This window comes from Mesoplodon bidens (genome assembly GCF_964165515.1).
Source record: "Mesoplodon bidens genome assembly, contig: HAP1_SCAFFOLD_426, whole genome shotgun sequence".
NCBI classification, from domain to species: Eukaryota; Metazoa; Chordata; class Mammalia; order Artiodactyla; family Ziphiidae; genus Mesoplodon; species Mesoplodon bidens.
In genome coordinates, this window is record NW_027671539.1 from 254,154 (window position 1) to 326,242 (window position 72,089).

Sequence of the window (72,089 nt, forward strand, 5' to 3'; positions counted from 1 at the left end):
CTCCTCAGTCTCTGGTACTTTGTCATGGCAGCTCTAGGAAACTAATACAACTTTTTATGGCCTCCTTGTCTCAAGTTGAAAGTTCAATATTTGGCATCATAGCTAAGAAACAAAAATATCATCTACATTCCTTGTTGTAGTCTTTCTTCCCCATTCTCATTGCTAGTAATTTCCATATTTGGGTCTGTTTTCTGTATCTTGTAAACAGAGCATTACGCTCATTTCTTGTCTTCCTGCTAATATACAATAAATGTGCAGATACGAAATAGATTTTGGAGGAGTGCAACATATAGTTGGTACACGTGTGATATGTGTGTATTCATATAATTTATACTTTTTCTCTATTTTCTTCCTTTGGTGTGAGCTAAGATTCTCTGCTTTTGTGACTAGCGCTCCTGAATACTAATCCCTGAATTTAATTCACCAAAAATTGTCAAAAATAATAATCATATGGGGAAAGAGAGAGTGATAGAGGGAGAAGAACAAACAATCAGGCAAGGGCAGTACTGTGAATTATTAGGCTCTTATTAATAAGATTATTTTAGTCTAGAGGAAATGACCGTAAGTACCATCAGTGAGCCCAGTTGGTCTTTACTGAGTGCTAGACACATCCCTGAGTTCTGTTCTTAGTCTCCAACTGTATGATGACTACTGTCTGGAAGTATTATCTGAACAACTAAAGTCACTTAATGGAAAAGGAATATGTCTTTAGAGAAGCAACAGTAATTTTTCTATCTGATTAAAAAGCAATGTTGACTGTCTGGAAACCTCAGTCATATTTGTAAGCAGAAAAGCATTGGCTATTCAAAGTGGATGATGTAAAGAGATGAGCAGCAACTTTGGCGATAGGTATACCCGGATTTAATTCTCACTTCTACCACTTGGCAGCTGGATAGCCTTAGGCAAGTTTCATACCTCCCTGAAATTCACTTAATTCAGTCTGTAAAATGGCATAATAACTTATTATAGCATCCTTTTAGGAATTTTAAATCAGTTATTGAAATAAAAGTACACACTATATAGACAAGTATGGATTCCTCAATAGGTGTTTGACCTTTCATTTCTCCAGTATCCCACCCCCATCAAATAAAGAAAAATACTTTTTTAAATTTACGAATATTTCATTATTCTAAAGTTAAAGCCATAAAAATAAAAATAATCAAATGGCCTACGATCATACCATTAGAAGAACAAAAGAATAGGTGTTCATGAGAGTTCCAAATTAGAATACAAGTTTTCATTAGGCACCTGTTTATGTATGCTATTCTGCTCTTTAAAATAAATAATTAAATTTGAAAGACTTATTTCCTCACTTTTAAGACTTTATTAGTTTACAAATTACATATCGACCTATGCTAAATATTATACCAACCCATGCTAATGAATTCAGTACAGAAAACAAAAAACACTGCACTCAAGCAAACTACATATATATGTGTGTGTGTGTGTGTGTGTGTATATATATATATATATATATATATATATATATATATATATATATTACTTAAATGCATTTATATCCTAGCGTGTCTCATAAAGCATTGTGGTAACTCACCGGAATACAAACAATCAAATATAATGGCAAAAGCACTTAATATAAACAGGGCCAAGGAAACATAGACAGAAGATGAAGAAAAGATGAGGGAAATGTGAACAGGAGGAAGTGTAGTTAATCGAGTTGTATGTTTTGACCTTAAGATTCTCTGTGCGGGGACTTCCCTGGTGGCACAGTGGTTGGGAATCCACCTGCCAGTGCAGGGAACATGGGTTTGAGCCCTGGTCAGGGAAGATCCCACCTGCTGCAGAGCAAATAAGCCCGTGTGCCACAACTACTGAGCCTGTGCTCTAGGGTCCATGAGCCACAACTACTGAAGCCCGTGTGCCACAACTACTGAAGTCCCAGCACCTAGCCCGTGCTCCACAACAAGAGAAGCCACAGCAATGAGGAGCCCGCACACCACAACGAAGAGTAGCCCCCACTCGCCCCAACTAGAGACAGCCTGTGTGCCACAACAAAGACCCAACACGGCCAAAAATAAATAATAAATAAATTTATTTAAAAAAAAGATTCTCTGTGGATAAAACAACATGTAAATAATTGGTTACAAAGCCACATTATTTGAAGGTGCCAGACTGCATATTAACAGTCTGACACAAAGGGACAGCACAGGAAAACGATTCAAAGATAGAGATTTTTAAATATTTGCAGTTTGAAACCTTTTAGAGCACGTGTAATGAGCTCGACACACATTTCAACACTCAACATGTTAATCACATGTTCAAAGTATGTCTCAAAGTCATTGGAAATAGCTGTTGTCTCTGTCCCTGATATCCAAAACTGATCTGTGATGTGTAAAACTCAGGAGGTATTGATATCCACTTTTTGGCATCTGAACAGGAAACAAAGTTGTTTCGCAGTGATAATAAAGAATGAAGTAAATGCAAAAGGATACAAAAGACAAAGTACTGAGGGAATGTATTAACAGAACGAGTCAAACTAAATTCTGGTGAACTGGGGCCTACGATTGTACACACTCCATGGAAATACCCCAGCCTAAATACTGGCATAGGAGGAAGGGTACTGCGAAGCCCATCACAGTATAATCCTTTAAAATGTCCCTTTCAAGGTTGGCTCCACTCAACACTGAGTATAGGAAATCTTCCCATCAGGCAGAAACACTGGCTGCCCAATGATTGACCAAGAAATTAACACACTAATGAATAAATGATGCTAATTTATTTCTATCCCTGACAATGGGAAACAGCATACACTCTGTGTCAATGGTATGTCCTCCTTCCCACTTTTCTAAGTGGTAAATTATGTTTTTCCCTTCATTGCTTTATATCATGTGTGGCAGGCATGATGGGAAATGGCTATCAATGGTTCTGTTATTGATTTCTACCTTCCTTTCACTGTGGCTAAAGAAGATACTTTGTATGATTTCAATTTCTTAAAAATGTATTGGTACTTGTATTGTGGCCTAACATATGGTCTTTCCCGGAGAGTGTTCCATGTGTACTTGAGAAAAAGGTGTATTCTGCTGTTGTTGAGTGGAGTGATCTATATACGCTGTTAGGTTTAGTTGGTTAAATGTGTTATTCAGTCCCCCTACCTCTCTACTGATCTTCTGTCTAGATGTGTTTTCCACTATTGAAAGCAAGGTATTGATCTCCAACTATTATTTTAGAACTATCTATTTCTTCCTTCAATTCTGTCAATGTTTGCTTCACATATTTGGGGGTTGTTTGGTACATATATGTTTATAGGTGTTCTATGTTCTTGATAGATTGAACTTGTTATCAACATATAGTGGCCTCCTTTTCCTCTTGTGATAGTTTTTGATTTAAAGTTTATTTTGTGTGATAGTAACATAGCCATCCCAGATCTATCTTCCTTCCTTCCTTCCTTCCTTTCTTTTTCTGTCTCTCTTTCCTTCTTTTTTGTTACTATTTGCATGGGATATTTTATTCTATGCTTTAACTTTCAAGCAACTTGTGTCTTTTGAAATCAAGTGAGATTTTTGCGGACAGCATATACTTGGATTATGGTTGTTTTTAAAGTCCATTCTGCCAATGTTTATCTTTTCATTGGAGAGCTTAATCCACTTACTTTTTCAAAAATTACTGATGAGGAAGAACTTAATTCTGTCTATTTCCTGCTTGTTTTCTGTATGTCTTATGCATTTTTTGCCCCTCATTTACTCCATTACTGACTTCTGTGCTTAGCCGATTTTCTTGTGGTGAACTCTTGATTCCCTTTTCATTTCTTTTTGCATATGGTCTATTGATATTTTCTTTGTGGTTATCAAGAAGATGACATTTACCATTCTAAAGTTAAAACAATATAATTTCAATTGAAACCAACTTCAGTAGCACACAGAAACTCTGTTCCTCTACAGTTCTGTTCCTCCTCTTTACATTATTATTGTCACAAATTACACCTTTTTACTTTGTGAGCCCAATAACATGGATTTATGATTATTTTATACATTTGTTTTTTCAATCATGTAAGAAATAAAAAGTAGAGCTACAAGCCAATAACACAATACTGGCTTTAGTACTTGCCCATGTATTTATCTTTACTGGAGATTTCTATTTCTTTCTACAGCTTCGAGATGCTGTCTAGTGTCCTTTCATTTCAACCTGAAGGTTCAATTTAGCATTTCTCATAGGGCAGTGGTAGGAAGTTGTAAAATAAATGCCCTCAGCCTTTGTTCATCTGGGAATGCGTTAATTTCTCCCTACGTTTTGAAACCAGTTTGGCCAAATATAGAATTCTTGGTGGACAATTTTTTTTCTTTCAGCACTTTAAATATGGCTGGCCTCTTGCTTCCGTGGTTTCATAGAGGAAATTAGCTCTAATCTTTTTGAGGATCCCTGCTTTGTAACAAATTTCTTTTTTCTTTCTCCTTTGGGAGAAAAGATTCTTTCTGTGTCATTTGGCTTCTGAGAGTTTGATTATACTGGTTTTTGCTGTGGGGTTCTTTGAGTTTCTCTTAGTCCTGAAATCAGCCAAAGATTTATAGCAACCAAACACATAGTGAACCAGGGAAGAGGCAATTTGAAAATGGCAGGAAAGCTTTGTGGCATTTTTACTTGCCCTTGCCCCATCCACTGTTAGTGTAGTGATGGTCTTAAAGTGGTGGAGTCTTAATGCAGTGATAGTCTTAAAGTAACAGCAGACCATTCCTAGAATGGGACCCTCAATCCTGCTTCAGGAGGGAGCAGAAGAGACTGTACTCTCAGATTATTATGTGTATCTGTTCTAACCTGTCTGGGAGCTACCTGAAGGACTGACACAAGATGCTTATCTCTGTCTTAGCTAACTTGGAACACAGTCTGGAAAAGCAGCGGTCAATGCTCAAAAAAGTGCAAGTTGAACTAACAAAGCACAGATGGCTGGGGCAGAAGACTGTGCATTGAAATACAGTAGACCACAGAAGATGCAGGAGCCAAAGTTGGGGGAGATTCTTTGGGAAATTAGAACCTACAAAAAGTACACATGTGTCCAGAGAAATTAGGAAAGCCACATGCATACTCGAGATAAGATGCATGTTCTGAAAACACCAGAGGAGTCTCTAAGCTTTTACCATGGGCTGAGCCCTGAACTCAATGCAGGTCAGCTAAATGTTGAAGGAGTGATCCAGCAATCTGCACAATGGGCAGAGGTGTGTGGTTTTGGGTGTGCATGTGGATGTGCTTGTGTGTATTTATTTTTGTTTGTTTTAGGTGCAGGAATTCAAGGAAATCTCTGTCAAAACATTAGCTAAACATGAACTAAAGGAACAGAGACTTCGGTGCATACATACGATAAGGAAAACAGTCATTGCAAAAATAGTTTGGAAAGGTCCCTAAACAAACAGACTACTACAGCCTCCAACAATCAAAAGCCCAGGAAACCCTGGGAAAGTGGGAGAATCTGATTTCCATAGATACCACATTATAATATTTGAAAGACAAATTTTCAACCAAAAAAATCACAAGGTATACAAAGACATGGAAAAGTATGGTCCATTTAAGAAAACAAATTAATTGATGAAACCATCCCTAATGAAGCCCAGACATTTCTCCAGTGCATATTCTTGCCTCCTTTGTCATAGATTCATTGACCATAAGTGCATGGGTTTCTTTCTGGGCTCTCTATTCTGTTCCAGTGATCGATGTTTTTGTGCCAGTACCATGCTGTTTTGATTACTGTAGGTTTGTAGCATAGTCTGAAGCCAGGGAGCATGATTCCTCCAGTTGTGTTCTTCTTTCTCAAGACTGTTTTAGCTATTCAGGACCTTTTGTGTTTCCATACAAACTTTAAAATTATTTGTTCTAGGTCTGTGGAAAATGCCCTTGATATGTTGATACAGACTGCATTGAATCCATTGATTTCCTTGGGTATGATAGTCACTTTAACAATATTAATTCTTCCAATCCGTGACCATGGTATATCTTTCCAGCTGTTTGTGTCATCTTTAATTTCTTGTATCAGTGTCATATAGTTCCCTGGGTACAGGTCTTTTACCTCCTTAGGCAGATTTATTCTTCTGTATTTTATTCTTTTTTACGCGATTGTAAATGGGATTGTTTCCTTAATTTCTCTTTCTGATAGTTCACTGTTAGTGTATAGAAATACAGTAGATTTCTAGATATAAATTCTGTATCCTACAAATTTACCAAGTTCATTTTTGAGCTCTAATAATTTTTGGATGGTGTCTTTCAGATTTTCTATGGATCATGCCATCTGCAAACAGTGACAGTTTTACTTTTTCCTCTCCATTTTGGAGTCCTTTTATTTATTGACTTTTCTTGTCTGATTGCTGTGGCTAGGACTTCCAAAAGTACCTTCAATAAAAGTGGTGAGAGTGGGCATCCTTGTCTTGTTCCTGATCTTAGGGGAAATGCTTTCAGCTTTTCACCATTGAGTATGTTAGCTATGAGCTTGTCGTATATGGCCTTTATTATGTTGAGGTATGTGTTCCCTCTATGCCCACTTTCTGGAGAGTTTTTACCATGAATGGATATTGAATTTTTTTCAAAAGCTTTTTTTTCATCTATTGAGATAATCATATGGTTTTTAGTCTTCAATTTGTTACTGTGATGATAAGAGACCTAAGAGAGCTACAGAGGCTAAGTGACCTATCCTTCCCTGAATGGGTAGGTATCCTTGTTCTGCCTTCTAATTGAGTTAGTATCTGAGTAAAGAACTGCCAGGTGTCATTTAGTTCACAATACACTGTTGTGGCAATATAGAAATGAATTTGTCTAAATCATTTGGCTTTTCTAAATTATAGTAAATGAATATACTGAATGAATACTTCAACTTAAGGAAATGCTCTTAAAGATATATTAATGTAGGCACTTCAGCGGAGAATTGAAAACAAAACAAATAATTCAGGTAAAATTAAAGTACACTCAGTTGTATCCAGTTTCCTCTTGTAAATCTCTCTTTTTCATTTGAGTGGACAGTCACTGGAGAATATCTGACTTGGGGCTAAGGAAATCTAAGCCTTCTTGGCCACACTGTATTCTCTTATGTCGTTTAATAAAGACACCAGTTGGGTTGCTGAAAAAATAGTGGGAAAAATCAATGCCTCACATCCAAAGGGCAGCTCTTGAAAATATGTGGATTGTTGTAGTCATTTTGCTCTTCTGGCCTCAGAAGTTCTAATCTTAACCTTAGCCCCTCATGCAGAGAGACTTTTTAAACCAATTCGCACATTACTCATTATGTGACTGTTGAATAAGAGAAATCCAGCTCTTTTCCTGTGCTTTCAAGCAGTTATCTTCTTCAAAACTTTGTTTGGATTGTTATACCTTAACCTTGCCTGGCAAGGGACTTATGGGAAGGTTGTTATTGTTTGAAAGTTTGGTGCCAGTATCTGCAAAGAAAGAAGAAAGTAAAGAAGGAAAGGTGTGTTTATCAAACATCCCAATAGTGAAAGTGTGTGAAAGCAACTTTTGAAAAAGTGAATCTGTCAGAGTTCAGCCGTATTATTACATTTTATTTTATTCATTGAACATAAATAATTATCAGTGAATCCTTTCTAGATTTTCTAGTTTCACAAAGTTCCCTGTATTCACATTCTAAGGTGAAAAATGGTATTTTAAGTCACTGCTCTCCACCTTATATTATTTATAATCACTCCTCATGACCTCTTCCTTCAAAGAAACGTGATCCTGAGAAGTGTCCTTTGTTTGTCTTTGTGGAATAAGTGATGGGGATGCATCCTGGAGACCTGTGAGATGTTTAAATTGTGGCCTAATGAAACTAGGATGGAGAGTTCTGGAAAGATCTGGAAAGATGGCTGGTAGAGTGTGGTCAGATGTGGGAGAAGAGACGCGTACCGAGAGAGGGAGAGGAAATTTTCAGAGGGAGACAATTAAACAAATAGTTCAATAAGTTTTGTTGTGTGGTGTGGGATGCAAGCCTTTCTCTCCCCCTTTCCTTCACAATCTCTTTGTTAAAGACTGTGTTTTTCATTAGTTTTACTAAGATAGGATTTGCCGTTTTCTTTGGATACTGAGAATGGACCCATGGAAACAGTTACATTTGGGTTATCTCTGACTATCTTTAATGAAGAACATAAATATTGGCCACACTATCTATGCACATGCTATCACCATGCCTTTTTTGTTCTCTGTTCATATATCTAAGTCCTCTTCTTTGAGGTCAATCTCAAATCTCATCTGAAATGTACATTTATTGATAGATTCAAGCCATAATGAACTGTCCCTTCTTTGTGCTCCTTAGGCTCTGATTATTTATAAAAACTCATTTTTGAACTTAGACCCTGTCCAATATGATATATTACTTATTTCATCAGCATATGTTATATCCTCAACACAGTTATAAGCTTTTGTGGGGCTGGGATCATACATTCTGTAATTTTTCTCAGTACTTACACTTACTTTGATAGAAAGCGCATTCATTCATCTAAACATCATTTATTGAGTGTTAATTAAATGTCTCAACTCAGTCAATATTGTTTGAGTGAATGCATGCATGAATGAGGGAGTATGCAATAGGTAGCCTAATGTACCGCCCGATGTGAAAAAACCAAAAGCATAAACACAAAAGCAAGCCGAAAAGTGGCCCAGGACTTTCTGTAAAATATCCTGCTTTTGTTGGATGAGGCCATGAAAATCAAGATGCTCCTGAAAGGTCTTAAGAGCTGACCAAGAATAGTAAACAATTGAAATTCTCTCAGGCTTATTCAACCCTATCACTGGACACATTTATACCTCTCAGGAATGTTATTAAAAGAAGAGATTAATAAAGCTTTTATAGATGAGTTGATAAATCTCTAAACATTTAAATCTTCATTTCCTCCTAGGTTTCTCTAGTTTGGGTTTCCAAAAGATTTCAAGAAACCACAGGATAATTAAAAAATTAGACATTATCTTTCTTACCTTCATGTTTTTTGATGGTAAACACATTTTATTTTCTCCATAGTGCTGCCCAATTTCCACCAGTACAGTTCTTAAGTGAATTTTGCTCTGGATGGTGGGATATATAAGATGTAAATGAATTGTTTGTATATGTTTTAGAATTCTTCTAAAGGGCCTGGCCATGGAAATGCATTGAATCTTACTTAAATAAGTAAAGGAACTTCCTCAGAATTATTATTTTATTCTGGTTAGGATACTCTCTGCCCTGGTTTGTTAAAATTTCCCTCTAGAGTGGTTTTAATTTTGTTTCTGATAGGGTCCTAGGATTTATTGCCACACCCATCCTGCATCTGGTTTTCTTTGAATTCCTCTCCTTGCAGTTTCTGATTCATACAGGGCCTTACAGGTTAGTGACAACCTGGCCATCACAACTCTGGGAAGGACAGGCCTACTTTTCAGAGGTGCTGATGTTTTCTGTACCTGAAGGTTTTCAAGAGATATCAATCTTCCTCACCACCTCCCTTGGCCCTCTTAATGGACTAAGCAGTTCCTCATGAAAGTTCTGTAGGATATCTGTACTAACTTCTCCATATTGTTCCATCCTGAGTCTAAATTCCTGGCCTCAAGGTAATGTTAGATTTCTAGCTCCAGCCCCTATGTACATAAGGCCTCTACTAAGGAACAGAACGCATACACATCAGTCTGCTCTTATTTCTCTGGATTTAATTTCTCTGTTACTTTCTGAAACATGCAGGTGCTCCTTTCTTTCTTTTAATCTCAGCTATGTGCTTTTAACATTTTGAAAACTGACCCAGAATTTACATGTGTCTCCAGTAAGAGTACATTAAATTGAGCTTAGTCTGCTCTTCTACTGGCATATTTGAGATCCAAATAATTTGCTACTTAACTGGATTCAGTTACCTGTATATTTCAGGCACCTAAAACTCACCATGTTCCAAATTTCCCCCTTTATAGTTAGTAATTTTCTTGGGAATCTGGATAACATTAGATGGAATAAAGTTAGTGAGTGGCCCAGGATTGCCTGAAATTTTGTTTGTCAGAGTGGCCAGGGAAAGTTAAGCAAAGAAGCAAACCAAATGAAAAACAGAATCACATTATTATGGCTGAGACAAGATTCCATGCAGAACTCTCTGTAGAGCTGGGTTGGGTCATAACTTATGCCAGAGCTCTAGGTGGGGTTGACACCATCTCATGCCAAGCTCTCAGTTCTGGGCTAATGTCATCTCTGGTCCACTCTATGGAGTGGAAACTTTGGAGGAATGGCCAATGTGTTCCACAGTGTAGGAAGAGGGAAATTGTGAACGTTACTTTCTAAATTGTGGAGGAACTAACCACTGTAAATGTGCCTTGAACTATGGTGTTTAATTTGACCAGTCAGATCAATGACTTTCCCCTTGAATGAAATGCTGCTACGTATATGAGCAGAAAAACAAAACTGGTATAAGGAATAGATAGCTAGTGGGAAGCAGCCGCATAGCCCAGGAAGATCAGCTCTGTGCTTTGTGACCACCTAGAGGGGTGACATAGGGCGGGTGGGAGGGAGGGAGTTGCAAGAGGGAAGAGATATGGGGACATATGTATATGTATAACTGATTTACTTTGTTAGAAAGTGGAAACTAACACACCATTGTAAAGCAATTATACTCCAATGAAGATGTTTAAAAAAAAACTAGTGTAAGGAGCTGGAGAGACTGGGAGTCTTATTTTCCCAGCAATTAACTTTTCCTCGACCATGACCTTCCTTTTGAGTCTCCTAGACCTTGGGGATGATAGCAACCCCTTGGGTTGGGGGATGGCAACCCCATCTTCACTAGAACCTCTATAGTTAACTTTGATTTTTCCCACACCGTCTATCCATCCCATGTATGCAGTCAGACATTTGATCTTGGACTTTTACTGACAAAATATCCTTGAATATAACCATTTCTTTTCACTGCCACTGCTACTGCTTTTGTCACTGCCTTAACTAGAGCTTTAACTTTAAGTTCTTTATATAAATATCTAAATATCTATATATAAATAAAATATACAAATAAATAAAATGTAATATTAATTTTGATGATTTAAAAGTCTTTTCTTGATAAAGACTTTTCCTGATAAATATACACAATATCTTATATAAATATTTGTGTATTATCTGTTCTTTTCTTAGAATTTTAGTCATATGATTCTATCTCTTGGTATGTCTAGAACTTTTTGATTGAATGCTGACTATTTTATTTGGCTTTTAAAATTTTTCTCAGTGGAAATGTTGTTTTGCTTCAAAATATTTTACTCTACCTGGAAGTAGCAAATCTTCAAATTACAATTTGTTAAATGCTTTGAAATATCAATACTATAGGTGTCACAAAATCTAGAAAAATGACATTTGAAAATTAACTACTGCCAGATGTGTCTCTATAAAACTTTTTCCCCACTCTTGTAGCTATATATTCTTTAACTGCCTCCTGTTTTAGAAATAAAATTGTAAGAAATAAACTTTGTAGTTTATAGACATAGATTTCTTTTCACATGGTTGATTAGAGTTTGCTTTTAGTTATTAATAGTTTAGAAAAGTTTATTTCAGCATCACAATTTATTATTGATAATGTCGCATTAATGTTCATTGTTAACTTTGAGAAAACCTCTATGGATTACTTCCTCATAAATATTTACTATTATAAATGCATTACTGATTTCAGTACTGCTATAGGTTTGTGCATTACAGGAATTCTGATAAAATACTCATTGACACCATTCCATTACACACATTATTGATGGGGTATATTCTTTTATTTCTTTCTTTATTTATTTTTGACTGTGTTGTGTCTTCGTTGCTGTGCGCAGGCTTTCTCTAGTTGCAGCGACTGGGGGATACTCTTTGTTGCGGTGTGCAGGCTTCTTATTGTGGTGGCTTCTCTTGTTGCAAAGCACAGGCTCTAGGCACACAAGCTTCAGTAGTTGTGGCTCGCAGGCTCAGTAGTTGTGGCTCACGGGCTCTAGAGCGAAGGCCCCATAGTCGTGGCACACGGTCTTAGTTGTTCCGCGGCATGTGGGATCTTCCCGGACCAGGGCTCGAACCCGTGTCCCCTGCATTGGCAGGTGACTTCCTAACCACTGTGCCATCAGGGAAGCCCCTGGAGTATATTGGGTTTTTTTTTTTTTTTGCGGTATGCTGGCCTCTCACTGTTGTGGCCTCTCCCCGTTGTGGGGCACAGGCTCCGGACATGCAGGCTCAGTGGCCATGGCTCACGGGCCTAGCTGCTACGTGGCATATGGGATCTTCCCGGACTGGGGCACGAACCCGTGTCCCCTGCATCGGCAGGCAGACTCTCAACCACTGCACCACCAGGGAAGCCCTGGGGTATATTCTTGACAGAAGGAAATTTCCGTTTTGACTAAGCATTGAAGAAAACTGAATCTTTGACTTATCCTTCACATGCCTGATGATTGAAATAATTTTCCACAGAATAACTTCTGGTTTTATACTTTTCAGTTCTTTTTTTCTTCTTCAAACGCACATGCTTTGAGAGCTGTGAAGTGCAAGACATGGCTATATTGTAAGGTGGTTTTTGTCCTTACGCTTCTGTGTCTTGTGCTAGTTAAGTCAGTAGAGTAGTCAGTAAGAGTACTGGAAGTTATTCCTGTAATGGGATATTATATAGTCAGTTACATATGGTGGTGTCTGAAAATCACATAATAGCCTCACTTAAAACATCTCCTTAGCCAGATTTCAAGAAAGCCTGTGACCAATCCAATATGATCCAACATAGCAGAATATGATAGAAGGAAAATTGACAAAGAAATAGACGCTGGACTTACCTGATGGAAATAAAAATATCTCACTTTTGACAATTTTGCAAAAACCTATAATGACATGAACTAATTTCTAGGGTTCTTCGTAGGACCTAAAAAGGAACCCATAGAGTTGTGGAACAACAATAGAAGCTACTGTGATGAGAAGCCCGGACACCGCAACAAAGAGTAGCCCCCACTCGCCGCAACTAGAGAAAGCCTGCACGCAGCACTGAAGACCCAACGCAGCCAAGATAAAAATAAATAAATAAATAAAAATAAATTTATCTTTTAAAAAGTGATACTCAGGTTTGAGGCATGAGAAATTTGATGAGGAGAAATTAGCTAATGTTTGCAGAACTTTTAAAATATCAAACTCAGTCTCTAAGATTTTAGCATTCTATACAACATCGGTTACTTATTAGTGGTTTGGGAAGGCCAATTTAAAATTTTCTCATCTTACTGTATTGAAATTCACGGCCCTAATGTTCTCCACGTTGACTATATGAATGATGAAGAAAAGTCAATCATGTATTTCATTTCCAACTGGACAGAAAACAATATTTTGAAAAGTGTTTGGCCTACTGACTTTTGATTTCTTCTAAGGCAAATGGATAGGTAATTTTTATTCCCTGATTAGGAGAAAAATGGGGGAAGAGGGCAGGGTTAAGAATTAAGATTTCAAGAGCATGAGAGGTAGATGGCCAACCATAGTTCCTAAGGTTCGGTGCCTGTAACTGTTGCCGCTGCTTAAGCGTGCCAAAGCAGTGGTACGGCTGCTGCGCTCGTGTTTGCTACCACTAGAAACATTGTTGCCAGTAGTGGCGGCAGCGGGACTCAATTACTCCCTTTTTTCACTCTCTCCAGAAGCTCCAGATGGCGTCTTCCGTGGGCAACGTGGCCGACAGCACAGAACCAACGAAACGTATGCTTTCCTTCCAAGGGTTAGCTGAGCTGGCACATCGAGAATATCAGGCAGGAGATTTTGAGACAGCTGAGAGACACTGCATGCAGCTCTGGAGACAAGAGCCAGGCAATACTGGTGTACTTTTATTACTTTCATCTATACACTTCCAGTGTCGAAGGCTGGACAGATCTGCCCACTTTAGTACTCTGGCAATTAAACAGAACCCTCTTCTGGCAGAAGCCTATTCGAATTTGGGGAATGTGTACAAGGAAAGAGGGCAGTTGCAGGAAGCAACTGAGCATTACCGGCATGCATTGCGTCTCAAACCAGATTTCATCGATGGTTATATTAACCTGGCAGCCGCTTTGGTAGCAGCAGGCGACATGGAAGGAGCAGTACAAGCTTACGTCTCTGCTCTTCAGTACAATCCTTCTTTGTACTGTGTTCGCAGTGACCTGGGGAACCTGCTCAAAGCCCTGGGTGGCTTAGAAGAAGCCAAGGCATGTTATTTGAAAGCAATTGAGATGCAACCGAACTTTGCAGTAGCTTGGAGTAATCTTGGCTGTGTTTTCAATGCACAAGGGGAGATTTGGCTTGCAATTCATCACTTTGAAAAGGCTGTCACCCTTGACCCCAATTTTCTGGATGCTTATATCAATTTAGGAAATGTCTTCAATGAGGCACGGATTTTTGACAGAGCTGTGGCAGCTTACCTTCGTGCCCTAAGCTTGAGTCCAAATCATGCAGTGGTACATGGCAACCTGGCTTGTGTATACTATGAGCAAGGCCTGATGGATCTGGCAATAGACACCTACAGGCGAGCTATTGAATTGCAACCACATTTCCCTGATGCTTACTGCAACCTAGCCAACGCTCTCAAAGAGAAGGGCAGTGTTGCTGAAGCAGAAGATTGTTATCATACAGCTCTCCGGCTGTGTCCCCGCCATGCAGACTCTCTGAATAACCTAGCCAATATCAAAGGAGAACAGGGAAACAGTGAAGAGGCAGTTCGCTTGTATCGTAAAGCATTAGAGCTCTGCCCAGACTTTGCTGATGCCCATTCAAATTTAGCAAGTGTATTGAAGCAGCAGGGAAAACTGCACGAAGCTCTGATGCATTATAAGGAGGCTATTCGAATCAGTCCTACCTTTGCTGATGCGTACTGTAATATGGGAAACACTCTATGGGATATGCAGGATGTTCAGGGAGCCTTAGAGTGTTATACTCGTGCCGTGCAGATCAACCCTGCATTTGCGGATGCCCACAGCAATCTGGCTTCCATTCACCAGGATTCAGGGAATATTCCAGAAGCAATTGCTTCTTATCGCACTGTTCTGAAGCTTCAACCTGATTTTCCTGACGCTTATTGTAATTTGGCTCATTGCCTGCAGGTTGTCTGTGATTGGACAGACTATGATGAGCGAATGAAGAAGTTGGTCAGCATTGTGGCTGACCAGTTGGAGAAGAATAGGTTGCCTTCTGTGCAGCCTCATCATAGTATGCTCTATCCTCTTCCTCATGGCTTCAGGAAGGCTATTGCTGAGAGGCATGGGAACCTCTGCTTGGCTAATATAAGTGCCCTTCATAAACCACCGTATGAACATCCAAAAGACTTGAAGCTCAGTGACGGTCGACTGCATGTAGGATACGTGAGTTCTGACTTTGGGAACCATCCTACTTCTCACCTTATGCAGTCTATTCCAGGCATTCACAATTCTGATAAATTTGAGATATTCTGTCATGCCCTGAGCCCACATGATGGCACAAACTTCCGAGCGAAGGTGATGGCAGAAGCCAATCATTTCACTGATCTTTCTCAGATTCCATGCAATGGGAAAGCAGCTGATCGCATCCATCAAGATGGTATACACATCCTTGTAAATATGAATGGTTATACCAGGGGTGCTCGAAATGAACTCTTTGCTCTCAGGCCAGCTCCTATTCAGGCAATGTGGCTGGGGTACCCTGGGACTAGTGGCGTGCTTTTCATGGATTATATCATCACTGATCAGGAAACGTCACCTGCTGAAGTTGCTGAGCAGTATTCTGAGAAACTGGCTTATATGCCCCATACGTTCTTTATTGGTGATCATGCTAATATGTTCCCTCACCTGAAGAAAAAAGCCGTCATCGATTTTAAGTCCAATGGGCACATTTATGACAATCGGATTGTGCTGAATGGCATCGGCCTCCAAGCATTTCTTGATAGTCTATCAGATGTGCAAATAGTCAAGATGAAATGTCCTGATGGAGAAGACAACACAGACAGCAGTAATACAGCTCTTAATATGCCTGTCATTCCTATGAATACTGTTGCAGAAGCAGTTATTGAAATGATTAACAGAGGACAAATTCAGATTACAATAAATGGATTCAGTATTAGCAATGGCCTGGCAACTACCCTGATCAACAATAAGGCTGCCACTGGAGAGGAGGTTCCCCGTACCATTATTGTAACCACACGTTCTCAGTATGGGTTACCAGAAGATGCCATTGTGTACTGTAACTTTAATCAGTTATACAAAATTGACCCATCTACTTTGCAGATGTGGGCAAATATTCTGAAGCGTGTTCCCAATAGTGTACTGTGGCTGTTGCGTTTTCCAGCAGCAGGAGAAGCTAATATTCAACAGTACGCACAAAATATGGGCCTTCCCCCGAACCGTATCATTTTTTCCCCTGTTGCTCCTAAAGAGGAACATGTTCGGAGAGGCCAGCTGGCTGATGTCTGCTTGGACACTCCACTCTGTAATGGCCACACCACAGGGATGGATGTCCTTTGGGCAGGGACCCCCATGGTGACTATGCCAGGAGAGACTCTTGCTTCCCGAGTTGCAGGTTCCCAGCTCACTTGTTTAGGCTGTCTTGAGCTGATTGCTAAAAATCGGCAAGAATATGAAGAGATAGCTGTGAAACTGGGAACTGATCTCGAATACCTGAAGAAAATTCGTGGCAAAGTCTGGAAGCAGAGAACATCTAGCCCTCTGTTCAACACCAAACAATACACAATGGAACTAGAGCGGCTCTATCTACACATGTGGGAGCATTATGCAGCTGGCAACAAACCTGATCACATGATTAAGCCTGTTGAAGTCACTGAGTCGGCCTAAATAATGACTGTGTGCCCAGGAGAATTACCCCTGTAGCTGAGCCTCAACCTTCTGGGGGAAAGGAAACTACTTTTTCAATAGCATGGTGCAGATGGGTGACAGACAATGATAAGGAATAGCACAGCCAGACTTGATTCCTGCATGATCACGATAGGGAGAGACCCAAGAGATGCGAAACTGCTGTTCCACAAGGAGTCTCCATCGAATTTTGCAGCAGCCAGGTGTCTGGAAGGTCTGGAAGGTAAGTCTGGAAGGTAAGTCTGGAAGGTCTGATCTCCCTTGGTCTTCCAGGGGATGGATGGTTAGTGTGGAAGGGAGATAGAGATTGCCCGGCCGTTTTGTGATTATCACGGATTGATTGAGTCTTCTGAATTAATTTTTTTCTTTCTATTTTGGGTATTGGAGCTTTTAAAAATGTTTGGTTTCAGGTATTTTTATTCATGTGAAGTGTATATGATTCTCTTGAGATAAGGTTTTAGGCTAAAATATTCCTTGTTTTAGTTTCTGAACTCTACCGATAAATGGGGACTTTGCTGGTGTAGTCTTTTTATAGGTTTTATAAACCACTTGAGCCTCTATCAGTCACTTTAGTGTCTGACATAACGTTTGGAACTCTCAGTGCTTTGTTGGTCTGTAGATGATGGCTTCAATTCTTTTTCTGGTCCGTTTCCTTCTTCCCTTCCCCCCACTTTAAAAATTCTCCTGTAACTTGGCTAACAAAATACCAAGTGTGATTCAAAACCTCCCAGAGTGTTTCTCTTCAACACATCATCTGGTGCCAAATGAAGATTGTTAGGAGTGCTTATTAATTATGAAGGGCACAGTTGTGGTACTGTCACTGACGATAATAATAATGGATTTTTGGCCTAGAGTTTTGACCTATTTCACCAGTGTTTTACCATTGACTGCCCCTCTATGCTGCTTCCAAAAGTGAGAGTGTGTGATAAGATTTTTACTTTCATTTCTAAAGTTTGTTTTTTTTAGGTGAGTCCTGTTCTTCCTTTTTCTTTCAGCAGAAATGAAATCCCAGGTAAGTATAAGTATTCAAATATTTGATCAGTAAGTCACAGTTATCTCCAGTACATTAAATAACTTTCATCAAAAAACATGTTATAGGTGAAAAGCTCTGAAGGACCAGCTATGTATATGATAATTATGTTTCAGGCCTTCTAGGGTATTATATATAATAACTTGTCTTCTGGTCGTGGTCTTGAAGTCTTTATGGATTCAGCCTCAGTAGTAGCGAACTGCACTGCTACTTGGTTTGGAGTACAAATTAGACTTTAGCCTTCCTGGAGGTTGAGTTTTTGGTATTGAAAACCATAGGAATGAAATTATTGTATTTCATCAAAGGATCGAGGGCTTGAGGCTTAAACAAGCCAACATATGTGTGGGAAGCAGTCAGCCTTGAGAGCAGGCTACGGACATGCCAGGCATGCCGCCGCTGCTCGAAGGGACTGTCCCTACTTGTTCCCCTCCTTGTTCCATTCCACGGGAGATAAATCACCAGGGCCCAGAAATCAGAAAGAATGTAAAATGAGACAAGCCAATCTGTCTCCACCCTGCACGTGCAGGTTATTTTGGATGATTCTGGGTTTATGGGTTTTCTCCCAGGGAAGTTAACCTTGAGCCGAGACAGTCATTAGATAATGTAAACCACCGTCTGGCAACCTTCCCTTTTCTAGTCGATATAATCTGCAACTGTAACATAATAAAACTTGCCTTGCAACCATCAGTTGTCTTGGTCCTTCTGACCCCATTCGTCGGTGCTACTTCAGTTCCTTACCCCGTCCCTTCTGACCCTGGGCGGTGAAATCCTCTTTCTGAGGCTGGTCCGTGACACATATGAATATGTTTTTGTCTTGCTGTACTACACATATTCTGTCTAGTAACAGATATTTTGTCTGCTATTAGTGTTTTAGATTATGTCTTTCCAAAGCGCTGAGGCAGTGCACCTATTTTGAAGTTGTAGCTGATGCCTGAACGTATCCTAGCTGACAAATTATTGATTAATAAAAACATGAATTTCTGAAAGATTTGTACTGTTAACCAAAATCTGGGCAAGGAGTCTCAAATGTAATTCTTAGCCAGAGTTACATGTTAATGAACCATTTAACAGTGTAAATCAGGGAACATCAATGTAGGGATTTCTTTTCATTTATTTCTTACCTGCTTGAAATATCAGTTAAAGGTTGCCAGCTTGGTTGCAGATGAACAGACATTTGAAGTTCCCCGAACTACTTAATGTGGAATAGGATACTAGACTTCCAACGCCCTCAAGGCTGTGACCTTGCAGCCATTTTACATAGCACATCATCCTCCTATAGGGATGAACCTTTCCCTGGCCCGAAAAGTAGCCACTCCGTTGAAGCTTTGCTTATTGTAACAGGCTTTTGTTTCCAGGTTACATGTCTGTGGAAGACTTAATTCTGAATAGAGATATAGATATTACTGGAAACTAATTGTTTTTGCTATTATACTCTGCTTTATCAAAAAAGTAAAACATTTAAATTGTGCTACAAAAATTCAGATGTTGTCTTGCAATATTTAAACAATAAATGAATGAATTGCCCTTTAAAAAAGAATTAAGCAGTTAGTTAAGCTGTTGGTCCCACATCAGACAAATTATCCTTATATGTTCTGTCAATTTTGTTAACAGAGGCTGTTATTTTATTAATCCTTATGATCCCGTGATTCTTTCTTTCATGTTTCGGGGCACAGCAGGTGAGAGAGTGGGTTTGTTAAGCTGGGTGGGTTTATCCTTCTTTTATGCGTTTATTCAATTTTATGTTCATTTACTTATTGTATACATATGGCAATAGAAGCTGCTAAGGCAATCATTGCTATTCTGCAAAACAACAAGGCACAGAAGCAGATGTCTTATTTCCGAGATTTCTCCCCCCGGGATTATTATGATTAAAGATCCTTTCCCCCCACTCCCTGGAGAGAACAAGGGGCTGCTTGCTGGAGGATTTTTAATGACTTGGGGAAAGGCTCAAATATCCCCCCATTATGGTAATCCACCCCAGGGGCAAACCCCACAAGAATATTATGAATTTATTTTATTTTTCTATCCTTGCAAAGGTAATACTCAGCTCATTAGAATATGAAAACTATACTGTCAAATTTCAGAATTACATGGATGAAGAAAATCACCAAAGTGGCATCATATCATGTGTGTTATAGTTGTATTTACTATATTGACTATATTAAATATGTTGTGTTAACAATGTATTGTATAACTATATATTGAAAAGGCAAAATGCTGTAACGTATTTCAGAGAAAATAATTATGTTGGCCAACCCCAAATTGTACATTGTAGACGGGTCCTAGGAAAAGAAGATTTAATTCATAGTGAACAAGAGGTTAGCTTCTGTTTTCAGCCATGTGCTATTTCAAGAATTAAACATCATGAATAATACAGGATATAAGAGGAATAGTCTAAAGATGGAAAAGCACATTTTGATTAGGAAAGAGAATTTAAGGCTTAAGTCTTTTTTTTTAAGGAAAACTGCCTTATTACTATGAGATAAGAAAATTGTTTCCTTCTTTTCTTCCTTGCTTTCTTCTTCTTTTTTTAACCTTTTTAATTTTGGATATTTGACCTCTAAGCTGAGATGACTGAAAATGCCTCCTCTGGGCATTAACCTTTTTGAAAGACCTTTTCCCCCTCCCTGAGGGCTATTTGTCTCTTGGAGGCTTTGTCTACATTACTCCTCAAGAGGCAAGCATTTGTCCTTGCACTAAATGCTGACATCTCCTGATAAGAGGGAAGCTGCAGAGTAGAAGAATTGAAGGTCAGTATGTTGATATTGGTCTCAAGTGCACTGATGTACATTTGTGTATTGGGGAAGGGGAGTGAAGCTTGAGAGTGGGCCAGTGGGGAGGGGTAAATATTTTGTGATGCTGTCTACCTATGGGCTTATAAAGTTTACGGCTGCATTAGGAGGACAAGCATTACCATTAGCATGAAAAGTAGGGCAGACCTCAGTTGCAAAAGCTTCTAGCCATACACATAGGGCAATACGTAAATGATACACCTTATTGCATTCACCCATTCACCCTCCCCTGTTCACGCTAATTGGAAATTTCCATCCATTTCAGAGAAGTAACACAACTATCAATCATTTTCCCTGGCACGAATCTTCCAGGAGAAAGAAAATGGAATACACCTAGCGACAGAGCTCACGCACTAGTAGTCCATGTGTCTTAGATTTAATATCTGATGACTAGCTGCATTGAAGCCAAGAGGTGGTTCACAAAGTTGCTGCACATTAGAATCACCTGGGGAACTCTGAGACCTTCCCGTGCCCAGGCTCCTCCCTAGACCTACTGAATCAAAATCTCTGGGGCTGGGACCCAGACACCAATGTTTTTCTTCAAAGCTCTTTAGGTAATTCAAACGAGCAGCAAAGCTTGAGAACCAGCCCAATAATGGGAACAAACTTATTTCACACAGATAAAGTGGGGCAATTCATATGTTAAAAGAACGTGAATATATGTATATATTTCTTTTTTTCACTTTATTCTGTTTGTATTTCAAATAGGCTTTTTTTTTTCCTTCTGCAAAAAGCATTATTGTTTCCATTTGGTCCAAGGCTTGGGAGAGGGCTCCAGGGCGGTTACAAAGCTGCCTAGTGGCTGCAGAGCGGGGCTTCAGGCAGAAGCTCTGACGCCAGAGGGTCTCCTCAGACGCGGCTGGACTTCAGAGACTCCTGTTTGGCTCGAGGGTGAGCCTTTCAAAGAGATACTCGCCCAGCACAGCCTGCGGACCAGCCAGCCTGCGGAGGTTGGTCAGGTGGTCTCCCATCTTCTGGATGAGTTTTACCTGCTCCTCCAGGAAGCGGCTCTCCAGGAAATCACAGAACTGGGAGTCTGCACGGGCAGGACCCAGGGCGCGCAGATCCGTTAGTGCCTGGTTCAGATTCTTCTCCCTAAGAATGGCGGCTTCCACAGCATCCTGGGTTTTACCCCACTCATCCTGAGAAGGCTTCTGCGCATCCTGGAAGAGGGCGCGGCCGCAGCACTGGTTTTGCATTTTCAAGAGGCGCTGGGCGCCCTCACACTTCTCCTCAGCCAGTTGGCGAAAAATGTGGCCCATACTGTCCAGAGTCCCATTGTTGCTGTCGAAATAGATGCTCAGAGAGAGGTAAGTGTCCACAGATGCATGTTGAACAGGCGGTGGACGGCGGCCTCCACCTCGGTGGAATAATTCTGACGAACCTGTGAACTCGTGGTTGATCAGTGATAAGGAGCTAAGCTCAAAAACTGGTGTTGGCCTGTCCTGGAGGCTGAGGATAGCTGAGTGTCTGATTCCAAAGGTTGCGAAAGGAAGAAAGGTTGGAAGGTGGTCGGGGGCTGGAGCAAGGAGCGTCCCTGGGTCTGTTCATTCCAAACACTGTTGAAGCAAAAGACAGATCTGCAGGACTGCCGAACGCACTGCCTCAAATAGGCTTTGATATAAATGAACAAGAAGTCCAAGCAAGGACAAAACTTACCCTTCCTCCCACCAAAATAGCTGGTGATACTAGAATCTAGATCTGGGAAAGGATTCTTCCATTGCTTTCTTAACATTCCAAGCCACTAGAGCAGTGGTTCTCAAAGTATGGTCACCTTGTAACTAAGCAGTACCCTATGGGGCCTTCCTAGGACAGACCCATCCCCCATATCCTCTATTGTAGTTTCTCTCTGAAGTACTCAGATAATAGTATCTCAGGCATATTTCTTGAGTTTTCAGATGCTAAAAACCACCACCCAATGGAAGAAATGAACTCCTTGATGATCATGAGCACGTAGCCCCCAGACCCTCTGGCACCTAAGGATGGATAATGTTACCTGCCTTGTGGCCTCAACATCAGCCAATCAGAGGATTGTGCACGAGCTGATCACATGCCCTGGGATGTCCCTCCCTCACCTGGCCTTTAAAAATGCTTTGCTGAAATCCTTTGGAGATTTCAGGGGTTTTGGAACACGGACCACCCCTCTCCTTGCTCGATCCTGCAATAAACCTTTCTCTTCTCCAGACTCCAACCTTTAGGTTTGTTTGGCCTCACTGTGCTTCAGACACACGAACCTGCATTCGGTAACAACCTGACCAGCTTTACCAGCGTCCCCTGATAATGTGTCAGATATTCAAGTTTTAGGGCCCTATCCCAGCCCTATGGAATCAGCAACTCTAGTGGGGCTCAGTGATCTCTGTTATAACTGGCCCTCCAGATGATTTTTATTCACCTTAAAGTTTGAAAATATCTGCATTGTCAGCTGCCAAAGCATCCACCAGCAGGTGAAGGGGAGTGACGCCTGGAAAAGATAGGGAGTAGCCAAGGCAAGTACAGCAGCATTTGCCGTGGTAGTAATGGAGAATGCCTTTTCTCCACTGGTTGGCACAGACTAGTATCTGGGAGCAGTGGCAGGGTTATTTAGGATACTTTACAATTCAATGTAGAGTGACCGCTGTCCTGGTTTGCCAGGGACTTCCCCTGTGTGAACACTTAAAATCTCATCCTGGCAAACCCCTTAGCCCTGGATTTGAAAAACTTAGGGAATAACATGAAATTTAGGGGAAACATGATCTAGGATTTGGGCAAGTCACAAGTGCTAATTAAAGCTAAGCAAGTATGGACAACATCTAGCCTTCTTTACCCCTTTGTGGGAAGGTAAATCTGATTGGGTGAAAGGACTTATTGTTAAGAAATCTTTGTAGAAACATCCCCTTCTGCTTAGTCTGCTGGTTCTCAGTTCTGGCTAGACACTGGCATCGTCTGAGGAGATTTAAAGTTATTTTATTGGTCTAGGATGACCAACAGTCAGTGTGAGGGTTTTTAAAAAGTGCTTCAGATGATTCTAATATGCAGCCAAATTTAGGTGCCACTGCTTAAGCTTTTGAACCACTGCTCCTTTTTTCACCTCATCTTCCTATGAGTTGAGGTGTGTTGTTTTTTCTTTTTCTTTTTTTAACTCTCTTATTATAAGATTTCCTGTCTTAAATAAGATTGAATGTACAGAAAATCCTGCTAGTCCATCTGGTATAGCTAGATACTTAGGATAATATCGTTAAGATATATACCATTTAAGTACTGTGACTGGCCTTTTTAACATTAACATATGCATTGAATTAGTACAATCTCTTTTGAAGTTGTCATGTTGGGGAGCTATACCTGTAATCTGCTGCCATTGCTAATTATCTGGACACCTCTTATTAGGAATTGTTTTAAAAAATCTTTAGGGATTAAAACCAAGAGTGCTGTATTATTTGTACTGGGACCACAAAAACCTCACAAAGTTTCCCCACTGTACCTTCTACCCCCATCTCTAACCCTTGGCAACTTCTAATCTGTTCTCCATCTCCACAGTTTTGTTATTTTAAGAATAATATGTAAACATAATCATGAATTACTTAATCTTCGGAGATTGGCTTTTAAAAATTTTTTCTTCAGCATCATTCCCTTGAAGTTCATTTTAATGTTTGCATATATTAATAATTTGTTCCTTATCATTGCTCGGTAGTATTCTATCATAAGATTTTATCTCAATTTGTTTCAACATTCATCCATTGAAAGACATTTGGGTAGTTGCCAGTTATTGGCTATTATAAATAAAACTGCTATGAACATTTATGTGTAAGTTTCTGTGGGAACTTAATTAAGTTTTTGTTTCTTTTGGATAAATGCTCAAGAGTACAATTACTGCATTGTAGGGTGAATCTACTTTTAGGATTAAAAGAGACTGTCAAGCTGTTTCTCAGAGTGGCTAAACCATTTTATTTTCCCACCAGTGACGTGATATAACTTTTCTACGTACTCACCAGCATTTGATGTTGTCACTATAATTTTAGTTATTCTCTGATATCTCATTATGGTCTTAATTTGCATTTCCCTAATGCTAATGATGTTGAGCATCTTTTCATGTGCTTCTTTGCCATGCGTATATTCTCTTCCATGAAATGTCTGTTCCTGTCTTCTGCCTATTTTCTAGTTGGATTTTTTTAAGTTGTTTGGAGAGTTCTTTGTATATTATAGATACAAGTCATCTGTCTCATATGGGATTTTCAAATATGTTTTCCCACTGTGTAATTTGAGTTTTCATCCACTTAAAAGGATCTTCTATGAAGCATTTTTAACTCATTTTGATGAGATCCAATTTATCAGTTTTTGCTTTTATTGATCATACTTTTGGTGTCAAGTCTAAGAATTATTCACCTAGTTCTAGATGCCAAAGATTTTCTCCTATTTTTTTTTCTAAAAATGTCCTGCTTTTACATTTAAGATTATGATCCACTTTGATTTAATTTTTGTGTAAGGTGTGGAGGTTTAGGTTAAGGTTCATTTTTTGTTTGTTTTTGTCGAGGGATGTCCAACTGTTTCAGTACCATTTTTTGAAATGTCTATTCTTCCTTGATAGCTTTTGCACTGCTGTCAAAAACAGGTTAAATGTATTTATGTCAGTCTATTTCTGGGTTCTCTATTCCATTCCATTGATCTATGTATCTACCCTCCAAAATTACTGCAAAGTCTTGAAATTGGGTGGATTAATTCCTCCCATTTTAATCTTCCTTTACAAATTGTTTTAGCTATTCTTCAGCCTCTTCTTACCATATAAATCTTAGAAAAAGCTTGTCTATATCCGCAAAAACCTTGAGGGCATTTTAAGAGTAATTGTGTTAAGCCTCTTAACTTGGGGAGAATTGACATCTTTATTATGTTGTGTTTTCTAATCCATGAACAAGGTATGTCTCCCTATTTGTTTGGGACTTTAAATTTTTTCTTCATCAGCATTTTGTAATTTTCAGTATAGAGGTCCTATAAATGTCTTATTGGGCTTGTATTTAAGTATTTATTTAGGTCAGTTGTAAATGGCATCACATATTTTAATTTAAGCTTCTACACATTAGTTATTAATATATAATGTGATAAAATTGTGTTGATCTTGTACTCTAAAACATTTACAAACTAATATTATTTCTCAAGCTTTTTGTGGATTCCTTGGTATTTTCTCCATTTAGATTATCATGTCCTCTTCAGACACAGACAGTTTTACTTTTCCTTAGGCAATATAATAGGATATATTACTCTTCAACATTCAGTAGGATATATTCCTTCCTATTCAACATAGTAGGAATAGTCCTTTTATCTTTTAAATGAACTTTTTAAAAATTTAACTTTTAAATGTATGTATTTATTTATTTTTGCTTTATTTTCTTACTAGAACCTCCAGTAATATATTTAATAAAAGTCGTGGGAGCAGATATCCGTGCCTTGTTTCTGATCTTACAGAGAATGCATTCAGTCTTTCACAGTTAAATATAATGTCGGTATAGGTTGTTTGTAGATCATCTTTATGAGTTTCAGTATGTTCCTTTTCTATTCCTAGTTTGCTTGGAGTTCTTTCTTCTTCTTTTTTTACAATCATGAATGAGATTGGATTTTGTCAAGTGCTTTCTCTGCATTATTGGATAGGATCACATGACTTTTCCCTTTAATCTATTGGATATGGTGGATAATATTGTTTGATTTTCAAATATTTAACCAACTTTGCATAACTAGAATAAATGCCACTTGGTCATGGTATATTATTCTTTTTATATATTTCTGGATTTAATTTGCTAATATTTGGCAGAGGATTTTTACAGCCAATTTCATAAAAAATATTGGTCTGTAGTTTTCTTCTTTCTATCATATCCCTGTCCGGTTTTGGTATCAAGGTAATACTGGCTTCATAAATTTAATTAGGAACTGTTCCTTCTACTTCTATTTCTTATCAAATCATGTAAAATTGGTGTTAATTCTTTATGTCTTGGGCAAAAGTGAAACATCTAAACCTGAATATTCCTTTTGGGAGTTTTTAAATGAAAAACCAGTGTTTCTAATGGTTACAGGAAAATTGAGATTATCTATTCCATCTTGGCTGAGTTTTGGTAGTTTTGAGTGTAGAAGCATTGGCCCATTTCACCTACATTTTTCAATTTATAGTGTAGACTTGTTCATAACAACTTGTCCCTTATTAACCTGCAGGATATGCCATGGTATCCCTGGTTGCATTTCTGATATCTGTGGTTTGTGCCATCCATCTTTTTATCTTTATCAGTCTTGCTAGATCTTTATTGATTAGATTGTTTATTTCCAAGAACCAGCCTTTTGTTTCATTGATTTTCCCCCCCTATTTTCCTGTTTTCAGTTTCATGGATTTCTATTTCATCTTTATTATTTCCTTCCTTCTGCTTGTTTAGTGTTTTTTCCTCTTCCCTTTTTACTGTTGTAATATAGAAAATTAGATTATTGCTTTGAAACACTTTCTTTCCCAATTTAGTGCTATAGACTTCCCTTTCAGCATTGCTTTCACTTCATTCTGCAAACTTTGATCTGTTATATCTCCATTTCCTTTTATTCTATGCATTAAAAAATATTTCCTTGCTGCTGTCTTTTTTACCCATGAGTTATTTGGAATTGTGATGTTTAGTTTTCACGTGATTGAAGACTTTCCTGTTGTCTTTCTGTTATTGATTTCTAGTCTGATTCCATTATGGCTAGAGAACATACTCTATGATTTTAATTCTTTTAAATCTGCTAATTTTTTATGAATATATAAATGAAAGAAATAAGAAAACCTCTGAGTCTTAGCATCCAACACTTAGGCACATTACAATTTAAATCTGCTAAGGTTCTTTTTATTGCCCAGTATATAGTATATGAGTGAATATTCCATGGACACTTGAATATGTATTCTGCTGTTACTGAGTGTGTTCTTTAAATGTCAGTTATATCCTATTGATTGATGATGTTTTCATTTCTTCCATATTCTTGCTGATTTTTCTCTCTGGTAGTTCTATAAATTGCTGTGCTGAAGTCTCAAATAATAATTGTGGATTTAAAATTTTCTCCTTTTACTACTTTTTTTCAGTGTTTGCTTCATGTATTTTGAAGTTCTGTTGTTTGGTGCACACACATTTTGTATCATTGGGTCATCTAGGTGGATTATTCCTGTTATCTTTATGTAATGACCCTGTTTGCCCCTAATAATTTCCTTTGCTCTGAAGTCTACTTTATCTGATATTAATATAGCCATTCCTACTTTTTCTGATTAACATTCACATGATATATCATTATCTTCCTTTTACTTTGAACTCCCTATATCATGATGTTTAAAGTAAACTTCTTATAGACAGTATATAGTTGGATCATGCTTGTGAATTTTTAATCTACTCTTCCAATCTCTGTCTTTGACTTGGTTATTTAGATCATTTACAGTTAATGTAATTATTGCTATGTTAAAGATTAGGTCTACCATTTTATTTTTTGTTTTGTCTTTTACCTTAGTTTCTCAATCCTGTGTTTCTCTTATTTTGCCTGGTGGGTTACTTAAACATTTTTTAATAAGTCCATTTTAATTTAATTTATTTATAATCATTTGTGTATACTGTTTGTATAGTTTTCTTAGTGGTTACTTTTGGCATCACAGTATACATATGTAACTTACCATAGCCTACTGGAATCAGTGTTTTATTACTTCAAGTGAAGTTCCAAAATTTTACTTCCATTTAGTCTCTTAATATTCCCCAGTTTTAAAGTATGATTTTCTGTAGTATTTCCTTTCTCTACATTGAGAACCACATCAGATGGTGTCATAATATTTGCTTTGACCATTATATAGTATTTAAGAAACTCATGAGGCTAATGATATTCTCTTATATATACCCCATTTGTTTTCACCCATTCCATTGTTCCCCTTTTCTTTCTGAAGTTCCCAGTCTTCTGTTATTGTTTTTTTTTATGTTTTCATAACATTAGGTGATATCTGGGCTTTCCAGTGCCATTGGATATGAGTTTCAGGAAACCCTGAGTCTGGCTCACTTAATGCTGCTGAGTTGGAGGGTTTGTATATGTTGGGCCTGTTGGCGCAGCAGGTGCTAGCAGATTAGACTAATGTTAATGGGACTAGTGCCACAGGAGGATGGGTTCCCATTCAGGCTATGCTGCTGCTACAGTAGATCAAGTCCCCCTCTACCCCAAGTGTGGGGCAGTGACCTGCTGCTGTCACTGCTTTGTATTAGGCTGCTTTTGCCTCAGGTGTGTGGTGGGATCCCTTGGAAGCTGTTGCTGCTGTCAATCACAAGGTTAAATTCATTTCAGAAATACTTAAGTATAAATATATAGCCTGGCTCCTGTAGGACCCCTGTAATAGTTTTTTATTGCTTTCATACAAATTACCACAAATATAGTGACTCAAAACAATGTAAATTGATTACCTTACAAGTCTGACATTGGTCTCAATTGAGTAAAGTAAAAGTGTTGGCAGGATCTACAGATGAATGGATAAAGATGTGGCACATATATACAATGGAATATTACTTAGCCATAAAAAGAAATGAAATTGAGTTATTTGTAGTGAGGTGGATTGACCTAGAGACTGTCCTACAGAGTGAAGTAAGTCAGAAAGAGAAAAACAAATACCGTATGCTAACACATATATATGGAATCTAAAAAAAAGAAAAAATGGTTATGAAGAACCTAGGGGGCAGGGCAGGAATAAAGACACAGCCATAGAGAGTGGACTTGTGGACACAGGGAGGGGGAAGGGTAATCTGGGATGAAGTGAGAGAGTGGCATGGACATATATACACTACCAAATGTAAAATAGATAGCTAGTGGGAAGCAGCCGCAAAGCACAGGGAGATCAGCTCTGTGCTTTGTGTCCACATACAGGGGTGCGATCGGGAATGGAGGGTGGTAGGGAGATGCAAGAGGGAGGAGATATGGGGATATATGTATACGTATAGCTGATTCACTTTGTTATGAAGCAGAAACTAACACACCATTGTAAATCAGTTATACTCCAGTATAGATGGTTAAAAAAGAAAAAAAAAAGTGTTGGCAGAGCTACATTCTTTTCTGGAGGCTCTTAGGGGTGTTTCTGTTCCCTGGACTTTATCCGCTTCCAGCGGTCACTTGTAGTCCTTGACTCAGAGTCCCCTTTCTCCACCTACAAAACCCAAAATGTTGAATCTCTCTGATTCTGCTTCTATTAGGACATCTCTCTCTTTCTCTTTCTACAGTTGGGAATGGTTTTCTACTTTTAAGGACTCATGCAATTAGATTTGTTCCATGAGGTAATCCAGGATAATCTTTCTATCTCAAGGTCTATAACTTCAGTCATATCTGCAAAGTCCTCTTCACCATGTAAGGTAACATATTAATAGGTTCTAGAGATTAGAGTGAGGGCATTTTTAGGAGACATTATGCTCCCTACCACACCCTTAACAAGTGACCTTGAGAAAATGACTGAGATTTTTAAAGCCTTACTTTCCTCAAACATAAAATGGAAAGAAAGCTAACTAGTTAACATCATGAAAGTGAAACAGTATATATGAAATCAACTAATTCAAAAAATAAGATTTCTTCTTTTTCTTTATGATTTACATGATTCTCAGAGTTCAGTTACTTGAAGAGTTACTTTTTTTTAAACAGAACTAAGGAATTTCAGGGTTCAGGTGCTGTAAGATTGTCTGAATTATCTGAGTAACAATTAGCTAAGCACAGGTGTAAAGCATTTGATTTACTCCCTGGTTTTCTTTATCTTCTCATCCCAGTAAATGCATATCCCTTTTCTAGCTCCAGCCAGTAGAGTCAGAGCTCGTTTTACTGTTTAACTAAAGTTCAATTTAAATTCTCTCTACATCTCCAGATTCTCGGCCCTGGTTGCATATTATAATCACCTGGGGAGATTTCAAGGACTACTGATGCCAAATTTCTACCTATCATGGATATTTGAGGAGGGACCTGGAATGAAATGCTCTAGCTTATGGTTTTTGGAACCAAATCATAGTCTACACTGAGCCAAATTATTTGCAAGATCACCTCTAAAAAGGAATTTATCTGTGGTGACTAATGCTCTTCCTTTGTCAGTATGCTTGATTTGTCCCTCTTTGGGGGAAAAAAAGAGGGGGAAAAAAACCCCAGCAGTTGTGCTCCCTGAATTATAACCTGATGCTGTGGAATTAGTGTTGGCTTAGAGCGCACATCTTCGGATACCCATTCTCTCTCCTGCTTCCTTGCATGAACTTATATCCTTGGGCAGTGTTTCATCCACCACCCTCTTTTGCTTCTAATCTTAGCAAGTAAAGTCTCCCCTTAATGAAATAGCATTTCATGAGGCTTACTGGGAGCATAGGTCTGTTCCAGACCTATCCTATGTTAGCTAAAGCAGATATAAGTGATGTATTTTTGGCATTCATCCTTGTGGGTTGGAAAGAGAAGACAGAATTTTATCTTTAGGTGTCATCTGACTGGACAAATGGGCTCTTTCCCTCTGCTGCCTACCATGTAAAAACCTGAGGGTGTTACCTCTAGACGGTATCTTCTAGTTATCAAAATAGTTCAGATAAGTCAAATTTCTCAGTAAAAGATGACAAAACTATGGCTTAGGTGGTTAATTTTCTATGTCAATTTGTCTGGGCCACCATGCCCAGTTATTTGGTCAGATATTATTCTGGATATTTCTGTGATGGTGTTTTCGTGTTTTTTACAATTTTATTTATTTATTTATTTATTTATTTATTTATTTATTTATTTATTTATATTTTTGGCTGCGTTGGGTCTTCATTGTCACACGTGGGCTTTCTCTATTTGCAGCAAGCGAGGGCTACTCTTTGTTGTGGTGTGCAGGCTTCTCATTGCGGTGGCTTCTCTTGTTGCAGAGCATGGGCTCTAGGTGCACGGGCTCAGTAGCTATGGTGCACGGGCTTATTTGCTCCACGGCACATGGGATCTTCCCAGACCAGGGCTCAAACCTGTGTCCCCTGCATTTGCAGGCGGATTCTTAACCACTGCGCCACCAGGGTAGTCTCTGTGATGGTGTTTTTGGATGAAATTCATATTTAAATTGGTGTTGGACTTTGAGTACAGCAGATTATCCTCCATAGTATGGGTGCGCCTCATCCAATCAGTTGAAGCTCTTAATAAAACAAAGACTGACCTCCCTGTCGCAAAAAGGAATTCTACCAGAAGACTTACAGAAATTGAACTGCAACTCTTCCTAGAGTCTCTAGACAGCCTAACCTGCAGATTTTGAATTGACCAAGCCTCTATTATTGTGTGAACCAATTCTTTAAAGTCTCTCTCTCTCTCTTTCTATCTTTATATAGATATGGATATAGATCTAGGTATCAATATTGATATCTATATCTATCAATATATATGGGCACATTGTATACACATGCTGTTGGTTCTGTTTTTCTGGAGAAGCTTGACTAATATAGTGGCCCATATAAATAAAAGGATGAACCCAAGTTCACCCAGGTAGAAAGTAGTACAATGAGAACTGGAACTTAAGGCCTCATGACTCATTCAGCTGTGAACACTGACCCAGAACTGGGGTCCGCAAACTCTGGCCCACTGATCAGATCTCGCTTGACTCCTGGTTTTGTACATAACATTTTGCTTGAACACACCCACACCCATTCATTAACGTATGGTGCATGGCTGTTTCTGTGCTACAGCAGCAGATAGGCAGTTGCAACGGAGAGGTATGGTACACAAAATCCAAAATATTTACTATCTGACCCTTTACAGAAAAGATCTGCTGACCCTTGCTCTAGGATGCCATCTGATTTCTGATAACACAGAGGAGAATAATTCATGCACATTGGGGTTGATTGTTAATCTCCTGTCCTCCTTAGGTCAAAGATCTCTTAAATGCTCACCCTTGCAATAGCCAGCTTGGGGAGCATTGTCTGAGGATGCAGAAATATTTCTTGCCAGGTCTTTCCAATCCACACTGCTCCCTGACTATGGTTCTTAAAACCTATTTTAAAAAAAAATTTTATTGGAATATAGTTGATTTACAGTGTTGTGTTAATTTCACGTGTACAGCAAAGTGAATCCGTTATACATATACATATATCCACTTTTATTTTTTTTTAGAGTCATTTCCAAATAGCCCGTTACAGAGTATTGAGTGGAGTTCCCTGTGCTAATAAGAAGAGCAGGTTCTTATTAGTTATCTATTTTATGTATAGCAATGTGTATATTTCAGCCCCAATCTCCCAATTTAGCCTCCCCACCACAATCCCCTGGTAACCCTAAGTTTGTTTTCTACATCCCTGCCTCTACTTCTAAAACCTGTCTATTTTAACCAACTACCACTCATTGCTTACTGTCTCTGGCTTCATGTACTTCATAATAAATCTACCTCTTGTTCAATCCTGGATGACATGTTCCAAAGACTGAGATCATATCTTATTCTACATAACTTGTGCTTGATATTGTCTAACTTGGGGTCTTTATCTATGTCCCAAAGAAGACAGTCACACTCTGTCTTCTAGTACTACTAATAATACCACATTTTATGGCATGAATTTGACCCAATGCACTGAACTATCCCTTTAGAAACTGTATGCAACCTGTCACTGGGTTTTAGCACCGGGATAGAGCTGAAATTAGTGTTCATATTTAAACAAATCTACTTGACCAGAAACTTTTTGTCTCACCATTTATTTTATTACACAAGTAACTTCTCTCTTTGCATCTATGATGTAAATATTTTTAATTTCCTAAATTATCTGAAAAATTATTTAGAGCTTCCATTTCAGTAGGCATTGGAATTGCTGTGTTATGACTATTTCATTATTTTATTTCCAAATGTTAAATTAGGCTTCAAGCTTTGGCCAAGAGTAGACAGGAAAGGGTTTTAAAAGAAATGAAGAATGGGAAAGACTTCTGATGCAACGGAGACTTAATAAAGATTTGCTTTTGAATCAAGAATTTATAATAAAGGTTTGATTTTGAATCAATAAGTTATGTCATTGCAAAATAGCTCCCTGGTAAAATTCCATTCTTTTGTAATCATTAAGTACAGAAATTAACCATCAAAACATGCAGTGATCTTTTTCATTTTCTAAAAACAAACCTATATCTAGATGAGAGGAGAATTCATTTCATAACTCAGGCTCTGGACTTACGACTCCAAGTCCTGTTTTCTTTCAACCATGCCTGCTAAGTTTCTGTCTACCTTCTTGAGCATGAGGTAATGGCTTCAGCTTTCATCTCCTTACTCAGTATATAGCTTGGTGACTAAGAGTAAGGGATCTAAACCTTGAGAACTTGGGTTCCAATCTTGACTCTAAAATTTACTTGTTGAGTACTCTTGAGCATGTTATCTGTTTTTGCCTCAGTTTTCTCATCTATAATATAGAGATAACATTACTTCTCTCAGCGAGTTGCTATGAGGGTTAAAAGAGAAAATTCATACAATGCAAGAATTTATCAGTTCTTGGAACACAATAAATACCGAAAAGAAATGTTAGCCATTATCAAGGGCCCCTCATTTTATGGATAATATAGATTAGTTTATATAGGTCTAATATTTACATATACATAACTATTTTGTACCTATATGTGTGTATACGTTCTTCTTAGAAATTGAGCAGTCAACATTCACATCTAAAAGTATGTGCTCTGTGAAATGTAGATCTCCTGTGTACAGACACAGTGCTGTAGTTATCTATTGCTACATAATAAAGAAGTCCAAACTTAGTGGTGAAATAAACAAAAATTTTAATATGTGCCCAGATTCTGTGGGTCAGCAATTCAAACAGCACGCAGAGGAGATGGCTTGTCTCTACTCTGTGACTGATGTCTGAAACCTCAGCTCATGGGGATTCAAATGGCTGGGGCTGCAATCATCTAGATAATTTTAATTCACATGTCTGGCCCTTGAGATGGGATGACTTGAAGACTGGGCCCAACAAAGACTGTTGCCTGGAGTGCCTATAGATGGCTGCCCATGTGGCTTGGACTTCTCATAACGTGGTAGTTAGGATTCAAGATAGAGTATCCCAAGAATGAGCGTTCAGGGTTGAAGCATTCCAGGAGAATCATGCAAAAGCTGCATGACCTTTTATGACCTAGTCTTAGATGTTACATAGCATCACTTTATACTATTGCAGGCGTTGGAGACGTTTTTCCATAAAGTGTCAGACGGTCAATATTTTAGGCTTTACACGCCATACAGTCTCTTTTGCAACTACTTAGCTCCGCTGCTGTGATGTGAAAACAGACACAAACAATACATATACTAAGGAACATGGCTGTGTTCCAATAAAGCTTCATTTATAAAAGCCGGTAGCGGCCTAGATTTGGCCCAGCAGCCATAATTTACTGACCCCTGCTCTACTGTTTGAAGCCATGGAAAGCCTGCCCAAATTCAAGGGGAAATGCCCACATCTGGATGTGAAGAATGGCAACGAATCTGAGACCCTGTATTAAAACCACTACATATGGGATACTTAGAAGAAGATCTGTCTGCATACCTTGTTTCTCCCATGTATGGTGGATATGAGGTATTGGCACATGTTACATCTCTGTAAGCCTGGGTCAAGGTCAAAGTTGGAATCTGAACTCAATGACCTTGATTTCTGGAAGAATTGGTAACTCTACTTATGATATCCTTACACTCCTTACCCATATAAATACACCACAAAAGATAGATTTCAAGTAAACAGTTGCTTTATGGCAGCTTTTTATTATGTCTCCATTGACTGAATTATTCCATTTTGGTTAGAAACAAGAGTTTTGTTTCTTTCCTAAAGAGATCTGCAACTTTTCAGATGTGGCATTTCGTTCTAATGAGAGGATGATGTAGGTTTTTATAAACGGAAAAAGCAGGGCAGGCTGAGTTCACTCAGATCATACCAATGCTTACAGGAATAACCAAAACTGGAGCACAGGCTTCCAGGTTTTCCCGTCCTGTGCTCTTTCCGGTAGGTGCCATTGTCTGCTGGGCCTGGCAGTAATAAATTTTGACCTTTACCTCTCTACACTCTTGTGAAGTGGTTTTGGGCTTTGTTAGCTTTCTTATGAGTTTGTACTAAATTGTGTCCATAAAGTAGGCTGAATTCCTCAGGGAAGGATGATAGCTGTTACTGTGTTATTACTGCAAGTGTTGTGTTGGTTACTTCTTTTTCTTTTCTTTTGTCCAGTTGTATCCTGAACTTAAAAGTTATATTATCTGAAATGAACGATGTGCATCTGGTGGAAAACATTAATTTAAGGGATGAAAATTCCTGATGATTGCTTCAGTCAACCCTTAATACACACTGAGCTTCATTAGTAAATAGACAACTCTCAGACCTTTCCCTTGGAAGAGGTCGCATAATCAGGCTTTGTGTTGATTTCGCATTCTGTTCGTTAGAGACAGAACAAAGTAGAATAATTGGCTGGTACAGGGAAAGCAGAAAGAACTTTCTTCTATTTTGGTGATGCATCCCGTAATAAGGGTTGAAAATGAGACTGGAGGTAAAAACGTGAAACTCAGAAGAGCAAAGGAGAGAGGATATTGTTTCTTTGAAAATATTCTTTCAGTGTTGGCCCAGATGAAATATGAAGCTGAGGAAATTTTTTTTTAAATGATGATTTTTGTGTTAACAATGTGAGTGTGGAATTAGTAAGAATCAGAAAGCAAGCATCCTTTCCCACCAAGGACTTGGGAGCAAGTGAAACCATAAATACTCCCGGTTCTTGGAAACCCTTTTGGAGCAGTAATCAGAGAAGGGTAAAGGCAAAGCCTCAGAGCAGAGGTGTTCAGAGCAAAGGGATAGGAGGAGAACAAAAGGAGAGTGGATATTTTTAGAGCTGTCATTTTGAAATTTACCTGCTTCTGATTCAGTGCTGCTTTGCTACTGTGTTGATCCCGTGGAAATCCTCAAAGCAGGAGCAGCCCTATTTTAAAATAATAAGGTTAGAGCAAGTGACTTGAATCCAGGTCTCTTTAGCTCAAGAGCACAGAGGAGAGTGTGAGGAAGGAGTGAGGCCACAAGGAATTGTTCACTGGGTACATTTTCCCCAAACCTCACTAACTGGGAGAAACTGACCACTGGATTATGTGGCTTGAAGGAAAGCAAAAATGTTGAAAGCAAAGAGTGTGGAGCTTGTTTAGAAAGCAGGCTCTATCATTTGGTCACCTGCTGATGATAATAGCATTGGCTGAGTCCTGACCATTTACAATGAAGGCACTTCTGTAGGTCATAAGTTCCAGGAGAGCCAGAACTGAGTATGTCTGTTTCAGCATTTAGCATGGTTTAGCATCTTAGAGCCCGGTACATTATTGGCATATAGTAGACTTAAAAATGAATATTTGTGGATTGTCTGAATGAGTGGATGGATGTGTGTGATTCATATCCTATTTGCAGGTCCTATGCCCTACAGTGGATTTTCAGTGTCAGATTGGGACCGTATTTATGATGGGGATTGACATTGTTCCCTATCTAATGGATAAAGATTACACATCAAAGGACTTTACACTGACATCCCAAAAACCTCATAGGAATTACTTAACAAAAAATTAAATTGGATTCTGTATAATTTCTAATTTATAAGCTGGCTAGACCACTGGTATTTCTGCCAGTCCTCTGGTAGTTCCGATGATGTCCCCATGATGACCCAGGCATAATCAGAATGGCTTTAGGATTTGGGAGCCAAAATGTTCCTCAGTATTTACTGCTTTGCTAGTCCATTTAAGAAAATGGACTATTGAAAAAATAGCTTCAGACACAATATGGCATTTTATGATTTAGCATAAAATCTGAGAAATATAGAGGTTATCTGAAGCCTGCAGTGGTAAAGTTCCCTCTGCTATTGAAGTTATTGTCTTTAAATAAAGATTCTACATCAGTAATGCTATATATATATATTTTTATCTGATATTCAGGTTAATTTCTTATTCTCTATAAGGAAGTAATTAGTTGGTTGGTATGAGAGATAGTGTGGCTTCCAAAAGTGAAAAGTATTATTTTGTTGTAATTTCCAGCTACCTAAGGATGGGAGAGGCCCAGGACACTGCAATCAGTATATTATGTGGAGCAGGTTATATTGTGGTTTATTTATGACCTTTTACATGTTTATTTTCTATGCAATTTTGTGTGCTCCTTTTTGAGTTTTGGTAGATAAGTGTTTTGTAACTTCAGAATACTTGAAGTTATATATATATATATATGACTTATATATATATATATATATATATATATATATATATATATATATATATATTTATCATAGTAGTTAAAGCCGTGGACAGTGTACTAGTCTACCTAGGTTCAAATTCTGGCTTTACCCTATGACTTCCCTGTGGCTTCCTCTGCTCACCGATTTAAAAGGAGTATAATAAGACTGCTGTGGTGAGTTATATACTAAGTGCTATTTAAGCATTTGCTATAATGATTATGTTACTCGAAAGCAAGGAACTTGCCCCTTGATTCTCTCTGTATTCCTAGTGCTTAAGAATTCCTAGTGCTTTCCTAGTGCATTGTCTTAGGATAGAGATAGCTCAGTATAGTTCTTCTCACTATAAAGTACTGTTACATTGAAAGTCTTTGCTTGTGTACTAATAATCTATGACATATCTGCTGAGGACAAGGAAAGGAATAGTTTTAAAACTGCAATGGATAACAAAAGATTGTATGATGTAATGCCTTTATTATGTAATTATAAAACTAACAAATGATCATGGTAGAAAATTTGAAAAACTCCTAGACAAAATAGAGATCAATAAAATTTGGAGTAGCGTTCAGAGTGTAGAGTTGTCCATGAATATTAGTGCTTTCACATTTTCCAGGACTTTAAGTAGACTCTGCTTCTTAAGAGTCTATTCATGATATTTTATTTTAATGATGTTTTCATCATGGGGACACACACACACACACACACAGAAATCTGTTAAAAAAAAAGAAAGACATGTAAATCACTGATGTTTCAGATAGCCACATGAAATAAAGTGAGAAAGGTCAACAAGCTGAAAGAATGTGGAGTAGCATCTCCTTAATTGCTTACATAATTCTGATAATTACCTCTCTGTGGATAATGTAATTAATGGGGAATCTAATTCAAGGAAAATGTATGAACTTCAAGCCTTCTCGAAGCCAAGTATTTCTTTCCACAAAAGTTTAATTTCCACGGCCGTGCTTCCTTATTACCTGACAGGGAAAGTGTATTGTATGGCAAAGGATCTTCCCGAAGGAGGGTGCTTCCCACACTGATCGTCATAAATGACTTCGGAATTATTGTTGCTATATTACCAAAATCTTAAACTAGGGTATTTTTGACAAATGTGGTCCTTAGTTAATTTTTAGAGCTACAAACTCTCAGATGGCTCTGCAATAACAATTGACTGGCTGTTCTTCAGGTTGATCACAATATGTTAATGACCTTGAGGTACCACTAAAAAGCAGGAAGGTGTGAGTCTTCCTTTGGTTCCAGAGTGAAATGCGAGTTGGAGTTGGAGTTGGAAAAGAGGCCGACAACCAAGTGATAGAGAAGGAAATGTGAGGTCATTAGTGAAAAACCAGGTTTAAGTTAAGGTGAAGAGGCATGAGGAAATGGTCAGCTGTTACAGTATTACAAAGATCATGAAGAAGCATATCTATCCATGAATGTGGTTTGTATTGCAATCTGCTGAAAAAGAGACAAATATCCTGGCCTGGCCTTCATGGAGATTATTTTTATTGATTCTGATAATAGATTATTGTTGAAAAGGGCCTCCTATAAATTATAACCATGCAAAGGCAGCAAGATAATTTGTTTTTTCTTTATGTATGTGTTTCTCATTCCTACTCACTTCTCTCTTAGGGGAAGAGAAAATCACAAAACACAAAAATGTCAAATCTCAGCTATTCATTTTCAAAATAATTTTTTTTCCAAATTCCAAAGGAGGCAATAGGTTAACTGTTAAGATTTGTAAGGCTCAAAAAACTAGATTTTTACAAAGTGTAGCCAAATTTTGTTCCATAAGTAGTAGCTTTGGAAAGAATATGTGATGATGCAAAGTTGGAAAAAGCTGGTTTTTCTTCCGTAAATGACTTCACCGTGTGGGAGAAGAGGCAGAGAAGAAATCAAAGTAATTAAACATGGGGTGAGTTTTTCTGATAGGGGACTCTAGTGCTTTCAAATAGACTAGATAATCCTCGGGATAATCTGAGGGTAGAACAGACCAGTGCCTCATTTCCAATCTGGTACCCTGGAAGAAAACAGTGTATTTCCTTTGAGGTCTTGAGAGGTTTTTCTTCTTCTTTGTTTTGTTTTTGGTTCATTTTGTAATCAACTTTATTAAGGTATCATTTACACACAATAAAATGCAGACATGTTTAGTCAACGGTTCAATGACTTTTAATTAATGTACACATTTGTATAACTACCACCCCCATAAGATCGATAACAATTCTAAAACCCTAGAAAGTTTCCTCCTAGGCTTTTGCAAAAGTATCCCCATCTCCCACCCCAAGGCAACCACGGATCTGATTTTTATCTTTAGAGATGAATTTTGCCCAGTTTAGAATTTCATGTAAGTTGAATAATATGGTAGGTGCCCTTTTGATCTGGCTTCACTTGCTCAGCATATGGTTTTTGAGATTCATTCATGTTGGGATGTTTTAAAACCAGGACTTTAGCCTGGGTGGCTGATGTTGTCTGAAGGCACCTATAGGTACATCTGAGTCTCTGGCATTGTCACTGTCTGTTCTTGGCTCAGTATTTTCAACTTTACTAAGAAGCACAAGGTTGAAGTAAGGAAGATCATTGTCAGTATAATGGAGGTGAAGTGGGTTCTGTTATATAATATTCTCAGCATAAATTGACCTGCTTGGAATCATTGTGTTGATAATCGACAAGGATACTCTTCCTCCAAAAAACTTGATACTATAAAACTTCTAAAGGATGCTGTCCTAGGACTCTTTTAGTTTTTAATTTTTGGGAAACATTTCTGGAAAATTGAAATGCTCACAACCTGAAAGAAGCAATTATTCACCTGAAGGCTAACTCTGCTAAAGTTGAGTTGTCCGACCTTTACATGCTGATAGAACCCAAATAGCCTTGCAAAACAATGCTCTCTTATTGGATATAAGCATATAGATTATTTAAGACGGACGTGTATATGCAGTAAAGTGAAAAAACAAAGAATCTTTGAGTTTTCCTTGCTGTTTTTTTTTATTTTTTCATTTACGCTTCTATATCATATGCTAATAGTTTAGGGTAACCTCAGGTTAGTTTTAGGTCCACTCTTTACGTAAATGTTGATGTACTCCATACGCAACTTTTTTCTACCTTCCTTCTTTTCTTCCATCTTTCCTTTCTAACTTCTTATAATCCATTCTACTTAATCCTGCATTTGTTGAGGTGGCAAGTACTGTAGGAAAATTGAAAGCAGTGTGAAATTTTGCTGTTCAGAATGCATGTTGACCAAATTCTATATTGAGAAAAGGTCTGAATTTACCCACAGTAACCGTTTCTCAGCGTCTCTGAATAAAGGCCATAGAAACTGGGCTCTATATAATATCCTGACAGGTATGTAGAATTCATAGCAATTGCCCTCAAAGAGCTTACCTAGCATAGATGCATATGAATGCATTTAATGATTGCTTTATTGGCAGCAGTGCCAACATACACAGTCTATTTTGTTTTATATCATTATCATTACCTGCTGTTTACCACTGTATACATTGCTAATGGTGTGGTTTCTATAGCTTGTGAATTTCACGGCCCAATATTATGTAATTTATTGCACACTTTAGTGTAGAAGATGGAGACTCCATAAATTTTCGTGTGCTCTTTGCCCCTTTGGAATGTATTACACTGAGATCAGGCAAAGTAATAAATTTATTTCAAATGTGCGTGATAGCTAAACATCAATTAGGACTTGATGGGAAATATTTCTTCTTCCAGCAACATAACAGTTTTTAAAGACTAAGCCATTGAACGTGGAGTTCCTGAACATGGGATTCAGTTCACTGGGATCCCTCCTTAGAAAAATAAAGGAAAACTTGAATTGGATATGTGTGGCTTATTCAAGTAGTAACTAATCAGCTACATCTTTGATAACTTAATTTGTCACAATGGTTTGGTATTTTATTAACTCCCTTCCCCTTCTTCCCCTGACTCTCACGAGAATGGATCATGAGTATCTTAAAACATACTAAGTCGTCTTCCATCCCTGTTAATCTAACTACAAAAACACACTTCCCTTATCCAATGTAACATACCGTCTTTTAGAGTAGCTGTGGTTTTAATTCACTACAAAATTAAAACCAGCAAAGAGAAACATTTTCAAGGAGCCACCACATTGTAGAGCTTTAGAAAGAAGACTTTAGAATTAAGGGCAACTATATCATTTTATAGCTAAAGCACCTGAGACCTAAAGTAGGAAGGTAACCATCGAGGTCAGGGAAAGGGGTTGAAGAGCAGGTTTCAAGCTGAGAAAGAGTCTACAGGGACTCAATCTGAGCAGGTCAAAAACTGAAATGAGACCACGAATGTTCTGGGAAGGGTGGCACCTGGCCTCAAGTGTGGGATTCAGACAGGGAATGGGCCCCAGGGGAACTGAGCTTCTGCAGTAGGCAGAGAAGTCCACCTCATCTCTGGAAAGTGCCACTGACATCAGGGAGTTGAGGGGAAAGAGCAATGAATTCCAGTCCACCTGAGAAAGCAGGCCAATCTGATTAACTCTGAATTTAGGCTTATTTCAGATACTCCTTGAGAAAGAACTTGGACAAGAGCAAGTCCCACACAGCCTCTTTAAATCCATGTCCAGTATGTTCTGGTGGAGCTGCTTAAACCCTCCAAGTGACTCCAGTATTTTAATTTCACGTTATATTTAATTCCGACCGTTCTATGATTGATTATTTAATGGGCAAATAGGTAGGGTCACAAAAGAGTGTGAATGTATTTTACAGGATGAGGATGGGCGGAGTGGAGCAGTCTGGAATAGGACACCAATAAAAAGGGATCTTGGTAAATAAGAACGTCTATTAGAAATGGAGAGGAATTTGCAAGGAAATTAGTGCCTGACACCACGCCCTTCTCTCTGCATGTTTAGAAGCTAGTTTCTCATTTTATTTTCATGGGAGATGTCCCTGTGATGAATTGTCTTTTACCTCCACACTATTTATCACGTGACATATTGTGAAGTTTGTGTGAGAGAAAGTAAGTATTAGCATTTGTCTTGGAAGCAGCTATAAACATTTCCTGGAACAATCTAGGGTAGAAGGAAAAGGAAAGGAAGGTGGAAACAAAGGAGAAAGACAGCTAATGCTGCTGGAGTCTCTCGCTGGGATTTGTGGTGTCTCTTTTTGAAACTAAGTACAGAAAGTCAGAACTTGACCGATTGTTTCTTGATCACGGTTTGTTTTCATTTTTGTTTTTTTCTTGCTCTCTCATCAGTTATTCCAGCCAGTGCTATGTCATTTTCAGTTTCATTAAGCATGCCTGTCTTGTTTCCATTTGCATTATTCATGCAAACGTTGATTGAACTGATGACCCCGAGTTATCACGGAAACATTAGATACACCAGTGGATACATTTCTTAATTTTAGAAAAAAATTACCAAGTGAAGGTTAAAATAACTCCTCTTAAATTTGTCATTTAAAAAAAACTTCTCCTAACATACAATACCTCATTGCCTAATAATGCCAGATAAGTGAAGAATACCTATGTATTCATGAATGCAGGCTAGTCTGTATATTTTTTGGCAGGTATGACCATTACCGAGGGTAACGGCCTGGTTTGCTAGCCATGTCCTGTCTCCTAGAAAGTTGTAGTTTCTGTTGTCTTTCAGTTGGTCCATTGGATATCAGAGGTGAATTTATAAAACTATACTTCCCTTTACACTTACTTTGTTTTGTTTTGTTTTTTACTTGAAGTATAGTTGATTGACAGTGTTGTGTTTCAGGTGTACAGCCAAGTGATTCAGATATATATATATATATATATATATATATATATATTTCTTTTTCAGATCCTTTTCCACTATAGGTTATTACAAGGTATTGAATATAGTTGCCTGTGCTATAGAGTAGGACCTCGTAGTTTATCTACTTTATATACAGTGTACACTTACTTTGTGTGATCCAGGCTGGTCAGACCACATAATTATTTTCACTTCTGATATAATTTTTTCAGGTTCAACCTCAAATCTTTGATAAGAAGATATTTTAAACTAAGTTTAGCATGTGTGTGCTCTAAATCCAACAGTAGTTATTAGAGATATGGTTTTGCACTAGGTATTCCTCTCTTTTTTGTTCTTGGCCAACCAATTGAAAATTAGCTTTTATTTTCTGGTTGGTTTGCTAGATGTTTATGACTATAATAAAAGTCTTAAATTTTGTCTCATATCTTAAAACACAATCTGAATTAGCAATGGATATTGTGCTATACATAGGGGCTGTGATATAAATATAGTTTCTAACTTCAAAAACATATAACCTAGAAGGGAACACAGACACATATGCAGCAATTATGGCAACTGCATTTGTTTACTAAGTGAAGTAGTACTGAGATGGATAAAGTGCTAGCAAGCCTTGAACAGACAAATCAGCTTCAAAAATAGATGTGCAGTTCTTTAAAAATATTTTTAACATTTTTCCAGCTACATGTAGAATATAACAGCATAAAAACGGTATGGGTTTTATTTTAAGTAATTAAGCATTTTGACATCCTCATAATGAAATTAAATCCAGAAGGAGGTTTCTCTCCATGATCTCTTGAAATGGTCCTTGATCATCCACAATATTTCCCATCATCACAAAGATGATACCAAGGGCAGGGAGCTCCAACATTATTAAAGTTTCATAAAGCAAAGTCAATTTTAAAAATATAATGTCCCCAAACTGATAAAGGTCTTGTCAGATAATTTCAAGGGAAGCATAAATTATTTTCTGTTTGTCAGAGGGCAAAAATATTTAGATTGAGTTAATGAATGGTAGAGTTTTTGAGTGGAGAGTGTCCTTAAAATATTTTGTAGATCTGTACTGTCAACAGATGCTAGCTATGTGGCATTATTTATATGTAAACAAAATTTAAAATAAGATTAAAAGTTCAGTTCCTCAGTTGCATTTGCCATATTTCAAAGATGTTTATTAGCTCCATGTAGCTATTGAATACTGCTTTGCATAGTACAGATATAGAACATTTCCATTATCACCAAAAATTCTATTGAGCAATACTAAAATTATACCCAGATATTCACAGAGAAGGCAACCAAGTCTCAAGGAAATAATATAACTTCCCCAAGGTCACACAGCTATGTTTTTAAAGAAAAACAAAATGACACAAAGGAAGTAGTAATAGAGGCATTAAAGAAACCCAGTAAGTTTCTGGAGCAGTCAAAGCAGGGCTTAAAAGTGCATACTTAGCTGTTAGCAGGGTTGAAGCTCTTGATGGTTGGTAAGATCTACCTGCCTGAATTTGGACATTAGCATTTTATTGCAATGAATTAAAAGCAAAAAATCATTTCAACGTGTGGCTGCCAGCTCCATAGTTTTAGCCACTGCCATGCTTCCAGATTATGTTTATCACTTTCATATACAGGGCACCACTGTGAAATGTGATGGTTTATCTGACCCCAGAGAAATCAAGAAATCTTGTGGGGGCTATGGCTCTATTTGAAAAGGTTGATTTTTAAATGCATCATGCAGACTGGCCCTGTTTTAAAGGGGATTCCTGCCATCAATAATCACAATGTAAACTCTCTTCTCACCTTGAAAAAGTCAAAGATAGTCCCTGCATCTTTATTATTTCATTGAAATCCAAATATTATTTTTCCATTCTCTAACTTGTTTTCCTCACAGTGTGATCAACTATTGCCAAGGAAGGAAAGGTTAGATTTATCAATCAAAGTTTGCTGAAGGTCCCCTAGGTGATTGAACGCTCAGGAAAAACAATCCTCATGTATTCTTTTTCTGTTGTTTCAATAGCTTTGTTTCAGTATGTTTTGTTCTGTAGCAGAGGTTCTGTGACGTGCTTATCTTCCTCAGAGGTCCAGAAAGCCTGCGAGTCTGTGGGTAAAGAAGGGTAAGGAGAGAGAGGGAAGGAGGATAGAGAGAGGCTCAGGGCTGAGATAAGGACAGTGATCTACAGCCTCCTGGGGGTGAGGCTGGGGTGCACAGACACCCACGACTAATCTAGACAGAAACTGAGTAATCAAGGGGACGGCCACTGTGAGGTCATGTGGTCACCTCTCCCTCTAGAAATAAACATTGCCCTTAGTAAGTCTCCTCCCACCCCAGAAGAGAATTAGGAAGGTCTGGAGAGGGGGATTATTGGCAGAAATGGAAAAAGCAGGTTGAAGGGATTAGCCAGGAGCAGAGAGACCAAGAAACCCAAGCCAGTAGGTGGAAGGCAGACTTTCCATGGAAGTCTCCAAGCCCAAGTCAAGTTCTGGGACCACCAAGTACAAGTCAAAGAGTGCTCATTTAGCCCCTTTGGGCCCCCATGGGAGTGGAGGAAGACTGGACAGAGACGGAGAATTGGGGGTACGGTATTTACTAAGGGATTTAACTCCTGAAAGTTCTCCCAGTAGCTTCAGATCTGCTCAAGAATCCTTCATGTCCTGCTGGTTTGCAGTGAGTGGCTCACAGCTTCAAGGCCTCCTCTGCCAGATGGAGAACTATTTCAACCATCCTGCCTCTATTTTGGACTGTAGCAATGCAGACAGGAAACCTGACCCCATTTTCAGGTTCTAAAGAGAAATTCTAAGTACCTGAAAGACTGAGGAACATGGTGGCTTTTATTTAAGATGGGGAGCTAGAGAGCACATACCTGGACTTGGGCCTGCAGCAGCACCAAATTGCACCAAGAGTTCCCTTTATTTTCTCTCGCATCTCTGTTTCTCCTTTTCTCTCTGCTGGATTAGCCACGGGGACTCCAAGTTCTTCATTATGTGGTCCTGGTACCAAGATTCTTCTGGGAATTGTAAAGCTATTCACCTTCTACATGGAGCACTTCTTGTTTTTTCCCCAGCAAAGTTAAGTCATCCTTAAGAGGAGTCAGGGTGCTAGCTCTTAAATATATTTTAGTCATCCCTTTGTACATTAAATGCTCTTTCTTGGAGACTGCTCCTGACGTGGCGTTCACCGTGCTCTCAGCTGGCCTCCTGAAGTTCTGCCCTGCCTTCCCCACCAGGTACAGTTCAGGAGCTGCCTACCTCAGGTTGATAGGTTATCTTCTAGTTGCTTTATTCCTTTCCCTTTTACATTTAGAAAATATAATTTGAATACATAAACTTCTCTGTGGCCACAGCTTTATTTGCAACCCACAGGTTTTGTTATGGCATATTTTCATTATCATTCAATTAATAAAATTCTAATTCCCATTGTGACTTTATCTTTGACTTACATAATGATCAGAAGTATGTTTTTAATATCCAACTATTTGGTAAAATATTGGTTATATATTTTTAAATTTCTTGCTTATTCGGAGTCTTGTTTTATAACCAGAATATAGTCAATTTTATAAATGTGCCATGTGCACCTAAAATTTTCTGCATAATATATATATTCCATCATTGTTGTTGCAGTGTTTTATGTAAATTTAGGCCAAAGTTTTTAATGTTGGTATTCAGATCTTCTCTAATCTGCTGATTTGTTGTTGTGGTTCTATGTTACTGATCTAGGTAATTTAGATTTTTCTATTTCTACTTAGTTTTTTGGAATTTCCCTTCATCTATTGCATTGAAGTTTAGATTTATAATATATTCCTTGTAAAGTAACAGTGGGTTTTATTATCCTGCCTTATCGCCAGTGATACTTTTTGCTTTCAAATTTATGTTAACATTAAAAAATCTTCTTCAATTTTACTTATTGTTGTTAGGACATAATTTTTGAATCCTTTAATTTTCAATCTGACTCTTGTCTCTTGTAGGTGGCATAGAATTACGTTTTTTGTTTGAATAATCCTTGTCCTTTAATTTGAGTATTTACAGTTAAGGTATTTTCTTGTAGACCGTTTACTCCTCGTTTACTATCTGTCCCACCTTGATATGTTCCTTTTGCTCTTCTTTCTTCCTTTTAGATTTCTTCAAATTCCATTTTCCCTTGTATTAGCTTGTTATTTGTACATAAGTAGCAGTTACACATGTACCATGACTTATTAGCTCTTTTACTGCTTCTCAAGCAATGCTGAGATCTTAAATATCTTTTACTACTTTTTCTCTTCCATTTGTTTTAATGCATTTTAATTTTTGATATATTTTATTATTACTTTTTTGTGCTGTTAGATTTTATTTAGGTTTATCCACTTATTTATTCCTTCTGTTATACATAATTCTTTATAAAGTCCTTATTTTCGTCTATGATAATCTTCCTTCAGCCTGCGGGTCTCCCTTTATAATTTAATTCAGTCAGTTCTGATGAGAACATATTTTCTAAATTTTGTGTGTCTGCAAATTTCCTTATTTCATCTTTCCTTCCAAACAACATTTTCTCTGCCTCTAGAATTCCCAATGGGCAGTTCTTTTCTTTAGCACTTAAAAATGTTACTCCATTATTTTCTAGTATCCAGTCAGTTTCCTTGAGAAGAAAGCTGTAATCTTAATCCTATTGTTCCTTTGAAAGTAATCTCTCTCTTTTTCGTCGGGCAGCTTTTAAGATGTCATGTTTTTCTTTGCTATTCATGAATTGTACTGTGGTGATCTCAGGTGTGGTTTTCTTTGGATTTGTTCTTGTTGCATTTTTTAATGCTTATTGAATTTATGGCTCCATATATTCTTTTTAGTTTTAGAGAACTCTCAGCTGTTAATATTTCTGAAATATTGTTTTCATCCCAATCTCTCTCTCCTTTTTTCCTTGGACTCCAGTTTACACATATGATAAAAAATATTTACTGTGGCCCATGTGTCTCAAATGCGCTTTTGTCTACTTTTTATTCTTTTCGTTTCCCATGCCTTAGTCTTAATATTGTTACTACTCTATCTTCCAGTTCACTTACCTCTCTTTACCTGTGTCCAATCCAGTACCGAGTTTTAAATTTCGTATAGTTTTTAATTCTATCAGTTCAACTTCAATCAGTTTATAGTTTCTAGTCGTCAAGTTAAGTTCTCCACCTTGTCATCTATTTTCTTGAACTTGATAATATTTACCAAAATATGTATGAACTTTAATGTTTAGGTCATCTATGATTCTGATTCTGTTTTGTTTTTTATTCTAATTCTCCTTTTCTTGGTAGTCTTGGTGGCTCTTCAGCGAATACCAGACTTGGGATATGACAAGTTGTATAGAATCTGAATGACATTACAGTTGCCCTTTGAACAACCTGGGTTTGAACTGCACAGATGCACTTATACATGGATTTTTTTTTTCAATAAGTAATACAGTACTGCATGATGTGTGGTTGGTTGAATCCTCAGATTCAGAACCACAGATAAGAAGGGCCGACCATAAAGTTATATGTGGATTTTTGACTGCACAGGGAGTCAGTGTCTCTAACCCCTACATTGTTCAAGGGTCAACTGTATTTTCTTGAGGAGAGAATTTCCTATTCTTAGGTAGGGAGCAGAGGGGAAGATCACCTCAGTCACTGGACCAACTTCATACTCATTTTCCTTCTTTATAAGGTTCAATGTAGATGTTGCCTGAACCTTCCTAACACACACACACACACACACAAACACAGACACACACACACACACACACATGTAGAGATTTCAATGTCCTAATTCATATCATTAGTTTACCATTGGGCCACAAATCTTTCATAGGTTCTGAACCCCAATTTTGTCTCTTCAGCATTATGAACCAACTAAGTCTTTGCTTTGACTTCAGTTAGCTTTTGTTTGACTTCTTAGCATCTTGCCTTGTCTACCTATTATACATGGAAAATACTGCAAGGGAACACTGTTGCTGAATCCAGCTCCGTTCTCTGAATCTTTACTCTCTCTGTGATTTTGGTCCTTAAAATTCTAGCTGCCTTGTTATTTCTCAATTCCAGTTCTGGTTTCCTTAGTCCTATGACACTGTCCTAAGATCTACTGGCTTTTCTACCTCTTAGGAGCCACATTTGGTTTCTCAGCCTTTTGCTCTTCATCAGTAGTTTCTAAATGACTGGGCTAGAAAAGCATGTGCAGAATATTGTTCTCACTTCAGTGAGTTTCTTTCTCTATTTTACTTTTCTAGGTCATGGCTACCTCAGTAGCTTTCTAACGCTCACAGTCCAATGTTGCTTATGATTTATCTGGCCTTTCTAGTATGTTTTCCTAAGGTAAACTGATATAGTTGGAAAGAGGAGTTCGTACCCACCATTTAAAAAATGCTGTTTTGTCTTTCTATGAACTCTCTTTTCGTCCCATCTTCTGTCACTTTTTCCCACCAAAAATTCCCATTCTCACAGATAGATTATTTTAAGATTAAAAATTATTATTAAGCTAATAAGTTAATTTTGAAAGGAATTAATTTTGCTTTGAACAAGAACACAGATTGGTGAATGGAATATGGAAGATTCCTTAAGACCTTTTTCATCTCTAAGAGTAGTATCCAACCATCGGTACCATAATAAGTTTGTCAACAATGGAAGAAAGCAGTCTTTATAAAATCAGCATTATTCAGTAATCTCAAAAACTGCTTCACTTTCCTGCTCATGCCACCAATTTCCAAATGTTCAATAGGAGCAGAGAATCATGGGATGGGATGTGGAGAAATGGCCTGTCATAGTAACTATAAATATTGGAAGAATGGAATTATAAATAAAGAGGGTTTTCTATGAATATATTTGAAGTGTTTGTTCCTAAAGAACTTCTAGAATAAGACTCAAAAGTTTAACATAGAAACACCTCTTAATAAGTATGAAAATCACTAAAATTTATCTCATAATACTTTTTTCTTTTGTGTTATGTGATTGTCAGAGTCACACGAAACTATTTTTATCTGGACTTCACAGATCTTCTTATTTTTACTATGGGATCAGTTACCCTACATTTTTGAAATTTGGCAAAATAGTTAAAGTTGGAACATTTCCCCAAAATCCAGGGCATATGACTTACATTTCTGTAGAAGGCAATATTATATTTCTGTCTAGTTCTGGGGTAAACATTTTCATACCTGCCAATCCAATTTGACGAATGTATCATTTTTCCAGTGCACTAGTGTAAAGTAAATGGTAAATTCAGTCAAACAGTCATTTCATACATCAAAAAGGAAAATCAGTCAACACAACTGTCTGACTGAAATGAATGAAGAAAACAAATCAAGGCAAACAACTGTCCCAGTAGACTTGTATAAATACAGTAGTGGTGTCATGTGCAGGATTAATCTTCCCTCACCCTTAACTGGAGAACACTGGGCCAGCCAATTCAGTCACTCAAATGATACTGAATTATAATATTCCAGTTTCATTTACTCTCAGTTACTGCTGACTGCCCTTCCTTCTCCTTCATCTGTCCATCAGTGGAGAATGTCAGAGCAGGAGAATAGTAATATTGGCATAAGTTGTAATGTACTGTCGTGAATTCTACAGCTTCAAAATTCTTAGGATAACTCAATGATCTTAAAGAATCTGGTGCAGAAAGGATATGTGAATTAAATCGCAGACCACTGTCTGACCCTTCCAGCACTAACACCCCTTATTCCTGGTTCTAATATATCACAGAATACTCAAGAGGAAGGTTTTGAGTGGTCAGCAGAAATATGGCTCCAAAGCAGCCACATGGAAAAGAAATGTTGTCATCTCTGATCCACTTTAAAGTTGACTTGTCTTTTACTCATAAACCAGATTCAGTGTGAACTCTGTTCTGCTAAATGTTAGAGAATCTATTGGAGGAGTGTGGCCAATTCTTTTGAATTTTTTTACTCTCTAACTTTTTGTTTTTTTAACATCTTTATTGGAGTAGAATTGCTTTACAATGCTGTGTTAGTTTCTGCTTTATAACAAAGTGAATCAGCTATACATGTACATATATCCCCATATCTCCTCCCTCTTGTGTCTCCCTCCCACCCTCCCTACCCCACCCCTCTAGGTGGTCACAAAGCACCGAGCTGATCTCCCTGTGCGATGTGGCTGCCTCCCACTAGTGTGTGTTTTACATTTGGGAGTGTATATATGTCCAAGCCACTCTGTCACTTCATCCCACCTTACCCTTCCCCCTCCCCGTGTCCTCAAGTCCATTCTCTACGTCTGCGTCTTTATTCCTGTCCTGGCCCTAGGTTCTTCAGAAGAATTTTTTTTTCAGATTCCATATATCTGTGTTAGCATACGGTATTTGTTTTTCTCTTTCTGACTTACTTCACTCTGTATGACAGTCTCTAGGTCCATCCACCTCACTGCAAATAACTCAATTTCATTTCTTTTTATGGCTGAGTAATATTCTACTGGATATATGTGCCACATCTTCTTTGTAATTCATCTGTCGATGGACACTTAGGTTGTTTCCATGTCCTGGTGATTGTAAATACTGCCACAATGAACATGGTGGTACATGTCTCTTTTCGAATTATGGTTTTATTAGGGTATATGCCCAGTAGTGGGATTGCTGGGTCATACGGTAGTTCTATTTTTAGTTTTTTAGGGAACCTCCATACTGTACTCAATAGTGGCTGTATCAATGTACATTCCCACCAACAGTGCAAGAGGGTTCCCTTTTCTCCACACCCTCTCCAGCATTTATTGTTTGTAGATTTTTTGATGATGGCCATTCTGACTGGTCACAGAAAGAACTTTGGCATGGTGTTCATCATCTAACTTATCCTAACATGCAGACATTTATGAGAGTAAAGTCATGTCTTTGCCAGAGTGGGTTGCTTATCTGGGCAACTGGGTCAAATCAAGAAGGGCAAATGTAGGCTGCCAGAGTAAATAAGGAGAGGAAAAACAAAAAGAACGAGCCATATCATTAATCAGTGATTTTCCCCCCAATATTCTTAGACTCCACCTATCTCCATCTTACTGGTAACACAGGAACTAGACTGAACTATCAGGTAAAAGGTCTCTACAGAAACTGAGGTAATACAGAAAATTAAAAAAAAAACATAAAATTGTAAATTTTCTTCCTAGGGCTAATTGAGATGATACTTCAATAATAACATAAGATCAGGTGAGGTCTAAAGAAATTTTAGAAAACCTGGATACAGTAAGAAAACATCTGTTCGCCAGCATCCGAATGTTAGAGAGACACCAAGACATGTGGGCCAAGTTCTGGAGAGAAGGGAAACACAGATGCAAGCTTGACATTTGGTGCAGCTTTTCTCCTTGGGGCATTTGCTGATTCAACTCATACAGCCTAGGAGCTGAAAAGCCAAGGAGTTCAAAAGACTGTAACCATAGAAGCCAAACGGCAAGAGCTCAAGCTAAAGGCAACAACTAATGGAATGACAAGCTACACGTATCCTTAGTCTCACAGGGCTGCGGGAACCATTACATTTAAAGCCTAACAAATACAAGGGTAGTTGGGAATAGGGAGAATCCAAACTTTCGCATGGTTAATCCCAAAGGGCAACACCCGTAGAGGAAGGACAAGACAGAAATAGAGCACCCTTCACACAGACGGAAAAAAAGGCTTTGAATGAGCTCAAACTGAGAATGGACTAAGGTTTCCAGTCCCTATAGTAACTGTCTGCCATGGGCAAAAGGAAATCTTTTCAAGAGAACAATAACAACATCCAGAAAGTGGAGGTATCTTTATAGTTTCCTAAAATAAGTTAAGCCCAATTTTAATATAAAAAATAATTGGACATACCAGGAAAAAGACTCAATGATCAAAAGCTCAAAAAAGAAAGAAAGAAAAAAGACAATATAAATAGACACAGGAGGACAAGGGTTAGTAGGCATTGGTTAAAAAACAAAACAAAACAACTATGATTAAACAAAGAAAATAGACACATGGCAAATAAGCATATGAAAAGATGCTACACATTCCATGTCATCAGGGAATTTTAAATTAGAATAACGAGATACCACTACACACCTATTCAAATAGCTAAAATCCAAATAATGAAATACCAAAGTTGTTGATGATGCAGAACAACTGAAATTCTCATTTGCTGCTAGCAGGGTACTTGGCAGTTTCTTACAAAACTAAACATACTTTTACCATACAGTGATCTAGTAATCATGCTCTTTGGTATTTACCCATAGGAACTGAAAAGTTATGTCCGCATAAAAACCTGCACATGGATGTTTATAACAGTTTCTTTCATAATTGCCAAAACTTGAAATCAACCAAGATGTTTTTCAATAGGTGAATGGATAAACAAACTATGGTATATCGGTACAAAGGAATAGCATTGAGCAATAAAGAGAAAATGCTATGAAGCCATGAAAAGACATGGAAGAAGCTTAAATGCATATTGCTAAGTGAAAAAAAGCCAATCTGCAAAGGCTACATGCATATTATATGATTGCAGCTATATGAAATTTAGGAAAAGGCCAAAGTGTGGAGACAGTCAAAAGATCAATGGTTGCCAGAGGTTGCGGAGAGGGAGAAAAGGATGGGTGAAGTGCGGAATTTTAAAGGCAAAGAGACTTCCTGTGTATGGTTCTGTAATGGTGGATACAGGTTATTGCACATTTATCAAAAATCATATAATGTACAAAACAAAGAGTGAAGTCTAATGTAAACCATGGACATTAGTTAGTAATAATGTATCAATATGGGTTCATTAACTATAACAAACATCCTACGCTAATGTAAGATGTTAATAATAGGGGAAACTGGGTAGAGAGCTAAGGAGGTACGAGAACTCTGTCCTTTCTGCTTAATTTTTCTGTAAACCAGAAACTGCTCCGAAATAGTCTGTTAATTTAAAAAACAAATCTAGACCTGCATACATAACTTGCACGTAAATCCAACCACAGCAGCATTATTCATAAGAGCCCCAAAGTGGAAATAACCAAATGGCCATTTACTGTGAATGGATAAATGAAACATAGTAATATCCACACCATGGAATATTATTCAGCCATAAAAAGACATCAAGTACTGATGCATGCTACAACATGGATGAACCTTGAAAACATGCTAAGTAATTGTATGATTCCATTTGTATGCAATGTCCAGTCTAGACAAATCTGTAGAGACAAAGTATATTAGTGGCTGCCTAGGGTTTGGAGAAATGGGGGAGTGAGTGACCTATAATAGATTCTTTTTCTTTTGGGGGGTGGATGAAAGTTCTAAAATTGATTGTGGTGGTAGATGCATAACACATTAAATTGTACACTTTAAATAATATGGAAAGTAAAATAGATCTCAATGAAACTATTATTTAAAATTATGATTAATGTATTAAAAGAAGGGCAACATGTACAATTTAAGCAAAAATTATCTGTGAAATGCAACCAAAAGAAACTTCTAGAATTAAAAAAGTTGAAATTAAGCACTCAGAAGATTGGTTGAACAGTACCTTAGTCAAACAAAAGAAAGGAATACAAATGTCAATTAAAAAATAACTACACAAAAATTTGGAGGGAAAATGATGGAAAACAGAGAAATAAGTACTTAAGACATATAGAGTATATGTGAAACACTGTGTCTAGCCAGCCCCAAGTCACACAGCCTAGGAAGGAGACACACAGCCTACCTGAATCACAAGGACTTCTCCAAAGTAAAAATGAGGTTCTGAGGCCAGAAGTGGAAGGAATGGATTACAAAGGAAAAGAACAACGGTAAACTATAATGTAGATATACATCAGTAAATACATAGGTTCCCTGGGGTTGTGATCTGGTACAAACAATAAAAAGAAAAGAGATAAGACTCATAGTAGAGGCTGCTAGATTCTGCTGAGGAAAATGTCCAGGGAGGGAAGAGTTGATTTATTTCATTATTTTTTTAGAGTCCACATATAAGTGACATCATGCACTATTTGTCTTTGTCTTATTTCACTTAGCATCGTGGCCTCCAGTTTTATCCATGTTGACTTAAATGATAGGATTTTCTTCTTTTTTAAGGTTGAATAATATTCTATTCTATATATATACCATATTTCCTTTCTCCATTAATCTACTATGGACACTTAGGTGGTTTCCATACCTTGGCTCTTGTGCATAATGCTACAATAAACATGGGAGTACAGATATCTCTTCAAATTATGATGATATTTCCTTTGGATATATACTCAGAAGTGGGAGTGAGGAAGAACTTATGACACAAATCGACCATATGTAAAAGATGTTGTAGGAATGAAAAAGTCTGAACACCTAGAAAGAGTGTGGAGTATTTGGAAAGGTCATTGTTCAAGGTCATACATAGTTTAAAGTTATGACATTTCAGTGAGCCTGTGTGCATGAAGGCTTGCTTATATTTGGGGATTTGAATACAGTGCAAAGAAGTGTTGCTAAATTTTCGATCAACATCAAAAAAAGGGTGGAAATGTTTTTTCTTTGATTATGAAACTGCAGGAAAGGAAGCCTAGAATTCTAGGCCCACTAGAATTTTCCCTGACGATAGTGCTAATTTAGGAGAATAAGAAGGATCCCAGGCTATAGAACAATTTTGAAAGCAAAATAAGACCGCCGAGTCTTCACACAGTGTATGAGATTAAGTTTTAATGGCATATGATGAAGTGGCCATGACACAGCCAGCAGAGCTCATTGAGTTGTGGAAAATGGCTCTTGAAGCTACAGGAAATGGACCGTAGACATAGAAAAAGAACAAGGTAAATCCCAAAGAGTGGAAGGACAAAATTAATCAAGAGAAAAGTCAAAAATAGAGAAGAAAAGCAGTAAACGTGACAAAGAAAACCAAAAGCTTGCTCTTTACAAACACCAATAAAATAAGCAATATTTGGCAAATATGATAGAGATGGGACTAGCTATAAAACAGAGAGAATTTTTTTTTAATTACAAAAGAATACTATGGTAGCTTTATACCAACACATCTAAAAATCTGGACAAAATGGCTGATTATGATTAGTTATATGCAGCCATTATTTACTCCTGTTTTGAGTAGAGAATACAAGAAGCTTTATGAAAATAGAAAACATAATCAAAGATATACACTTTAGAAAGACATCAGTTATTTTCCAATATATATAAAAAATTAGAAGAGTCCTAATACGAAAATCAGATATGGGGCTTCCCTGGTGGCGCAGTGGTTGAGAGTCCGCCTGCCGATGCAGGGGACACAGATTCGTGCCCCGGACCGGGAAGATCCCACATGCCGCGGAGGGGCTGGGCCCGTGAGCCATGGCCGCTGAGCCTGCGCGTCCAGAGCCTCTGCTCCGCAACGGGAGAGGCCACAACAGTGAGAGGCCCGTGTACTGCAAAAAAAAAAAAAAGAAAGTGAGTGACAACTTAAATGATATATGGAATATTTTGCTGACTTACAAGAGCATGCATAATTAAATATGACCCAGTTGAAATGTTAATTTTATTTTAATGTGTATGTTGGGATGGAGTCTTCAAGGTGCCAGAAAACAAGCATTCATCCATGCTGTTTGGAACTGCAGCACACAGACACCTTCAGTTACCAGTTCTGTTCATGCCACAGAATCATCTTCAGAAAACATACTGTTTTTTATGGACCTGGTATATATCTTAATTAGTTTGAAGAATTCCCCAAATACCTGTTAATATGTAGTGCTCCAATTCCAATCTTGCCACGTCCTGTACCAGTGACACAGCACATAGGAGTTTCATTTCTCTTTCTTTCTCTGGGTTGTTCAGAACCCAACGAAAGAACAATGGAATGGCATCAAAGAGATCAGGGTTCTTGTCCCAGAGTTACCATAAAATAATAGTGTCCTCTTGGGAAAATTATAGTTATTCTAGGCCCCTTTCCTTTTCTTTACTTTGACAGAGCTGCACTAGATGACCCCAAGTAACATTGCACTCTTTGCAGTAGTAGCTTAGATGTTATTGGTTTTCTGAAACAAATGAAGACAATGACACATGAAACTGTGCAACATCTCTGTAACTATGTTTTCTTAGAGTTGCCTCCATTTTACAGATGATAAGATGGCTGAGCACAGAAGTAGATGTCTTGACCAGAGGTTGCAGAGTAGATGGAACGGAACCACAAGTTTCCTTCTTTCCTGAAGCTCACTTAGCCAAAACATAGGCTTCTGAATATTAAGCTGTAAAGCATATTATCCGTATGCTTTAAAAGAAGCGGTTCTTCTAGGATTTCCAATTAATAGCAGGAGGTTTTGAAATTCTTCAAAGATCATCTAATTTTGTGAGATTTACAGCTCAATTTTCCTGTCAAGCAAGTTGTATTAGTGCCAATCATCTGAGCTTCTGGATGCTTCTCTGAACTTCTTGAAGTTTTCTTCTTGCTATCTGAAATTCATGCCAGATAAGCCTTTTTCTAGAGCGCATATACAGACTTGTGTATTTTTATACAGAAAAGCAATGCAGTGAGTCAGGATGGGGGTTAAGCCCCCATTCTCAGAGTGGTATTGAGCTCCTGGTGAAATATAATCATCATTTCCTCAGAATCGAAAAGCAGTTATCTCTAGTTTTTAATCCCATTAACTATTTATACATTTATGTATGATACATTTATTTATTGTACCTACTAGGTGTGTTCTCTTTGGGAAGTACAAAGCTCTTTGAGATATAGGTTGTTCATTTTTTCGTTTTCCCACAAATACTGTGACCTTTTGAGCAGGAAGGTCTATATTTTACTAACATCTAGAACCAGCAGTTAACACGGTGTCTAAGATGTAGTCAATAAATATGAAATACATAAATGAACACATTTTTAAGGAAGGAAATGAACAAATAGAAAATTTTCATTTCAGTCACAAAGCAACCAGAGACATAAAAATGATACAGACAACGAGTGCTACGGTCATTCAAATAAGGCATAGAATAGATACAACAAGGATCTCCTTATTGGCACAGGGAACTCTACTCAATATTTTGTAATAACTTATAAGGGAAAAGAATGTGAAAAAGGAATCACTGTGCTGTACACCTGAAAGTAACACAACATTGTAAATCAACTATACTTAAATTAAAAAACAAACAGACAACAACAACAAAAAAAACCCCGAAAGAGGTCATAGAAGTTTTTATGAGATTCCATAAGAGAAGCCAAATGAGGACGGGCGAGACGGCTTTTGAATCAATTCAGAGGAGAGGTCACAGAGAAACTTGTCTTTGACCTGAACTTGAGTTTCCATTAAGATTGCAACACAGGGATATTACAGATGAAGGTAATCACATAAACTTACTACACTGAAACTTGCAGAGGTTATGAGTGTTGTTCAAGATCCCAAAGCAAGTGCACTGTGGAATCAGAATTTTAAGTGAGACCTAATGAACTAAAAACAAACAAACAAAAAAACAAACCTTTTCTGTGATACCATGTTGCCTTTGAAGTCGTTATTTTGGTGGGTTGGTAGAAAGTGGTTCCCGTGTTTCTGGCAGCAATGACTAGTTCTGTCCCCCCCGCGGCCCCCCACCCCCGAGTTGATCCTCAAAGTTTCCTTTAGAATGGACTTGCTAAAATGCAGACATGCAAGTATTCATGACGCCTGTGTCCAATCATTTCTCCTGCCATTGCCTACTTCACTTCTGGATTATATGAACAATTCACTGTCTTCATTTATGCTTTTCCCTCCTCCAAGAATTCCTTTCTCCCTATGGGGCACCTGGGAAACCCACTTCATTTTTCAAACCTCAGTTTACATATTATGTCTTTTGTGCAGTCTTCTTTTTAGTGTTGTGATCACATGCTCCTTTTTGCTACCCTTGCACTTCTGCATGCCTGATTGTTGCACTCGCTACACTGTATTGTGATTGTGTTGTTTACATATATCTGTGTTCTCCTGGGCAACGTTCCTTGGGGCCAGGGACTACCGTTTTTCATCTATTGATGTTGCCTTAGCATGTTACTTGTTGCGAAGTAGTTAGTTATAAAAATGAGATTTGTTTAAATTGAAAATTGTTATGTACATATTAGTTATTATCATTTACAGATATAACAGGAAAAAATATTAATGCTGGTGCTGAAAGTTCACTTCTAGTAAATGATGGTGGTACTTGACTTCACTTATATTATTTTCCCCACTATTTTATATCTTTCTACCTGATATCTCTTCTTTATTCCCATCTCTTTCTTTATTACTAAACCAAGAAAAACAGGGATGAGGGTAGGGCTAGGCCATACTTGGCTGGAATAGTAAAGAAATTGTGTGGGGTTTTGGTGAGAAAATCCTGAAGCATACAGGTCTGCATCTTCCTTTTATTTTTATTTTTTTGTGGTACGCGGGCCTCTCACCGTTGTGGCCTCTCCCGTTGTGGAGCACAGGCTCCGGAGGCGCAGGCTCAGCGGCCGTGGCTCACGGGCCCAGCCGCTCCACGGCATGTGGGATCTTCCCAGACTGGGGCACGAACCCGTGTCCCCTGCATCAGCAGGTGGACTCTCAACCACTGTGCCACCAGGGAAGCCCCTGTTTGAAGTTTTTTGATAAATTAGATTTGATAACACAGTTTTATAAAAACTTAGTTTGGACATTTCTGAACCTCTTTTTTTGTTTCCTTATGTAAGAAAGCTGCTTGTTTAGGGTTAATACTAATTCAATGGGGGTAAGATTTACACAGGACCAACCCTAACATTCATAGTGTGTGGCACAGGAAACAACTTTGAATGGCCATTTCAAGGAACAATATACTTAAGTGTATACAATGAGTAAAATGGATGAACTACACAAATTTATGAGTTGAAAACCATAGAATCATAGAATTTTCTCACTGTAAAGGCTCTTACTTTTCCAACTGCTTAACTTCAACCTCTGTTAAAGCACTTCAGTAACAGGGAGTTCTTGAGTTTAAAATGCAGTCGGTCCATTTTATAGTTGAAAGGTTCTACTTGTCAAAATATTCATCCTTTTATCAACCTAAACCTGTCTACTTGGTCTAAAATCTTCAGTGTGGGACAGTCTAAACCCTTTTTCATAGGACAACTCCTAAAATAGTTTAGAGCGACCACCTACTTCTCTCCTGGTCTTGCTTCATGTCATCTATTCCCAGTTCCTTCAATTACTTCTTATTTTAGATTCCAGACACTTTACTGAATTCATCACTTTCTTCAGTATAATAACTCATTTGCTGAATGTGATATTTTAAGCCTAAAAGGATTTGTTTACTGTTTTCTGTAAAGAATTAAAACATAAAATGTCCAATCAACCAATAATTCTTCACCTAACATGATTCATATACACCAATTGATAAGGAAAATTTAAAAACTCAAATTACTTCATTCTTAAAGAGTGATCATAGTATGTCCTTATTTATAATGTACAGGAAATATGAATTTTCTTTCTGTGCATCTATAACAGTGCCCTCTTGCAGGGTACAGAGGATCCTCCATTGATGCTGCCTAATGATGTGTATGTGATATCCTGATATTTACTAAGAAGTTAGACATTCAGGAGGATTTTTTGTTCCCAGCAGACATACACATATGAATTTTTCTTCTCTATTTTTGTGTGTTTCTAACTTTTATTATTCATCTATTGGCACTTAAGTGCATTCCCCAAACTGCATCATAAACATCAAAGTAGATTACTTCACTTTTCCTTTTATGAGATTATTATACTTATCAACCAATATTTGAGCCCTTAATATGGGCAAATCATCCTAGCCTGTTAAGCACAGAGGTAAAGAGCATGGAGTTGAGAGGGCACACACCAAGATTTGAACAAATTACTTAATCTCTCTAAGTCTTCATTTTTGTATGTGAAAAATGAGAATAATTACAATGATTGAACTCATAAGGTGGATCGTAGAAAACATCTAGGTGCTACGTGCAAAGAGCTGGTTTGACTACCTGGCAAATATATCCATTCTTTATTAACATGATGGTGATGATGTTGATGGTGATGATGATGATGATGCAGCTACCAGCAGGTGTCCTTATTAGGTTGGTAAGGATGGTGAATAAGCCACAAGATCATGTCTGTGAACATTTGCATTCTAAGGCTACACTGCCTTTGCCTTCCCAACTCCGGCTCCACTCCTCATCTGTTTAAACATCTCCCAAGATAGCTCAGGTCTTCTCTTCTGTGAAGCTATTCTGAACTACTCCTCTAGAATGAACTTAAAATACATTGCTTGCACTTACACTAATTTATATCAAGTACAAACTTCTGCAGTGGAATCACTCATCCTCCGTCAACCTTATATGGACCTTTACCTCCAACACTGATACCTAGCAAATCCTTCCACTACATTATTTAGCATGTTCTCTCTTCCAAGGTATTTAGAACTTTAAAGGAGAAAGAAGCCTGCCCAAGTGGACAAAGCTAACACTTATCAAGCATGAGCTCCCAACATTTGCACCAGACAATTTCACATCATCTCATTATAAACTGACAATAATCTTTGTGAGGTTGGGGTCCTAACCTTCTTTTTACTGTGGATCCCTTTGACAATATGGAGTAGCCCATTTAAAGAGTCTTAAAATAACACTTTTAAATTCATAAAATATAATACATAGAATCTCAAAAGAAACTAGTTACTATGTTTTAAGTGCAGTCATTAGAATATTTTAAAAACCAAATTTGTGATATAGTAACGAATGGGTATTTAAACTCATTAAATAACGAGATACAACAGAGACTCTATTAACTACTATACTTAAAAATAGTGATGTTGGGGAGATGGGTTCACAACTCTGATACATGTGTACTGAAATTGAACAATTAAATAAATAGATGGTGGATGGTGGTAGCCACATTTCTCAATATTGAAGTATGAATTTACAGATAAACAAGAGGAGAAGGCTAAACTAATCTCAGCGTTAATGCATTATAGTTGCAGACATCAGTATACACTCAGCTCAATATAGATATAGATAGTTATATATAGAAATATTTACTGATATGTGTATATACATGGGTTAGTATACATATATATTTCTTTGTTCCCTCAGTTAAGAGAGCCTAATCAAATAACAGCCCATTAGCAACAGCACATCTAGAGCCCAGATCTTGGTTTCTATTACTACTCTCCAATAAAAGGAATCAGGGCTCCTCAGAGAAATGACTGATTCTAGGACTGGGGCAGGAAATACACAAAATGAGCCTGGAGCATCTTGTGGTACCAGAAAGTCAGGAAGTGTTAAACACACACACAAACATGCATGCTAAACACAGATACACAGACACACACAAACTCACACACCCCAAAGGGAGTATGTCAAAGGAGCACAGGCGCCGAAAGCAAACGCTCCCAATGGCCAAAGCTGGAACAATTCAAACAACAAAATAAAGTAGTATTGGATTATAACCCAAAGGATAAAATAGATATCCATGAGTCTATACTGATATAAATAAATATCAACAATTGAATAAATTAATGTTTAGGGGAAAATAGACAAATCTGTGTGGAAGAATTCCAAATACTTTATGTACATACTCTGTCCTCAAGGAGGTGGATCATAACTCTCCACTCTTTGGGTTTGTGCTTCACATAGTGACTTCCTTCCAACAAGTGTAGTGTGGAAGGGGTGGAGGAGTAACTTTACAGTGGAGAAATCTGAGACACGACCTCAGCCAGGTTATCAAGGTCAACATCAACAGGCAAATCACGTTGATAGCATGTACCCTTGATAAGATGTTATAAAAAAGGCACTTTATCTGGTTGTCCTCCCAATAAACCATAATCCCAGTCTTACCATGAGAAAAGCATTGGACAGTTTACATTAGTGAGGTATGCTACAAAACACTTGATCACTGCTCCTCAAAACCGTCAAGGTTGGGGCTTCCCTGGTGGCGCAGTGGTTGAGAGTCCGCCTGCCAATGCAGGGGACACGGGTTCAAGCCCTGGCCTGGGAAGATCCCACATGCCAGGGAGCAACTAAACCCGTGCGCCACAAGTACTGAGCCTGCGCTCTAGAGACCGTGAACCACAACTACTGAGCCCATGTGCTGCAACTACGGAGGCCCACGCGCCTACAGCCCGTGCTCCACAACGAGAGAGGCCACTGAAATGAGAGGCCTGCGCACTGCAACCAAGAGTAGCCCCCGTTTTCCGCAACTAGAGAAAGCCCACGCGCAGCAACGAACACCCAACACAGCCAAAAATAAATAAATTAAATAAATACATTTAAAAAAGAAACTGTCAAGGTTATCAAAAACAAGAAAAGCCTGAGAAACTACCACAGCCCAGAGGAGCCTAAGGGGGCTTGATAACTAAATGTAATGTGGTGTCCTGGATGGAAGCCTGAAATGGAATTAAGGACACTAGGCAAAAACCAAGGAAATCTGAATAAAGTACAGACTCTGGTTAATATTACTGTATTAATATTGGCTCGTTAATTGTAAAAAAGGTACCACACTAGTGTACGGTGTCAATAATAGAGGAAATTGGGAATGAGATATATAAGAACTCTGCATTATCCCCTTAATTTTTCTGTATATCTAAAACCATTCTAAAATAGATATAGTCTATTAGATAAAACAAAAAAGGTAATGATGATTTGATTGTAACATCAGACTAGTGATACTTTGAGATAACTATAAAAACTGCCTTAGGAAATTGTCTGTGGTATCTGCTGGGGATATAGTCACAGGTACTCCTAATATTATTGTGGTTTGTTGTCTGCATTTAGATTTAAAGGACATGCTAAATACTAAATTGCAGCTAGAGGTTAGTGAAATTAAAGATGTAATATTCCCATCCAGATTCCACATACACTTTGATACATATTAAGAATCCCCTGCTCTTTGGTGAGGTCTAATTTTATGAAAGTGAAACTCAGAGAGATGAATTAGGTTGTTCCAGCTTTTAAAAAGCCCGCATTCTAGGGTCAAGAATTCTTACTGAGCCTTGTTGAAACTGTTTGCTACACTACCTCCTAATTTTGGAACTGCTAAACAGAGAGTTGGGAACTCTTCCTAGATTAAAAGTACTGCCTTGGCCTTGTGCAATTATACTGTTTAGGTTGCTGGACAAATCCAAGGATAAAACTGGCCTGGACCTAGTGATGGGCAATTCCAAAAGCAAGCTGAATGTGAGAAGTTCACTCACAGAGAACCCTAGTGTCAAAGAGCCTCTCTACTTGGGAATGGCTCAACACTGGGAAAATAAGCCCTGGTTCAGCTGTAAAGAGAGCACATCCTTGGCCTTTTTTCCCCCTTAAGTCCGGAAACTGATGATCTGGTCAGCTTAGGAGAGGGAGGAAGAGAAGGAGGGAGGGAGGAAAATGAGAGAGAGAGAGAAACCTGTTAATAGCTGGTGCCAATTTAAAGAGAGAAGGAAAGGGTTTATTATATACGTATATGCTAATATTATTCCTAAAGCCAATTCTGATAAATCCTTCGGGAAAGAAAGAGATGCAGCCACCTGTTAATGTGGCTTCAGCTTCTTTGTGTCCAAATGTTACAGCGGTCACCAGACCAGCCATTCCACTTGGGGCGGGGCCAGGGGGTTAGAGGGGGAACATCTGTCCACTAAGGACACTACTGAACAGCAACAAAATCTTGGGGCGACCCCTCTCTCTTTCCTCGAGTGCTTTCGCTAGCCGGTCCTACTTCCCCACTCCTTTGGGAGTTTCCTGTTCCATTACGTAGGCAAGAGGGCGAGAGGTCCCAGCTTTCCTAATTGTGAGTGGTTTGGCTGGGTGTGTACGTGCGAGTAACTGTGTGTGTGTGTGTGTGTGTGTGTGTTGAGGGAAAGTGGAGCTTGCTACAGGGGCTTAGAAAAACTAGTCGCCAATTTAAAATATTTTCAGAGTGTTTGAATGATATCTTCAAAGCTAATCCCACTCTCAAATTCAGCGAAATGAACAATACAGATAAGGAAGATGAAGAGGGTGGAAAACCCACACAGCGGAATGGAGCTGTGCATGCCGCGGGAGTGACAGGGGAGCGCTCAGAGGTAAGGCGCTCTGCAGAGAAAGTCACTCTGGCTCTTCTCTCTCGGTCCACCAGCCGGCGACGCTTCTTCTGTAAAAGCATTCCTAGAAAATAACCCTACAACCGGGAAGGGTAGCGATCTTTGAGCGCAGTTTCCAGGAGCTGGTCCCCGCAGCAGGGAGAGGCCCCTCTCCCCCCGCGGCTGGCGCGGAATGTGGCGATCCGGCCCGGCGCGGGGGATGACTTCCTGCGGCCGGAGCTCGGCGGCGGGAGCGGCGGGAGCAGCTGCTGCAGCTGGCAGGTGGGGTGGGGGCCGGCCGAACTGACCAAGCACAGACCCGGCGCGGCGGCACTGCGGCCCCGGGGCAGCCGGCGCGGGGACATGCACTGATTCGATCCCTCCGGAGAAGGTAAGCAGCCCGGCTATTATTAGCCTCGGCCACACTGCGCGGTGCTTTCTGCTTGGTTAGTAATGGGGTTTGTAATACAGAGGGAAGAAGGGGAATATCCCTGCCGCCTTCTGCAATGGGAAAAGGAGCAGCAACTGGAATTGAAATATTAATCAGCCAAGTGCTTGAGATTATTGGAGGAGCGGTGTTACTGGGCAAACAAAGAAGGCGGTCAGCCTCTGTAATCTTAAGATAATCAACCATTGCTGTGCCACACTCGCTTCGATATTGAAGAGGATTCAGAATGTAAAATAATTTGAGTTGCACTTTTACGTTGCTACCTTCAACCTTCGCTTGGTTAATTTCTGGTTTGCGAGCAGCAGGTTCTTGTCAGCAGCCTCGAGAAGTAATCGGAAATCTTCCCTCTCCTTTTGCCTTCCTCAGTCTTCTCCCTTTCCAGTTATTAGAATGGGTCTGCACATTTCAACGTCAAACACCCACTTCAATACTGAACCTTTAGAAAGAATCTCCAATTAGAGGAGAAACTTACCTCCTGGAGTTCAGCTTGGGTTGAGCAGCACTTGTCCCCACTTCTCCCTTCATTTACCATCTTCTCTTGTCAATCATTTCATGGATTCCCCCACCCCCCACCCCGGGGATGCTGTGCTCATTAACAAGCCAGCTCTTGTCAGCTCCTGTCCACCACCTCTGTTCCGTGACTGATTTTTCAAGGACCCAGAAAGGGCATTGCCTTATACCATGTTTGGACTATTATCTGTGTCCTTCCCCAAAATGCATGGCATGAAAAATCCTTTAAACCCAGTACCAACATGGTTTCCGATAACTCCCTTCATTGTAGTCACTGCAGCTACCAGATGGGTTTCGAGGACAGCAGAATCTGTTGGGGTGTGAGAAAGAGGGCTATACCTACATATTTTGCTCCACGTGCATAAGAATAGGTGGAAGTAGAAATGCAAATGTCAGTCTGTCCCGTTTTTCTTGAAGCTTTTTTAGTCCAGCTAGGTTGTGAGACACCTAGCTGGGTAGGGTATGGGGCAAGTCCTCCTGCAAAAGCAAGCAGTGTGTTTGTCCTAGGATTCCCCCAATAACCTCAAAAGAGATTCCAGAGAGGCTTTTCCCACAGGCAGTCAGAAAGCCAGGGGAGGTGGCCAAGGTAAACCTCAGGTTATTTGGGCATCCTCAAGTTAGTCTCCCCTTTTGGGGGTTCTGACCTAGGATTTCCCCACAAACGCTTTGCTGCTGAGCTCAAGTGCCCATTCTTGTTGCCCACCTAGGGATGTACAATTGAATGATATTCTGTGAAATGGTGAAGATTGCTATGGTGGGGATTACAAATGTGCCACTTCACCAACAGAGAACAGTTGCAATAAGCCAGACTGTGTGGTGTCTGTGTGCCAATATTCCATTTAAAAAGAGATTTGTTATCTTTAAATCTGAAATTAAAGAGACAGTTTGACTCAAAAGGCCATGGATTTTATTTTAACAAATTAAAATAGGAGACCAATGAAAAAGAGGTCCAGGGTTTATAGCTAACCTTCTTACCTTCTTTTTTAAATATTGCTTTAGAACAAGATACTGGTTCTGAAAAATCATGTTACTTCTATTATATATCGTTATTGTTTTTCTGATTACAAATTCTCTATTTATAGATACACTTTGGAAAGAGTTGAGTTGGTTTCTTTGTCTCTATCTTCAGTATATGAGGCAGAAGGAGTGGAGGGGGGTGGGCAAATCCCACTCCAAATGGCCCCCTCAGAGAACTGTTCCCCGGACCATGCAAACCTCTGGACCGATATTGTTTTGGCTGGTTGTTATTATTATCTTTAAATGTGGTTTGGGTTTGAAATATTAAATTTTCAATATTCTAAAATTTTGGCTCAGGCACACCAACTAGAAGAGAGAACAAAGAACAAGAATAGCAAAACTACTTTCCACCTTTCTTACCTAATTGTAAAATATTTAATTATATGAATAATTATTCTGAATAATAAGTGAAAAACATATTAAAATAATAATTCATTTTTAGAAAGTAGCCCAAGGTTTATGAAATACAGGTTAGTGCAATTGATCTTAAGTACAGTAAAAATTTCTGTAATTTTGAAAGGTGTTTTTATGTTGAGTATTAGTACATGAAAATATGCTAATGATGGTTAGAAATTGAAATGTCTGTTACTTGGTTTCTGAAGAAACTGAGTTCTTTGGCAAGAAATGGGTCAGGATTAGGGGACTGGAGCTGCCAAAGCCGGCATCATACCTGCCAGTGACTTTATAGGTGAGATGAATGCATTAAGTTATGGATTAGGGTTGGAGAAGCCTTCTAGGGAAGAAAGAAAACAAGATAGAAAATAGAATTTGTTATTTTAGTGCAACTAAGATAATTAAATTTAAGGTATTTCTGAATTTGGACTTCGTTATATTTAAACAATTTCTGAGGAAAGTTTCTAAATTCAAAGCCCTAGGTAGAAATAGTTGTATGATTTCCTAACCGAAACTAATTTATGACTCTATTTCCTTTGTTAAAAACGTTTCCCAGAGAAAGGAAAAATTAATTGCCCCGTGTTAAGGAGGAGTAATACCAAATAGAAGGATGTATTCTATTAGTTGCTAAATGAACTGTAGGAACTTTTTTGTAGATATGACAAGATAGAATTGAAATCAATCTGTTGCTTTCCAATCACATAAAAAAAAACATTTAGTCTGGTGGGTGGTCAGTGTTATCAGTAATTTAAGACTTGAGTACCCACTTAGGATTCACAAAGTTGCCCTCTCTTTACAAAAGGCATTTTCTGGTGCTGCTTTACTGCCATTAGCTACAATTGAAATAGACTTATCCTGAGATTTTGAAAAACAGAAAAAGAAATAGTAGGATTCATAAGGCTTTGCCTCCACTGAGAATGGGTAGAAAAAGTGCTATTTTGAAAGTTATCAATGGCCTCTTAATTGCCAGATTTCTGTGCTGTTTCAACCTGCTCTTTATGTCTTTATTTTTAAGTTCTCTTCTAAGTTCTTTTTTAAAAATTTTACTGCTTAGTGTTTTATTCACTAAAATAGCATTTTTAATTGAAGTATAGTTGATGTGTAATATTATATAAGTTACAGGTGTAAAATATAGTGACTCACAATTCTTAAAGGTTATACTCCATTTATAGTTATAAAATATTGGCTATATTTTCTGTGCTATGCAGTATATCCTTATAGCTCATTTTATAATAATAGTTTGTACCTCCTAGTCTCCTATCCCAATATTGTTCTTTTTTTAAAAAATTAAATACTTGTGTTCAAAAGTATTATTAATAAGTAATACATAAAGAGATATCTCTTTATCTAGTTTCTCACTAATCCCCTTAAATTACCTCATGACCAGCCTAGAACAAGTGCTGTTTATTTCTAGTTTGTGCCTCATGATATCACGACTATATGTCTTCATTTGTTCCTTTCACTCACCCTGCTACACGTTGAAACCTTGCTCACAGCATACACTGCCTCTTCCATGAACCCTTCCCCATACCCACCTTCCTTCTCATTTCAGATGTGTTTCTCCCTTGTCTAAATGCCTGTGGCACTTTCTATTTTGGTCTATCCTTTAGTTTGAACATGATTTGCTGTTGTAAAATAACCCTAGGGAGCAGAGTCTTTGACTAACAACTTTTTATTACCTGAAACTCATAATACAGTGCCTAGCTATGTATATGCAAAGTAGATGTTCAGCAATTTGATTTTAGTGAAGAAATTAGCTATTATTTTCCAGGGGTGTATATCCACCTACTCAAATATCCAAGTTAGGCTCTAAATAGTGTGTGCAGGTACATTTTAGTTTAAAATCCCTATATAATAATATAGTGAAAGTACATTCAAACAGTTATATTCAACAAAAGTTATTGTGAGCTTACATGCCCTTAAGTGGATATTGGCTCATCCGTATCAAAAAGCATAGTAAGCATTACAAAAGAAAACTTTAAAGAAGACACTGTACCAGCTTTCAGTATGCTTTCATTCTACTGAAAACAAGTAAGCAGGGGAAGATGTCTTGCATAAATAAGTACTAGTCTTAAAGCGCTCTGCTAGGTACTTTCATCTATGGTGTATAATTTCATCCTTCCACTATATGCTAATTTTACACTGAGACTCAGAGATCTTACCTAAATGGCAGAGATTCTTTCCACATTCACATGCTGTTCTTTGAAGTGTTAACGAGTGAAGGAAAACTATAAAAACATAATCAGAGTAGTTTAAAATGGTTTTGTGGTCAGGCTTTCCAGTGCTTTTTAAACTTTTGGGTCTTAACATCCCCTTTAATAATTCACTAAAGGCTATGCGTCCACTCCCCAAGTACATACACAACACACACACATAGAATTTTGCCTGTAATTGCAGGTGTTCGCGGACCTAATAAAGCCCTCCTTTGCAAATGCTTTAAGGACATCTACGCTGGGCTCAGTTTTTCTTTTTGCTTGTTCTATGCTTAATATTTATTTTTGTACCTATTAAAATTAAACAAATTGTTATCTGTTATAGATTGAGATATAAACCTAAGCAGCTTCGTACTTTACAACTTTTCTTTTTGCATTTTTGTATTCTGTCCTTCTCTCTCACACAAACACACAAATTTATATAAATGAGATCAAATAATACTTTTCTGTGAAGAGAATGCTTAGAATTTATTCTTAACGATTTTTCTATATATCACACCTCAGTGTTAGCTGTAGTCATCATGTTGTACATTATGTCCATAGTATGTATTTATCTTACAATTGGAAGCTTGTACCTTTGACCATCTTCCTCCAATTTCCCCTCCCCTGACCCTCTGTCTCCTGTAACCACAGGTCTGATCTCCTTTTCTATGACTGTTTTCTTTTTTTTTAGGTTCCACATATAAGTGAGATCATATAGTGTTTGCCTTTCTTTCTCTGACTTATTTAACTTAGCATAAAGCCTTCAAGGTCCATTTCTGTTGTCTCAAATGGTAGCATTTCTTTGTTTTCTTACAGATGAATAATATTTCAGTGTGTGTGTGTGTGTGTATACATATAATACGTATATATCTATAAATATATAAAACAACCTCTTTACCCATTTGTCCATCAATGGGCACTTAGATTGTTTCCATGTCTTGGCTATTATAAATAATGCTGCTATGAACATGGGGGTGCAGATATCTTTTTGAGTTAGTGTTTTCATTTTCTTTGGATATATTCCCAGAAGTGGAGTTGCTAGATATATGTAGTTCTAGTCTTAATTTTTGAGGATCCTCCATACTGTTTTCCATACTGGCTTTACCAATCTACAATCCCACCAACAGCACAAGGCTTCCCTTTTCTCCACATCCTCACGAGCATTTGTTATCTCTTGACATTTTTGAGGATGACTGTTCTAACAGGTGTGAGGTAATATCTCAATGTGGTTTTAATGTGCATTTCCCTAATGACTAGTGGTATTGAGCATCTTTTCATGTACCTGTTGGCTTTTCGTGTGTCTTCTTTGGAGGAATGTCTATTCGGCTCCGTTGCTCATTTTTTTAATTGGTTATTTTTTTTTTGCTATTGATTTGTATGAATTTTTAATTTATTTTGGATATTAACCCTTATCAGATATATGGTTTACAAATATGTTTTTCGCATTCTATAGGTTGTCTTTTCAATCACTTTGTTGATTTGTTTTTGTTTTCGTTTGCTGTGCAGAAGCTTTTTAGTTTGATGTAGTTCCATTTGTTTATTTTTTATTTTGTTGTTTGTGTTTTCAGTGTCATATCCAAAAAGTCATTACCAAACCCATGTAATGAGCTTTATTCCTATGTTTTCTTCTGGCAGTTGCATAGTTTCAGGTCTTACATTTGAGTCTTTAATCCAATTCAAGTTAGTTTTGTGAGTGGTATAAGATATTGGTCCAATTTCATTCTTTTACATGTGAATATCCAATTATCCCAGGGTTCCCTTGTATGTAACTTCTCTCTTTTCTCTTGCTGGTCTTAAAATTCTTTCTTTGTTTTTGACTTTTGATGATTTAATTGCAATGTGTCTCAGAGTAGCCCTATTTGAGTTCAACCTATTTGGGCTTGTTTGGACTTCATGGATATGGATGTCCATTTCTCATCCTAGGTTTGGGAAGGTTTCATCCATTATTGCTTTAAATATACTTTTTTTCCCTTTCTCTCTCTCTTTTCTTCTTCTGGAATTCCCATACATGAACATTGTTTACTTTATTGTGTCCCATAATTTCCATAGGCTTTCTTCACTCTTTTTATTCTTTTCCTTTTTGTTCCTTTCACTGGGTAATTTCTAAAGTCCTGTCCTCCAGTTTGCTGATTCTTTCTTCTGCATGGTCGAATCTACCTTTGAAACTTTCTATTGAATTCTTCAGTTCAGTTATTGTATTTTTAAAATCTAGTGTTCCTGTTTCTTTGATGTTGCTACTTCCTTGTCAAACTTCTTGTCTTGTTCATGCATTGTTTTC

The 72,089-nt window shown here is 38.1% G+C and overlaps 1 protein-coding gene and 1 pseudogene across 2 annotated transcripts; one reads left to right on the forward strand and one right to left on the reverse strand.

The window, feature by feature from the left end:
• The first annotated feature begins 13,498 nt into the window (after positions 1-13,498).
• Positions 13,499-16,740, forward strand: LOC308611260 (UDP-N-acetylglucosamine--peptide N-acetylglucosaminyltransferase 110 kDa subunit-like). The gene has a single exon (XM_081260114.1). The coding sequence runs from the start codon at positions 13,552-13,554 to the stop codon at positions 16,690-16,692; it is 3,141 nt and encodes a 1,046-aa protein (XP_081116240.1). The 5' UTR covers positions 13,499-13,551; the 3' UTR covers positions 16,693-16,740.
• Positions 16,741-21,232: 4,492 nt separating this feature from the next.
• Positions 21,233-43,238, reverse strand: LOC308611261 (ferritin light chain-like; annotated as a pseudogene). Its single transcript has 2 exons — positions 43,210-43,238; positions 21,233-21,923 (listed from the first exon to the last, which is right to left on the reverse strand). The product of its transcript is annotated as a ferritin light chain-like (transcript).
• Between the last annotated feature and the right edge of the window lie 28,851 nt (positions 43,239-72,089).

Coding starts and splice junctions, on each gene's coding strand:
- LOC308611260 (XM_081260114.1), top strand. CDS start 13,552: ATGGCGTCTTCCGTGGGCAACGTGGCCGACAGCACAGAACCAACGAAA.